Raw genomic sequence first — 72,089 nt, forward strand, 5'->3', positions numbered from 1 at the left:
AAATTCTTGGGCAGGGGTGGCAACTCAGAAAAACAGGACTAACCTTTCACTGCAGAAGCTGGGTTCTACTCTTAACCATCACAAGTCAAGAAAGTTTGACTGCAAACACCTTTAATATGAATACAAAATTCACATAGGATATACATTCTGGGGAACGTAAATGAACTATTACAAGAGATTCTGACAGAACAAAAACATAAAGAAGGCTCTGTCGGGCCAAGAATTTAATGAGGAATGATTAAAAAGTTTGATTTACAATTACATTACAATTGTGTTAAGCACTGAAAACTTTAAGAATGTCAGCTGAAAGGCATTTGAACATACAGTACATAAATCATACAATCCACAGTTGGAAATAACATATTTGAAGTATTTAATTTTACTTAATAGAACACAAAGCAACGTAACATGTGCAAATGAGGACTCCAATATATTGAATTTAAAATGTCTATGATAAATTTGACATAGAATTTTACACTTAAGGACTACACGATTGATGAAGAAATTAAAAAAAGTGTCCTCCATGTTACTCCCATTACCAAAGTATGCTTTTCAATTAAATAGAAGAACCATACTGGCCTGATTTCCTCTCTCAAAATCATACCTGTCCATGAAGGTTAACTAAAGCTTTAACTTGCTCTAAGTGTAAAAGGGAACAGCATTTACACCGTCTCCTTCCCCTTGTTGGGAACTGACAAACCGTTATGTGAAAGGGTTCTTGGATTATGTACACTGGTGGAAAACATTATTTTATAAAAAGGCACATACCTGTGATTTAAGGCTAGTACGGTATTTGTTTCATAGCGAAAGTAAAATTTTAAATGAAATTAGTACATTGCATGGTTGGCCTCACTCAGCAAACCACTTGGTGCAAAGCAAAAATGTGTGCTTAGAAGCCTCAGTTTGACAGCGATTCTTGCTTTAGTGTTTTTCTTTTTTTTTTTTTTTTTACTCTATGATGGAAAGGTACATCTTTTAAAAAGGCATTTGCTGCAATTCCACTAGTCAATGAGCCATCTGCTACTGTTGCCTTATATGCAGATATTGCATATAAGCCTTATATTATTAATCTGCAAAATAGTCTTTTAACTCTCTCCTTTTTAAAAGTAATATGAAAATTACTAAAGATGTTCTCTATATTCATCTATAAAATACCAGATGTTGGTACAAATCATGTAAACCTCCATTTGGAAATATTTTGACTAGCCATCAAAATGACCAGAAATCACGAACATCATTTGTCAGTGCAAATCTATAATAGTTTTCTCCCCCCCCGCCCGCCCCCAGAGTTACAGAAATAACCACCAACCTTCACATACAAAATGAGTGCTCTGTATTTGAAATGACAGAAATTATGTTTGGTTACCTTAAAGTCACCCACTTTCCCACCAAATTCAGTTTTACAGTATTATAAAAGGGGAAAAAAAATTAAAGCTGTCTGTGCAAGTATCACTACAACAGTCCTTCAACCCCAACCCTTAATTATTATCACATTTAAAGATTTTAGGTTAACATTGGGTCCTCTTCTCTGATCCGATTACTGTTCTTCAAGCCAGGATGGGGCATCTGCTCCAGGAGTTTTCAATTTGATGTGGAACTGTTTAAGTGTCTGTTCAAGCTGCTTTTGATTCCCAGCAAAGTATGCCGCAATGGCATTGTGGAACAGAACAAGCTGATTGTGCAATACCTTAACCTGCAGGCAAGGATAGAGATAGGTTAAGAGGGGGAGGCAGATGTTAACATCACAGGTCAGTTATAAAAAAAAATAGGCGTATTTGAGATGCTCAGACTTCATACAGTTTTATTTAATAAAAGTTTAAAAATACAAACACAAAATCCTTTAAAGTGATTTAGAGTTTTCGTAAAGTATGCTTAACAGTCAATACCAACTCAGTATGCATGGACCAAAAGCAATTGACTAAACAGCTTAATGTTATCAAATATCGAACACTTGATTACAAGTACTTGATTCCTTGAAATTAGATGCCAAACCTCTGTTTAAGATACCTACCTGCAGGCCAAATGGAATTCCCTAAGACAGTACATGACAAATGCATTGTTTAAGTACACAGTTCATTTTTTGCCCCCCTTGCAGAGAGTTGCTGTTTTCCAGCTCACATACACCTAAGTCAGATGAAACTGATGTTCTTTCCCCAGCAATATTTCTTGCCCATCTCCTGTAACACAGGGTTATTTACAGCACTTGGTCAATATCTTGACTATAACATTTGTGCGAAATAGTCGTGAAACACACAGGTCATAGCAGTAATCAAAACTTGGGGAGAAGAGCACAAGAGCAGCTGGAAGGCATCACTGTTTTTCTCTTCCAGTCTAGCCTATGATGACAAGCTATAGCATTGATAAAGTTAAACAAATGTTACATTTTCATCCTAGCACATCAATAAACCTGAAGTTGTGAATGATGAACAGTAGATGCAAAGGGTATCTGTCCAGTTTCTCCTGCAGCCAAAACCTGTTCTTGAGTGTACACTCAGCCCAGCACAACCTTAGTCTTCCCTAAGGTGGTGGCCCTGTGCCTGTTTTCAGCCTACAAGACCCTGAGCCCAATAGCATTTAGCCAACATAGAGAAGAACAGAGGAACAGGGTGGCTGACTGAACCCAAAGGGAAAATGTGGTAGGCAGCAGATTTAGCTTACTCTACTCAAATTTTGGATCACTGCCCTGTCTGTCAGCACAATCCACATGGGAAAGTCTACTCCTGTCATGCTAAGAAGCAAAACTGTCCTTGGGCCAGGTTTGGCCTATGCCTACCAGTTGGCCATGCCTGTTTTAACAGGTTATTTGGCTAACGTGCTTTTCTGAAATGCATGCAACTCAATACAGAGATACTTTATTGCCTTAATTTAAGAAAGGATCTCAAATTTTAAAAAGGCAACATGTATTAGACATGCTATTACACTAGAAGACTCCAACATTTACACTATTACACAGAAATATACTTCTAAAATAAATACTTTGAGAAAAAAGGGCTGAGCATGTGTGCACGCGTGCACACGGGGTATATAAAAGTTTCAGCACTAAAAGTTGAAATTGTTTTTATGAGTAAACAACAATCTATTTTTTTTACTGAATAGTCTCATTTCATTAATTAAGTTTTGCCCATAAACTGATGACTGTACAGATCTTAGTGTCATGCTTAAGCGATAACCTCTCTTTGGTGACCCAAATTTTGGTCTAAGTTGCTCAGACAATTTGAAAACTGGTATTCCTGTGTTTTCTCCCCTAATAATTCAGGCTAATTTAAACTTAGTGCATGTGAAATAATAGGCTTTTTGCCTCATTAACAGTGTAAAATGGCAGGCTCTTACATCATGGTTAGAAAGGAGTCTGCAGTGCACACCATATCTTGGGACAATGTTTTTTCATCTACAACAGAAGACTTCAAATTCATGAGGTACAGACATTTTAATATTTAAGAGATGTAGAATATAGCTAACTACACTTCTCCAACAAACTTACAGTTCAGCTTTTCAGAGTCACAAAAGATGGCCTTTTTCAGTTTGTGTGGGAATAGAAGCATATAAATACATGTATTTTTGTTATCTATAAAAATCTGTATTTTCATCCCAAAAATACTGTCATGCAAGTGAACAATGTCACAACAACATCAAGAGTTTGCTTTTAAAAGTTGAGAGCAAAAAATTTAGCAAGTACAGTTTCTTTTCTTGAGCAGATTCTTTCATCATTGACATGCAAGGTTTCACACAGTCCAAGCTAGTTCTAGCACATTATTGAAATGCTACAAGAGTTTTATTCATACTGTTTACAGGAACTCAAATAAAGCAAGGGTAATTAATCCACGCTCCCAGCCCAAGTTCATCAGTTTGAGAGCAAATTTGGTACTGTGTTAGGGTAGTTTTTAACACAAAGCTTTTGTGAACTACCCTGAAGTCTTCTGATAATTTTATAAATTCAGTCAGGCCTAGGCTTAAGTATGCGTGCACACACACACAGAGGCAGGAATTGACAATGTAGAGGCAGATGATTTGGACTGAAAAAAATGTTTTGTTTTGGAGGGGTTTTTTGAACTACCAGAGCTACCTCATTGTATGAAGTTCTATCCCCAAGCCAGAGCTACCTCATTGTGGTGTAAATTTCATGATCATTATCAAACTGGTGCAGAGGTTCAAGATGTTACAACTTCTGCTCTCCTCCTTCAGAAGTTGATTGCTTAAATGAATCCCAAAAGTGATAGTAGGATCTTCCTATCCATAGCTTCATTCAGGTAACTTTAAGATTAAATTTCCAGAAAAAGACCACTTAAACTGTCTGACACTGTACAAAGAAGCTCTACTATGAAGCCGCAATCAGCTAAGAGAAAAGAGAAGAAGCTGGAACATCTGAAATCACCTGACTTCCCCTGCAAAAACACCTGCAATCACAGCTAAGAACTGGATGGCAAGTATTCACTTAAAGCCAAGTTCAAACCTAACCAGTTTTCCCATGAAAGAATCTCAGCCTTGCCCACTCCCGTATCCAGCCATTGATTCCTACTTCCACACTATGTTTCACCTTAGCCCTCTGTTGGCAAAACATTCATGCAGTTATGTAGTCAGTTGGATCAGGGAACAAATCTAGATTAAAACTAACCAGACAACAACATATTTGCTTTAAGCTGGATCAGTTCCCCAATCTGATTCTCTGCACAGCTGCAAAAACACTTTTGTAAGCACAACAGAGAAGGCAACGTAGGGGAAGGGGAATAGAGGATGAAGGGACCACTTCTTTTTTTGCAGCAAAGCCTTGAAGTGACTGTCAGACTACAGCACTAAAGGCCAACTCTTGAGCACTAAGCTGTAGCACCTATTCCAGTAAAGAAGCATTTGAAGATTTGCCTTTCGACTGAAGACTGTTAAAGGTATGCTGCTAAAATACAGGTTCCAGTGTATGACTAGCATGCCTGTCAAAAAGCCATCACATTTTACAGTTGGACATAATTTAAAATCATTGTTCCTTGTTAATTACATACACCTATTTGTTCCTAATTATGAGCAGAGCAAGCACTCCATAATAGACTTGGCAAACTTAAGTCTCAAAACAAAACTGAACTTTGTGGATAAGCATAAAAAAAATGGGCCTGCCCTAAACAGAAGACCTAAGTTTCATATACAGAAGATACTGTAGGTTGGATTTCAGTTTTCACATTTCCTCTGGATGCTCTTAACATTTCATTTCTTCTTAAATATGGTCCTCTTCCCCCACCTCCCCCTGAATGTCATATTTTCCGTGGCACAGTAAGTACAGATTTCTTTACATCCTACTCATTCAGACTGTTTCAGCCATCTCAATGACCAAAAAGACTACCCCTATTCTAATCTTTCTGTCCGTTTATACCTCCTAACAACTATCATAATCCTTTCCCCTAGCTATGTTTATTTGAAGTTATTTGGTCTAAACCGTTCCATCATCTGGGTTTCCATTAGATTCCATATTGCTTTCATTTGTAGAAGCAAGCATTTAAACATCAAACTCCTGAAGTACAACTCACAGTAGTGCATTCAGTTTCTCTCTACACAGAAAGATTTGACATTTCTCAAGTGCATACATGAATAACAGTTTTTCCTTTCTCAAAAAGACGCCTTTTCAAAAATTTTTCAGCGGCAGAAACCTTAAGCTAAGAACAGGCCACCATCCTTACTTAAAAAAAAAAATTAACTATCTGTAAGCTACAGATTTTGATTGCAGCTACTCTTATACTCATTACCCAATGCCACAAACTTCTACAGAACTCTGCCAGCTGGGGATAGCACCAATACAACTTTGCAGCAACATAAAAAAAAAAAATCAGTTCTAACTTCAAGATCAAATGCTATAATGGAAGTGATTAGAAATCTTGTATATCTTGGTTTTACAGACAGAAACTTGCAATCCCAGCTTTACTGTAATTCAGTTCTCTGAACTTTTGGGGGCTTTTAACTGAAATATTAACATATGAACCCAGGAGAACAGGCACAAAGAGACTGCACGTGATGCCTTTTTTCCCCTAAACGTAGGGCCAGCTACATTATGGCTGTTTGGTAACATTTGCAGCAACACAGACCAACCAGAGCCCACCAGCCAGTTAAACTGGCTTTATCGTTCCTTGCAGGGACAGCCTGAATCACTTCCTGGTTTTCCCTGCTCTCCTCATATGTCACGCTTAACCTAATATGGGACAAAACTTTTGAGTGGGAACATAACTGAGTGCATCTAGTGGAGGTACATTTACAGAAAAACATCTATGATTCTGTTTTGTCATTAATTTGCCAGGCAAAAAATATACAATTTATTTTTTTAAAATGTTCAATATTGGTCAGACTGTAAAAACATATTTATTGGGAGATAATCATGAACTGATTTATCTAATCGAAAATTAAACCCTAAATTGCTTAATTGCTTTGCTATGGCAAGGTTTTATTACACAATTCTGTTTTCAATACAGAAGTGATAATAACAACTAAGCTTGAGACTACACTGTACTACATCCTGTATCAACATATGCAAGACTTGAAGCCCAAAGGTTTACAATCTGCAACAGAAAAATGATACGGCTACCGTACCATTTTCTTACCTAAAAAGGCTTCTCCAATTAGACTCAGAACAAATATTAATTCACATCAGGATTCAGCCCCATGACAATACATTATTAATAAAGTTGATGATTAGAGATTTGCATGTTCTAGTATATCATAACATGAGCCTGGCAAGGCCATGCCTTGATATAATACTAACCCTCATTTGCCTTGTACACAACAAGCCTGCAACAACACAGGCTTTCTAAAACAGGCTACAAAAAGGCCCTTTGTGAGAGACTAAGTAAAACCAGTATTTTGTCCACCTGACCTTCGTTTATTTTGATCTCCCACTCTATTAAATGGGCACCAACATGGTCCTGCGGATAGACACATGAAATAGCAAGTTCCTGTTACTAAGAATATAGTATCAATATAACCAGTATAATTCCCTCCCCGGGACTACTGTAACAGCTTAACAATATCAGAATCACCCTTCCACTTGGGAGTTCAACATCATATACGGTCTTCAGTTTAAGTCATCTCCTAAACAGTGCACTACTCCCACAGCTGACGCAGCTATGTTACAGACACACTCATACAGCTGTACCCATTGTGCTCTTCCTCCCTTCTTTCTTCTCCTTCATGTTAGGCACGTGCTGTATTTATAGATGTTTAAAATATGATGGATCATAGCAATTGTTATTATGTACCTTTGGAAAAAGTAGAACATCTGAGATTATTAAATCTAACTGAAATTAAAATCTAGTTCCTACACTTACTGATCCTATACTTATTGAGTTAATAGTCCTTTAAAATATAAGAAGTAATTGACTTAAGAGCAGTCACATACACTTTGTATGCAGCTAAAAATTAAAAGCAACGTTTATAATGGTTATACAGTTGTCTGGCAAATCAGTTGTGCATTACAATTTCTTAATACTAGCTGCAGGACAAGTATGAGGTCTAACAGGAGTTTCCCTCCATTGACATTAACAAAAAAAAAAAATGTTTGACACCAGAAAAAGGAATAAAGATGTCAGATTGGTAAGAACTTCATCTCCCAGATAACCACTGCCTCCCACTACACCCCGGGAAGCATTCTGGGCAACAGAAGAACAAAAACTATCAGAGACAGAAGCAAGCTGGGAAAAAGTGCTCCTGAAATGAAAATTTAGGATTAGGATTAAGATTACATATTGTTTACTATGGAGAATCCTATACAATAAATAGAAAACACCAAAGTAAAGCTTACCTGAGTAAAGCTCTGAGTAGATAATTATATTTAAGCCAATATTTGACTGTAAAGGAAGTCCTTTCTATGGCTTATTTGGGAACAAAATTATATACACTCTTTAGTAAATATTTTGACATCTCTAGTGTCAAAACTGAGAAATGTCAGCCAGTGATAAAAAGGCTTAAGCATGTGAAAGTCCCCTCTGTATTAATCTAAAAGAAAAGGCAGGAAGGAAAAAACAATCTCTTTCAGAAGCAAAATTTATAGGCTGTGACTGCTAACAGGATGCTTGATCTAATTCAAGACTGTCACTAGGAAGACAACTTCATTAGTGTTCCCTAAATGATCTAATTTAATTTAAAAAAAAAATATGGAAACTTTTTTGTACAAGATGGAAATAAAATGCTTTCACTCCGAAGCTTTCCTATCTGTATAAACATAAATTGATCACTCTGTGATATGGTTAATGCAAACCAAGAGGAAGCAGGGTAAGTGTTATTTGCAACCAATTTGAACTTAAGCATCAGAAGTCCTGTACAGATGTGAGCTGGAAGGATCAAACAATTTCAACAGAAGTATATTATATTAGTAGCAAACAACTTACTAGAAGATGAAAACAAAGGACAAAAAAGAAAAAAGGACACATTCAGCATACCCATTTTCAACCTAGCATAGTTTTAAAACTCAGTTCTTATGAGCATTTTCTAATTTAAACATAAGAATCAGCATTTAGATTAGACTTCAGCTTGTTCAAAAGAGTAAATTTCAGTGTGGACTTTTTCAATTTGAAAGTTAATGGGCTACAAGTTCAGCAAGAACAACAAATGAAAGTCAGGGCAATACCAGTGTTTAATCATCTGATGATCTGGTTCATCAACTCTTAATGGCTATGTGATTCCAGACCCCTGGGCCTAATGCAGATGCCTATATGAAGTAACAGTGCTCAGGAGCTACATTTTTAGCATCTAATGTTTTGGAAACCAAAAGGTTTGTTGATTTTCTCCACTTTTTTTCTTCTCATCTGTTGAGAGTTCACGTTTCTTCCTGTCTTCCATCTTTATTCTAAGTAGCTGATGCAACTGCATATGTGATAATATAGTCAAGAATTCAGATTAATAATCAGTTTTAATTGGTTTAGCTTGTCCCCATGATTTTCGCTTAAAGTTTCCTCTTTCCATGCAAGGAGCATGGCTTGCTACTGTTGTCATTTGGGGTCACTCCTGTATTCTCTGACATGCAGTTGTTACCTACTTTCAGATCTTTAAAATACATGAATTAGCGCATACTGAAAATGTTAATCTGCTACTAGATATGGACATACTGACAAACTGCTATCTTTTATGTAATTTTCGATCATATTTTCCTCTGTCTGAAGACATAGGAAATATAGTCCCAGATGAATATAACCACTTCATTTACTATGAATATGAACAAAAATCAGAAAGACCATCATTTTTACATCTAATTAGAAGCAATTTAGAAGGACTCGTTTATCAAAGAAAGCACAGTTTGAAGTGTGTTCTGTATGGCAATTCTATTTTTGCCTGGGAGACAGAATAAGAGGGGGTAAGAATCCCATCATTAAGAGGGTATAGATGAAATGGTATGGTTGGAATAAACACATACGGAAAAAACCCTTCAAACCAACACTTCAAGAACCCTGTTTAGAATTAAGAAACTATGAGGGCATTAATTATAGGAAGTCGTATTTCTCAGTTCAAGTTATTAGTTTAAAGAAAACTTAATTTTGAAGAAGCCTTTTCACAGCTTTCTCACTTTCTTTGTGCAAATCCTCCCTGACAGTGTTGTCAAACGTAAGTATTACTTTGAATCTTAAATCAGTAATTATATGACTCATTTAACCATTAAATGCAATAAACTGGAAAAGTAATGGTTTTCCAAACTTGAAACCCCCCATATCAACAAGAAACTTACTGCCATAATGTTTGCCATTTGTAGCTGGAGCAGCTTGATTAGGGACTAAAGTATTTCTAGCAAAGCAGGAACTTATAGGACAAAACTCTTGAACATAACATCACAAGTTGTAGCTTACCTTATTTTCTTCCAAAAATTTCAATTTGATAGATACATCATTACGCATTTTGTCGTATTTCTCTTTATGCACTTGAAACAGTTGCTGTGATTGCTCAATCTTTGGCAGAGTGTTTGCATCACGAGGGCCCAGATTCAGCTCTTCTAGGTCTGTTCGATAGGCATCATATTCAATCCTGAGAAGAAAGAGGAAAAAAAAAATCTAAAGGCAAAGTGTCTCAAAACAGAACTCACAGATGGGGCCAAGTACAATAGAAGATGAACAAGAGTCAAGTATGGAAAAAATAAAAAACCCGGGCAAGTTTTTTTCCCCCTCCTCCTATTCATCAAGCAAAACCACCCTTAAGTACATTGCATAAAGATGCTTCAACAAGTACCCTCCCTCTTCTGTTCCTGTCTCAGCCACATGCTCCCAATCCTCTGTTTTGCACTGTCTTCAGTGGTCAGAGCCTCTCCTGGGACACCTCAGCTTATTAACCCAGATAAAGCTGGTAAATCTTTTTTCAGGTTATTCTGCTGTTGAATCAGTTCAGTGAAGAGTTTGTGCTGAGAGCAAGAGAAGCACCAAGAGCAGGACATTCCCTTTAAGCAGTTGTTTGAGCAACGGGTCACTTCCACCAAACTCTGTCCCAAGGCTCTTTCAGCATGCTCTAGGCTTCCCTGTATACATTTACTGGAACAGTTTTATAGTTCTTCCACAAATAGTTTTGTGAGAACTTGTCTGCCCTAAAAAACAGGCTGCAAAAAGATGATGCATTATTCATATTCTACTGAGGGCCTATCTTACTTCCCTAGGAAAGTCAGAGTCTCTGGATCAGTAGCACCACTGAAGAGAAAGGTAAGGGAAGAGAAAGACAGAAGGTTAAGACTAACAGCCAGCTAAGTATTTAAGCTAACTCTGCACCAAAGGTATATATCCCACTTTTAGATCAGACAGATGAAAAGTATTTTCTAGTTTACTCTTGTTCTCTCCAAATTATCTATCCTGGATACTGCTAGCAAAAGCAAAATTGATGTTATGGTATAGGCTCTTGCTTGCAGATACCTGACAATTTTTTAATTGAACAGCTATCTTCCTATACCATGATTTATTTAAAAAGTTATAAATCTCCTGAAATTCTTCCATATTAGACTGTACCATTTTATTACATGAACACAGATGAACCAGTCATACCTTCTTTCTCATTTTAATGGAAAAAATCAAAATGTCTTAAAAGTATTTTTTAACACAGCAGGAAGTTTAAATATTCAGTTTTGTCTTCAAAAACTTTGAAGTAATTTTTTTTTTTCCAAGAAAAGTTTATTTAAGTTAAGCTTTCTATTAATCAACATATAGCATTTATAAGTGGAAAAAGCACCTAGGGAATGTTAGCAGTTTAAAGATTGTATCACTAAATTAATCTTCTGCTTTCCAGTGTTACATACAAGTCTACCGAACAGTGGATCCTTGCCAGATAAACTATTTTTATATTGTAAAACATTATTGCAAGTGGATGAAACAAATGTAGTAACAGCCTCTAACTTTTTTCTTCCTCCTCTTATGCCGCATGTGCTCCTTTGTTCACAGCCATCTAGCACCTGACCAGGTGAAGCAACAGACAATAGCCAGAAATCACTCCAAGGTCATAGGCAGCCCTGCCCAAAGCCTCACTCTTCCTTCCATACTTCTTTGTAGCTTTCAAATAATGGAACCTAGCATATCAGCATGTGATAGATGACAATTTTAGTGGAACAAACCAACCTATTCCTGGCTTTTCAAATATGCTTTCTCACAGACATTTCTAAAACTGGAAACAAATCAGGATTAAAAACTGGTTATAAAAAGCAACTTTTCAGTTGGTATAATGGCTCCAAAATAAAATACAACCTTTTCAGAGGTAAAAGGAGTAATATTCACAGGACTTTTCCTGATTCTCATTGCCACTATGATTCAGGCTTTATTGAAAGTGTTTATGACTTAATTCCAAAAAGGAAACAAACCACTAGAGAGTTGACAGAAGAGGGGAAACAGATGAACATTGAAGTGCAACTGGAGACAGCGAAAAAGAGGCACAGAAATAAACATGACCTATTTTCACATTGTAAAATGATGGATTGGCTATGTAAGTGAAGAACCTTTGTAATTTATTTGCCTTATTGAAAAGGCAAAATACTTGCCATGAACAGAAAGGGAAAGTAACAAAGGTATTTCAGGAGGCAAGAACCATATATTGAAAATGACTGGCAAGAGCAGTCGTAGCAGATGTATTTTGTATAAATTTCAAGGGGATACCTGGAAAATGTGTGAACCGATTTTTTTTTAAATAGTGTCAAAAAGAAAGCAATACATTATATTCATATTAATTCTGCCTTTCAGCCCTTTTGAAAGTTTACCTAAATATCAAAACAGTAGCTTACTATTTTGCTTATAAATAAGCATTAGAACAGAACAATTAAAAAGGGGGGGGGGGGGGGGGGAGAGGAGGACTTCTAAACTCAAGCAGTTTGCAATTTTTGACCTAAAAAAAAAAAAATCACAAAAAATTGTATGTATAAACTACATCCTTGGGCAAATTAAAAGAAACACACTTTATCCTATTAAGTGAAAGAAAGTCAGAATGGAACCAAGCATCAGAAAAGACCACAAGTCCAAACCCTGGCAGCAGAAGGGAACCTGGCTTCAGAGTACTATGCCACATCTGAAAGTAACATTCTCAAGGGCAGGAAACCCATTATCTACTACTAGATGTTATTCACTCACTAAGAAATCTCTTCCCCCCCCCCCCCCCCCCCCTTTCTGACCAAGCCTGCAACTGCTGCATAAAAACTGAAGTGTGAATTGCACATATTGTGCATCAACAGAAGCACAAGATTAAATGTTTTTCAGTCAAAGAGATTATTTTACCTGTTACAATGTAGCTGGATAAAAGGGTTAATCTTGCACTGTCACACTGCTTAGAAAGCCACCTTAATCTAGTATGCAGGGAAAAATAGGTATAACTACTTCTAGAGCTAACACGTAAAATTAAGTCTGTAACAGAACATTTACAAAACATTTGAAGATATGTGCAATGAGGTAGTTAACTGTAAATCCTAATTATATGAGAGTTGTGTTATAAGGTATTTATCTGACAGGTTAGTCACTCAAATACAAGGACTAAGCTGATACGAAGTCTGTTTCCTGAAGATTAGTTTGTAATGAAAATAGCTAGACATAGAATAGCTACCTGGCACTTTCATACTGTTTCACAGTCAATAATGTATCCTCAATTGTTTTATTCACCAATGTATTCACACTGGCAATAAAAAAGTTAATAGCCCCGAGAAGAGTTTCTCCATTTTTAGCTAGAAGTTTCTGCGTATCTGCATTGTAGCCAAACTCCTCCTATAAACAAAAAGCAGAGAAAACAAAACTGTAGATCATTTAAAAATCATAACATTCATCAGCAACTACATAAAAAAAATACAAACACACAGCTGTGACAATTCTTTCATTTTTGTTTGGGTATGGTTATGATTAAACAGATATGATTTCAACACAATATTCAGTTCACAGTTTTTATGAAATCTCTCTGCCATCAGTAAACCACGGCTTGCAATTTTGTTACTACACATGATATTAAATCTTATTTTATAATGTGATTTTTTCTGCATTCAGAAGTCTTGAATGTTACTTAGAAGTAAGTTCTAATGTAATCTTCACATTGTCATTCAGCAGGGTTTTAACCCAGCATCTCTCATGTGGTTGTCCAGGTAATGCTTTAATACCAACAGACACAACACTACATTAAATAAAGTAATTAACTAAATTCACAAGACACACAGCATTAATTAGCTATTCAGTTTTATTCTTACATTCTGGAAAAGAGCACTGCAAAAAGCCCCAACATCTATCACAGTTTAATAGGCTGTAAATAATTGAAGAGCAGAGCATTATAATGGATAGCAAATAAAAATTGTAACATAGCTCAGCCATAAATTTTAAAAGGACAAGGGTGAAATTATTTCCAAGACATTTCAGTCACATTTGGATATATATTTGTTCGTGTCTTTTTGTTAACAGCAGTGTAAGCTCTGACCAAGGCTGCAAAGATTTTCCTAATGCATGGATGCCAAACCAGTCCAATTGTTGTATTTATGTCATCCATATGGCATCTTCATATTCTGCAGATGGGAGTTCTCACAAAAGAGTACAATCTCTGGTTGTAATGGCTGTAAAACACGCTAGGTTCATATTTGGAACTTGGTCTTTTTAGTCTTGCACACTGCCAACAACTGACTCAGAAGTGCTGTATTCTCCCAGTTTCCTTTCATCTGTCTAGAACACAAACTCCAAAGCCAAATGATATTTCATGTTAACATTAATGACTTCACAAGGGTAAGGGTAATGGGCAATGGTAAGGGAAGAATCCTCTGGAAAAGGAGGTACAGTGGAAGTGAGCAATGTGAAGGAGAAGAAAAAAGAAAGAGAACTTAAGGCAAGTTTTCATGAGCTAAGCTCTGTAAACACCGCTAAAGATCTGTCGCCTTTGCTTTGCACAGCTCCATGGGTGTGCAAAGCAGTCAGCCAAATCACTACAGACCTTGCTGAAATCAAAAAAGTCTTTTTTCAGCTGGTTTTGCTCTAACATTGCCAGCTACACAGTAACACAAGTGCTAGCACAGGGAAGAAATAGGAGCATACAGGCAGAGACAACAGCAGTAGGACTGTCCCTTTCAGCAGTGTTTAGTCCTCTCTCTTTTCCCTCCTGCAGGCAAGACTGCAATTACTTTTCCAGCTGGTCCTCTGACCCAGATCAAAGACCCAAATGAGCAACACTACCAATTCAAAGGAGGGGGACAAGAAGGATGACACTGCAGTGGCTTGCAGTACTAAGTAACATGCTAGCCACCGATGCTGTCCTTCTACTGGTTCATACAGTTTCACATAAAAACTTTCGAGTATTGTCCATGACCTCTGCGGATACTTCTTCTGAAACAGACAGGAAATCCTTCCTGTATCAAGAGTTTACACTCAGTTCATACTCTATCAATTAAAATTGGAATTCATCTGTCTATATAATTAAAGGCATATGAACCTGGAACCAGGAGTTATCTTTGTATCCAAAAGAGAAACAGCAAAACATTCACATTAAGTAGTACCTCTGCAGATACCACACTGAGATCTCATTTTTATATTATGTATAAAATAAGAAATATTACATTAAGAAGTGGTGTGGGTTTTGTGGTTTTTTTGTTGTTTTTTTTTTTTTTTAAAAAAAAACTTATACTGTTATCATGTTAAACACTGAAGACTACCTGTTCAGTCTTTCAGTCTTGCACAAGTTTTAGAGGCAACAATGCCACCCAAAACATCCAAGAAGAATAGGCCAGACTACAGATGGCAATACAGTATAGATTAAACGAAGGGGAAACACCAAAGAGGAAAGAGACAAACATCAGGCAAGTCTCCAAGAGGCAAAGGTTAGATAACTTTTATTACAGCAGCAGAAACCTTTATTTGATTTTCATCAAGAGCCCCATTCAATAATCTACACAAGACATGAATGACTGAAACAAATTCCAAGACCAGTACAAGATACTGAAAGAACCTGGAAGAACAGTATTCCCATTAGAAGTTACAAGCTATTCACGGAACAAGAAACATTCATTAAACAAGAGCATGATGCCAGATTTAATTCAAGGTTCAGAAGAAACATCCAGCTTCAGCACATACTTCATAACAATCACTAAGTTCTGCCACAAACCACATGCCCACAGTCATGTCAAGAGTAAACTGATTATTAAAAACTTCTTTTAACAGATTATTTACTTTCTTAGCTGCTAGAAAGGCTCTACTTTCACAGATTTTCATCTGTCAGACTGTAATATTAAAAATTCCTGTACTCCAGTGCAGGAGTCTCAAATTTTTTCCGCTATCAGTTAAGTTTCCTCTGTGCAAGCATGAACTCCACATCCTCCCTTAAAACTCAACGGGAATAGACAATCATGAAAAGGGAAAAACAAACAGACAGAGGTTTTAAGTTTAATAATCACAAAGATAATTGGGGCTGTTTCAGCAGCTATGTTTTAGGGAATCATTAAGCCCCTTAATACTGGTTTTCCAAAGGATCAGTAGCAGTATCAAACTGCTTTAACTTTGGAAGTACAGAACAATCAATGTAGAAGCAAGCCAGCTACTATGTTTTGTATGCAACATCTACCTTCTCTCTCTTTACAGCAGACAGTTTTATTATCAGCAACAAAAAGTGCCAGTGTTACAGAAACTTCTAAACCAAGGAATCATAACAACCCAAATGCAGGTATCTAAAGACTGCCTCTCTTGCTCAGAAACTCCAAACAACGTAAGAATACAGATTAATCCTATTAGTAGCAAAATTCTGATTAAAAAAGTTCTTTGAGATGAAATCTCAATGCTTAAATATGCTACAGAAAAATAATTTACTCACATTCAATGTGCACAAGTGAAGGAATGTGCCCTATTCTACTTACTCCCAGGCATATTCCCCAAAGACATCCTGTAATTGAAATGACGTAACACTCTGGAACACTTTGATGACATTTCATTAGAAGCAAAATTAATAGCAAAATGCATTTTCTATGCAAAGCAAAGTTGTCAGTTCTTGAGTCCAACCATCAACTAAAGGCAAGCATTTAAGAAATAATAAAGAACTACAGTAATTTCAATAATTTCCTGTAGTTTTAAGTGAATTACATAAGCTTTTAACACAAAGAGCATGTAGTATGTTGTTAACTACAATGTTTAGAAAAGTAGCTGCTAACGACTATATACCCTGCACAAGTCAATTAGGCTTATCTTCATCTCTGCCACTTTATTTTTTAACACTATAAAAGCCTTACATGAAGTTCCAATGATTTCAAACTCAGGTCAGCAAATGCATCTCCAAGTTGCCTTTGGGTATGTACCATCTGGAAGAGTTGTGTGGACAGCGTCTGTGCCAGTCTCAGGATATTTTCGTATTTTTTTTTGTTATCTCTCAATACATCTATTTGAGCTTCTAGTTCCAGATCTACTGTTCTTGAGCCACGACCCAATTTTTCAGAGATGATCTGACGTGTACACTGGGGAAAAAAATTTAAATTATAAAGAATCAAGTATATTCAAGACAACACAGCATACACCCATTTTCAGCTTCAAGGGACATATAATTACACACAATTCTTTCACAATCACCCCTCCCAATATAAGTTTGCACAACAAACTGAAAAAACAACACACTCTTTAGAAGTTTATCAGGACTCAGCAAGAACAGCTGGACAAGTCTCAACTCCTACTAAGATGAATATTCAAGTTAGCAAATCAAGAGCATAACTAATTGTTTCTCAAGTAAAAGAACACTTATCTCTTTTTAGGTTTGGTGAATCTCATTAAGTTAAAAGAAGCAATTTAGCCCACTGCATTAAAGTCAGTTAATGGGAATATTACTAGTTCTGCATAAAAATATCTAGTTAGTGATCTTTTGGGCTTTGTCTATCAGCCATCCAATTCCAGATCATCCATGTTATGTTTTCCAAAAATGTTATTTTTGGGGTTTTTTTGGGGAAGAGGTAAGGAGGTGGTGGTTTTCAGCATGTTTTTTAAAGCTGACTGGGAAACTGGGAACTCCTACTGAGAAATATGTAAAACTATTAAAACACATTTCTCATTATTTATACATCTATAAAATGGAGCTGATTGTCTCAGAAATACTTACTATTTCTTTTCTGTCACAAGTCAAATTCTTAAGAGATTTGCAGTTCATTAACACAGTGAGCAGAAAATGTGCTATTACAAGGCTGTAGACACTTTCACCCAGCCAATGGCTGTGACAGCTCAGGCTGCTACCACATTCCACTTATCTGTGACACCTTCTCTGCCAGAGATTTGAGCCCAACTTGGCAGTGAGCCTCCCAAGATGCACATTGGGATTTCCCTTAACCAAGACATAGGAGAAACCATTTGCAAAGCAGATGTGTAGCAAAGCCATACAATTTCTCTATGGAAAGCAGGAATTATTTACTGTTATAGTAAGTTCCTTGAAGTTAATCTGTGGTCCCAAGAGGTGAAGAGATAACCAAGTTACACATTTGAAGAATTACTGCTAGAAACAGAATTACAAAGAAACAAAGTTAGTAGTCAAGGCCACAACTACTCTGAAGGGACTTAACCTAAGCGCAAAGCTGCTATCTTTTTAGGTGAAATAATGCCCAAGCCTATCTTATACCATGTTCCCTAAATACATTACAGCACTGGATTTCCCAGGGTTTCCAGATTCAAGGACTTTAGTTTAATCCAGTCTTCACTTACATCCAAAGGAGATACACATTTAACCTGCTAGAAATTTTATGTCCTTTCTAAATTTAGTAGACAAACACAGGAAATACAGGAATGATCATGCAGAACAAATTGGTCTTAACTCATAAGCTTTAGATTGGAAGGTACAGACTATATCGGCTACTTCATTAGATTCAACCAATTAACAAGAAAGAGCACAGCTAATCGAGGAGACATTTGTCTGTCAAGAATCAGAAATTTGGGAGAGCATAACAAATCGTATCAACACAGAATACAACTTTACTACCAAAGTCTGCAAGAGAAATTGCAAAATACAGCTTAGCAATCAGTGTGGTCAGAGCATAAATAAGCATTTTACTAGTAACTCTGGAACTGATGGACAAATTTTGGCTATTTTCAAAAAAAGCTGAGACACACATACACCCCTATGGAGATGCAAGAGAAAAATCTGAATCATGGAAGGCAAAATTTTTGGAAGCAAGAATAAATTACAAAGGAAAGAATTATTTTCAGCCAAGGAGTATTTGCTTCAGAAGTTACAGCAAAACACCTAAAAAAATCCCCAGCAGTGACAAGTGAGGAAAATCTAGTAATTGGAAAGACTTACACTGCATACTTCGTTAAACTGAGACGTAGCTAAAGTTGAACACTGAGACTGAACAAGAATACTTGAGAAAGACGATGCATCTATCTATTTTGATTTAATCTGGTTCTAAGCAGACTAGTACAGACAGACACACAAGTTGCTGTATATTCTCACTAGCAAAAGGAGAAAATGCCACACATTAATTCCATTTTGCTTTGTTCTAAAAGATATCTATAAAGAACACTGTCCTGAATAAGACCATGCTCCTCAAAAAGAAGTCACACAAGGCAAAGTTCAAGAAAAACAACTCTCTCAAAGAAAAAAATTCAGCAAAATACATTTAAGAGAAATATATTTTGAATTGCATATGTTAAAAGATGAACAGAGACATTACTGGACATGTCTCAGAAATAAATGATCCACTAGTAGCCAGTATTAAAGAGAGGCTTGTAAAACAGTTACACTGTTTTTTTTTCTCAAAGTTTAAGAAGTTGTATGAAAACCAAAGATAAGCTTTTTATTAAAATTGCTGAAAATCAAGAAGAGTCACAACTTTTTTGTGCCTATGTTGTTCTGCTAAACTGAAAACACCGTTCTCACCCAAAGGGGGAGGCAGGGGAAGGGGGCAAAGAACAGAAAAAGCTCTTGTCACTAGATTATGGAAAGAAGGGCCACTTCTTTTGAGACTAATTCATGATTAATAGGCACCATAAGACTGGAGAGAGTGAAGAGGGACAGTAGTTGCAAAGGCAACAGAATAATCTTATCAAGTTATAAATTACAGGAAAATACAGTCTTTCAAAACTCATGGTTAGGCTAGACAGAAGAGCAGCTTTAACCTCCTGTGATTTTTGGTTGGAAACAGTTTCTTAGAACAGAAATAAAAGTGGGAGATAACAAAAGCAATTGTCTCTCATTCACAGAAATGCATATGGGACAAAAAGCAAGGTACTCAAAATATATGAAGGCATACTTAATCTCTTCACAGATGGGCATGACTTCTGAACATATCCCATAATTTAGATTTCACAACTCCTGATACAGACACCATGACAGAGGAACTACTCCTGTCAGATTCCTAAAGAACTTCCTAACAGCAAGTTTCACCACTAACTCCACTTGCAGATTAATGTCTGGTACATTGAATACCATGGCTTTCAGCTCAGAGGGGTTCAACTGCTGACTTCCCTCCACCAACCATTTACCCCTGCCCTTTATTTCTGCATCTTCTAACCTATGATCAGTTAGCTATTATGAGATAAGGAGGAGACTTCTTCCCACGACCTTCCTAATGGGATCCAAAGCAAGCCAGTATGTACACACACTGAAATACTGTCCTTAACCAAATTAAATATGCTTTTTGTTTATAAAGTGTTTTCAAATGTATAGCATCTCCAGTGGCATTAGCATAATGCTCCCTAAACTCAAAATTAGCTCTCTTTGAACAATCCTATTCCTCCAAAAAAGCTGTACAAGAAGTCAGTATGGGACTCTAGAAAGATCATAACTGACATATCTCCTTAGGCATATTTGGGAAACAACTTCAAGCTTTCAAAAAACCAGATTCATTTAGTATCCTGAAAGTGCTAGTCTTTGTTTGCTATGGCATAACTGGTGGGATTCTGAATTTCAGGGAGGGAGCGGTTTAAGCCAAGAAAGAAACCTAAAAATCCAGACTTTGCAAAGACTACTGCCAAAGAAATAATGTTCTAAACAAGGAACTGAGACCACTTTTCCCAGCATTTTTCACTAGTCCTCTGGCTATTGCTTCATGTAAGTGGGTTTGTAATCATTCTGCGATTGAGACATGGGGATTCTTTTGGTTTTGTTTTCTAAATCAAGGCACCAAAAAGACAGAATAAGGTCAAGTCCTCTCCTATTTAGTTGTGGTATAGCAGATTCAATCTCAAGAGTCAATGTTTCTTAAACAGACAGAGAATTTTAAAGAATGGCTTCAGCTGAATAACACACATTCTGATTGGACCACAGCATGCTCCAGGAGTAGCTGACAGACTTCTGCAGTTCTACAAAATTTAGGTTACAAGAAAAGTAGAAATTCTGAAAGCCATTTAATTAGACATAAAAAAAAATGCAAACTTCGGATTCTAACACAAAGAACAGAATAAGCATTTACTGGTCAGTAGGAACGTCTCCATCCCTGCTTCCCATCCTCACTGGGGAGGAAGTCCTTATCTGGACTTAAGAACACTGAAGGGATTCAGAGCTGTGTTTTACAGGGGAAGTTTTTTCCCACAGATTCTTCATTTCTTCATGGTTTGATGTAGACCCCACTGATGTACAAGCCATCTGCCCACACCTCTGTCATTTAAGTTTCAGGCATAACAAAAAGCTATTTTTCAAAACAGGTCTTTGTTTAAAACTCCTGTTAGTAATGTATTCCTTGACATTTGTTCCTTACCTTTTTAATGAGAGTCACTTCTGGCAAATTGGTGTGCTTTAAGCACCTTTTCTTTATTCTTTTGTTATTATTTTAATTTTACCAAATCCCAACCATACAAGACTAAAACACACACGAATTGACACAACAATTCCAACACTAAGAAAAAACAATCAGTGAAGACAAAACAAAAACATCAGAATGGTGATTAACAAGTATGGAACTTGTAGATGGGCCTGACTTTTTCCCTTCAGCTAAAATGTTATTGTATCAGCAATCAACTCAAAGATAGCAAAAAGATTTAATTATAATCATTGGTGCTGTACACTCTGTATATTCTGTATGTTGAAGTGGACATTAGAAATGGAACATTCTTTAACTTGTTAAATCAATAATACCTATGAAAGATTTTCCACTTAAAATCAGGGACTTAAAGAGGCTTACAAAGAATGCAACACTTGGAAAAAAACTAAGCCTTCCTTACGCATGCTTGCTTATGCTCGCTGCAACAACAGATTACTTTCATACAGTAGTACAATACTTCAAAAGCTTTATTCCGATCTAGTAGCAAACTCATCTACAATACACACACACACAAATATACGTCTGCATACCTTGTAAGTGTTTAGGCTCCACTTTCTCACCAATTCCAATTTCTCCATTGCTGGATTCTTTACTTCATCTGCTAACACAACAGGTCCACTACTCTGCTGAGCTCTGCCCCCTATGTCAGACACAAAGCAAATCTTCAAGGCCTTGGGTTTTTTTGTTTTAAGGGATTAATAGCAGATATGGAAGATTTGTGCAATTGCACATGCAAAAGCAGAGCAAGGTGACAGTAAGAACTTAAGATGACTATGCAGATTTTCAAAATCAATTCCAGAAAGAAATAATTATTTTAAAACTCAAAGCATATATATATATATATCTCAGTATTTCATGTAGTAATAGGCTGAATAAAGCTTACCTGAATACATGGAGTTTTACTAGCCAACCTTAAAAGAGCTTTTGAGACATGTTTATTACTTAATCTGTGTTTTAAAATTCCAACAGTTGAACACCCTCTTGGATTTAGCCAATCTAAAAGTCTGTTTACAACCTGCAGACCATTAAAGGAAAATTATCGGCATATAAAAACTGTTGTCAGAGTACAACTAATTAATTTCAAAACAGGTTTTTTTTATCTTTTCCAATGAACATCATCCTTTCCAGAAGATGTGTTCAGCCAATATTTATTTCAACTTTATTAGCTCATTGTATCAGGAATAATTAATTCTACAAACCACCAGTATAAAGAAAAAATTTAAAGCAACAAATTAAATTATCTAGGGCCAATCACCACACATAAATTGCCAATACTTAGCATTTTCAAGCTAGTATGGGATGTCACGTGGATTTTAAGTTTTAATTTTGAAAAAAATATTTCCTAATATCCTAAATAGTAAGAACTGCAAAGCACTACCACTTTTTAAGCAACATTTTTATTTATTCATGTACAATTTTGACTACTCCTGCCTCTAATCCCTACTGCCACCTACAGTCACCGTAGCCTTGATAGGTCATTTATGTAAATAAGAGTTTGGAAAAAAGTCTATACAGATGCCTCAAGATACTCCTTTAGCATCAAGCTCTACTAGGTTCTTTATGTCTTCAAAATGCTGTGCAAACATTAAGTAATTAATCCTCTCAACACCCTTATGAGGTAACTGAATAGGTCGTCTCCTTTTATATAGGAGGAAACAGACAAAGATGTTAAGTAATTTGCCCATAGGCACAAAATGAGTCAAATGGCAAAGCCTAGTTTGGGTGTTGTGAATTCCTAATGGCCACCTCATACTCTATTCTACTGGAATGTGTGATCATTGTGGCAAAAAGCACCAAAAGTTTCAGCTTTAACCTAAATAAAAGATTTTGGTTACTCCCATTTTAGCTACTGTTTGTTATTATTAATATTTGGTAATTATTTTTTAAATTTTATAGAGCAAAAAGCAGCATACAGAAAGGAAAGCAGAGGTTACTTTGTGAACTGTTAAAAGCCAGAAATGAGAGCCACCAAAAAACCCCAGAATTTATATTTCCAACTAACAGTAAATCGAATTATTATAGATATGGAGGAGTTAGTACCGTGTCAGCAGAAACAAGGGCGTTACCCATTCAGAGCTATGATACCTGTGGGAATAATTAAATCACAACCTTGTCCAGCCAGTCTGCTAGCTGCTGCACTGCTAGGAGATATAACAGATGATTTGGGTGATGCTGAGGAACCTGAAAAGGGCATATATTTAACCATGAAAATCCATCATCTTCCCTTAGAAGGCAATGTGCACTTTTACACAGATAGGGGTTTTTTTTCAAAACAAAAACATTTGCTTCAGCAACCCACTAAATAAAAGCATTCACGGAAAAGTTGCTGGAACTTCTGATGGAAATGCTTTAAGAGGTGCAGCTGTTCATGTGAACTACTCCAAGTTTTCATGATTTAATTGTTTTCTCTAGGTCATGTTGCCAAACTTTTTTGGTTTTTTTTGTAAGAGTAATCAAAATACAACTGTCAGCTTCATCAATAAAGTATATACTATCAACAGAAAATGCCATGAAAGATTGTTATATACAGCTTCCACAGCTGAAATCTCCTTTTTCAGGTCTAGGTAGATTTCACTCTGCACCGTCACTGAATGGTACTCACAGTATTAAGGGGTGAAGTAAGTTCTGATATGTGTGCCAATTTCAGATATACTTGATTAACATCTGCACCTAAGTCTGTGTAAACACACAGCAATAAGCTACCCTGAAAATCATACCAGCCATTAGCTGTTAAGGTGTGTAATCTCCTTTCCACAAGAAAGATTTTATAGCACTTGCTTGTTCTCTTTAAAAAAAACAAACCCAACTTTAAATGACCTGCACCACATGTGTTCTCTAAACTGTTTTAGGATTATGCTTTTCAGAGCTTTGCAACTCTTTCATATCACATAAATGTGAAGTGGCATTCTTATGAAGTTTTCAGGATTTAAAAAACAAACAAGCACATTAGCTTTTTCTGTGTAGTAATGAGTAATCATCATATTGGGGGGAAGCTTTTATTGCTTTTGCTGAGAAATTCTGAGATACTCCAGGGCTGACAGTGTGCTGGAGGAAAAGGAAATCAAACCTAAACTTCAGCAGTTTCAATAAAATTTAGTTATCAGTAACACCAAAAATATCACTCTAAGTAACAGAATCAACAATCAGCTTTTGCCTTTTAAATGTACTATAGAATGCTACTAACATGGGGTACAACTAATCCAATGATTTGGATCCAATTCCATAGAAAAGACGAGATTGAAAGATAGCTCACTTGCTGTGTCCCTCTGTAGCGATACATCGCATAAGAGCTGCAACTGGATTCATCCAGGCATAAAAGTTTGACTGCAAGATCCTGCTAAAGGCCTAAAGACTGAATCACTTCAGTAAGCAAGCTAAGACAAGCAATTTAAAAAATCCTTATCATTTGACAGAGTATTGATGCAGCCTTATGCATGCTTCATCATTCAACATCCCCCAAATCCTAAAAGCCCTTCCCCTCCATATTGTCCACTTTGAGTGTCCTTATTTGGGCTTCATTTCTGAATGCAAACAGAAAATAGAATTTTTAGAAATAGGGCAATCATTCTACTTTTGTCCATAGTTTCATAAGAAGGCTTAGTTTCTACCACTTCTCTCCCTCTCTCTCCGATTTGGTTAGAACATTAGGAAAAATGTGAAGAAAATATCCTTGGAGGAAAACTGTGATAACTAAAGCGTTAAAAATTACATGTCCAAAGCTCATCAGTTGTGTACATAACTTACTACAGAACATTTTGATTTCAAACATATTAGTGTAGCTTGAAACACATCTTAAGACACTTTTTCCCTTACAGGCTAATGCACTTAACAGCTGCAACAGTTACCCTGCTAATAGAATACAAAAAGGCAAAAATGGTGAGCAGTTTGCCATCTGCCCAGTTTTTAGCTAGATATTTTGCTAATTTCAAAGACTTAAAGAAACCACAGCATTCACTTTGTAATATACATGAAGTACAGCATGTAAATCACTGTTTTCATAAGCACAACATTCTACCAAACAGGAAATGAAGCAAAAAGTAAATTAAATATATGACTACAAAGAGGCTTATTTTCACAGCTGCTCATTTGAGATCATTTCAAACCTTTCAAATTCAGAAACTGTCGAAGTGACATAATTCATTAAAATATCACTTTCACATACTATATCATGGCACTGTATTGTTTTTAGACAGATGGGAAACACTGACATTACTGGCTTGTTTATCACTTTGTATTTCTCATTGTTTAATACTAGCTTAGATTCTCTAAAACATACATTAATACTTGCATAGTGAATTAAATATTAATTAACTAAAATCCTTCTGCTACAAACAACCACAACTCTGTGCTGAGAAAATATGAGAACAGACACTTTTTCATTAGGTAGTACCTAAAAAAGAGACCCAAAGCATTATCGCTCCTAACTAACAACAGTACATTAAAGTAATATATGCACTATAACAAAAAAAAAGGAGAAACAAGTCTCAGGGGCAACAAAGAATTCCACTCATTAACCTGATCCAGTTAAGTGAATTGTGTATCAAGAAATAAGTAATTCTCCAGTTATGTTTCAAATCAGAACAATACCTACAACATTTAAAGAAAACTTCAATGCAATGTAATAGTAAAATTCTTCATTCTGACACCATTTCAAGGTGCTGAAAGACTTCTCTTCCTGTAAATGCAGACCAATTTAACACTAAGTAGTTTCCACTAGTCCCTTGACAGATACTACAAGTGTAGCATATATTCTGTATTTTAACAACCCAGCTACCAGAGAAGATAAACAGGTTGTCACTAATGCACATCTCAGTGTGTACATTTGTACCAAAATGCTCAAAGCGGCTACAGAACGTTGTATTCCTGACCATATGAAAATATGCCTAAAGATTTTACATTGAAAAATAAAGACAAAAAAGCAGTTACCTTTACCTGGAAATGGTCCTGCCTCAACGACTCCCTCTTTGGTGCTGTCAAAGCCGTGAGATGTTATTTTGGTTTCAGAAAGTCCAAGTCCAGCTGGTAATGAACGTTTCAAGTCCTTGGAAATATTTGAATAAAAATTGAAAATTAATGTTTTAAAAAAGATAAAATTGACTCAAAAGTATTATAATGCAATTTCAGCAGCTCTCAGACAGGCAGTTCTGCCTTTAGCCTGGCACGTCTTCGCTGGTGTCACAGCATTCTAGTGTGATGCACAAATAAACCACAAATAAATGAGAAACACTAAGTATAGCCTGTGTATGTATTCTAGAATTTTTTTTTATATTGATGAACAACTAGAATGCCATCTCTTAGAGCAGCAGTACCAAAAACATGGCCCACAACATCATGTTATGTGGTCTGAAGCTGGTCCAAACAACCATATCAGTTTAATAATGTTTCCAATTAAAAACTGCCAGGGCTATAGAATGATCTAAGACTAAGAACAGACAACATTTTACAAACCAAAAATGTGGAAGCAACTATCATAATGTTAAAGATTAAAAAAAATTATTTCACTGTAAACAAAAAATAGCTTTAGAATTCACAGCATCCTTAATTTCTACAAATAGCACATGAAATCTCTAATATTCAACATGGGAGAAACATCCAGAAAGGCAACACTTCAACAGCTTCCTTCTGAGCACCTGCTCTACATCACAAGTGCTCAGAGCACGAAGTTGCCATTTACCTGTTTGCTTTTGAAACTCATTGACTTAAAATTGCCCGAGATCACCTTGTTTAACTTTTCAGAGCTAGATTAACTACTACAACCAACTTTCAGGCAACTGAAGTCTTCACAGAAACCCAGTGCAGACCTATTACTGAACTATGAATTCATATACCATAATTCACATACCATCCTACTGCCCATTTTTGCTATCTTACCCACCTCTACAAATAGCTCCCAAAGGTTTCCTGGACTATGTTTCCAGCCATCTGACTGAAGTTTAAGCTTAAGCTTCTGGTGTTATGGAATATACTTAATGCTTTAAAAAAAGTTCAGGTATTCAAAGCAATCTGAAACTACTAATTCATAAAAGTAAAAAGTGAGTAAAAAGCTACTCCGGGAGCGAAAGCAAAAAGGTAAAATACACTTAAAAAAAAATTAAGCATCAAGAAATTGGAAAACTGGCAGTTTCTGGAGTCAGGTACTCTTTTGCATCCCCTCTGCTTCCATGGAGAGGCAAAAAAGATGAAAAAGTATAGAGGAGCAATAGTGAAATTTGCAGAGAAAACCTATACGTAGCTTTAAAATGTCAGTGCCTGGACATGTGCAGTAACTATTTATGATATATGCAATGCTTCTAATTACAAAGAAAACACAACCTTTAAAATCCAATCCATGTTTGACACATTACTGTACTCGCTCGATCCACAAACCAGAAGCAAGCTAGCGGGTAAGAATGATATTGCCTAGAGGCTCAGACTGTCAAGAAGTGGCTTTGGATCACATCCTCAGAGATTTGGTTAGTTGTCTTTAGTTTAAGACAAACTCCTGGGAGGAGGAAAAAAGGAAGAGCTACAAACATATGAATTCCAGCAGAACAGAGATCTTGTTGACATCGAAAACCCAGGACATTATTGCAATCAGAGTAACCAAATCCTATAGCCATATTTTCACTCATATGAACTGGCTATTTAATAATAGGTTGTGCTATATTTGTGTATCTGAAGCATTATAAAAGAAAAATAAACAGCATGAACAACAAATAGTAGTCACATGCAGAACCTGATCTCACAAATTAAGCATATCACAACACTGGATACATACTGTTTTCAGTCTTCACAACTGACTTGACACTGATGCTTCCATTTAAGTACTTGCAGTTGGTGGTATGCTGGAAAGCCTTTGCTTCAACTTCGTTTAGCTAATAAAGTCCATTTAACTCAAAATATAGCAAGTCACTAGGAGCCAAAAAAGCAGAGACTTGAAAAAGGATAACCAGATTGCAGAAGAGAAGATGCATTGATTTAACAAAAAGGACATGGCATCAATTTTTTTTTCCTGAAGGCACCTTGGCACGTTGTATAGTTTTCAGAAATATCTAAATCTGTAGCCAAAGAAATGTAGACAGCTAACCTGCTTAAGCATGTTCGCAATAGGAATCTAAGCAATCATCTGTATTTAAGGTTAAAATGCAGAACATCTGCTTTGTAAAGACAAAAGTTTAGATACAAACTTGAGCAACTGTACTACTTCTGTACATTCAACTTAATTCAAATTTGAAGCCAAACAAACTACAGTTAAATAAATCAGAATATTACAATATATCCTTCTCTAAAATAAAAACCTGATAATTGAATCATGAAAACTATTAAGATCTACAGTTTTGTTCTTTTTTTTTTACAGATATATATACATATGTATGTATATGTACACAAACACGTATTTGTTCAGAGATCTACACTTCTTTTCATTGGCAAAAAGGCAAACATCAGTACTGCATTCAAACCTGTTTTAAAACACCTATATTAACCAGTTGAAATATACCCTGCTGAAGAAAGATATCCTTGCATATGAATTCAAAAGAAAGATTTACCATTTGTTGACATGACCAGAATTGTCATCAAAAAGTCAGTGATCATCAATACACTACCTTTTTGTTGTTTATAAACATGAAAGGTACTGTGGAGACACGCTTCCGCAGATAAACTTCAATTTTTAACATGTCATTCTTGCAACTGATTGTGCTTGCTCTTTTTTTTTTTTTTTTACAAGTGTAGATAAACAAAAAAGCTACCCGAAAATCTGTAATCGTTCTGACAAAGCAATCTATCCCTTCAATAATTTATTAAGAAGGATAATTTAGAAACAGCCGTAGAGTAAGAAAAGATGTGCGCAAACCTTCACATTTAAGAAAAGATATAACAGTATATTTCTTTTTTGTTCCCACCAAATGTAGGTTTGCTGTTACAACACGGGAAGTGAGGACAGATTTCCCTACTACAATGAAGTGATTATATTTTGACTACCTATTGCTCCTCTAGCTAAGAGGAAGATTTTGATGATCAGAAGATCGCTTTCAGACTCAGAAGTGGTTTCCCCCTTCTTCGTAAAAGAGAAATCAAGTCTTTAGAATTCAGCAAAATTTGTTGATATATTTCAAAACCACAAATCTGTTAAGGGATCACCATCACACAAAAAAAAGCTTAATTCATAATTTTCAATTGTATGAGGCTGAAAACCATTGCATGTTTATGCAATTGTCATCTAGCAGAAGTATTTTAATATTGTACATTCACTGAGACACAGAGCTAGAGGTATAAAAACCCTACAACTCAGAAGATTCCCAAGAAGTCAAAAGGCTGGATTACCTATCTCATTCTCAGCTATCTAGCATGCTAAAGGCTCAAAAGAAGTAAAAGAATGAAATACAGATACGCAGAACAGCTGCAAGAGCTTAATTTGGTCTAGTCAAGACAGTGCAAACCTATATGGTATAGAGCATTTAAACCATTTTAACCCTTTGTTAAAATCCCGTTTTAAGTAGTTCAAATCACCATATTAAACTAAACAAATTTTAGTAAGGTTAGCCTTATTTATATGACTCTAACAGGGATATTCATCAGTTTATTACACAGTTCATCTAGATGAACCAGTATGAATTTTTGATGTATCAATCCTGTTGAGACAGTAGACGACAAAATAGTCACTCAGAATGCATGTTCATGAAGGAATGTTGGCTGAATTACAAGGCTATTTCCAAAAAAATACTTCCCAACCATACTCTCCATAATAATCTAAAATGAAGAGGGGAAAGATACCAGAACTGTATTGTTTCTCCACCAGCAGAAACTACCTTAACAGAAATTTCAAAGCTCGCCTACTTAGTCAAAGCTCACCTACTTAGTCAAAGCTTAGTAGAAACTAAGCCGCAAGTAAGCAAACATTGTATTAATTTCTTAGTTATGTCAGTCCATTATTAATACATGACTAAGCATCATCTTTTGCTTAGTACCAACAGTAAGTTTAAAAGATACGGTTTTAATTTGCCTTTCCTACCTTGAGTAAAGGTATTTAAAAAACCCCACATCTCTACCTAGTTCAAGGAGTCCATTAAAAGTGGAGCAACTAAACTGGGATCAATCACATGCTTGTTTATTTTTTTAATGATGGATGACATTTTAAATAAAACTACTGAAGTTACCTTTAGGGAAAATTTGTAACACATCTTATTGTAAAGTTCACAGTTTAAAGTTTCAAAGATTACAAGACCCATGAAACAAAATGTTATGTAGATAGACATAACATCTATCCAGTAAGGTAACTGGCTCTGAACTTCTCACCCTAATTTGTGCGCAAGTGGAGCTCCTTGTACGCATTCAGCATTTTCTCTTCTCTTTGCTGTATCATACCACTCAGCTCCTACTTTCCATGAATTAAGCCACTAGATCCTCACATCAGTACAAATTCAAGCATAAAAATAAATGGGAGGAGAGCTGAAGGCTTTTATCTATGCTGGCGTGGCAAACAACATGGACTGACACATTTCTATTCTCCAATACCTTGTTCTTCACTCAGAAGCCCCTTTCTACTATTACATCCCTTTTGACTTACCTAATGTCATACTACAATCCAGTTTTAAATTACTTTCCCTTCTACTCTCATCATTAACATTCATATTTTTGGTTTCTAAGACTGTATGAAGCAGACCACATGGCAACAAAAAGAAATTCTGGTCTTTTTTTGTTTCATCTCCTAAAAACAGTTCTCTAGGACTGACACACAGAAATATATTTTAAATCAGTCTACATTAATTAAAATATAATTGCCCAAAGTAAAATCTAACTATGCCAGTCAACATAACAAAATCTGAGAGATGAACTCAGATGTTTCATGTAGTGTGAAAGACAAGGCTGGCGTTTTTTTCAGAAAGCGAAAAGACAAAAAAGAATGGACCTTATCTATTTGTGCAGTCTGGCAATAAAATTACAGAACAAGATACTGAAGAAATGCACTCAGCTTCATCAGATCCCAGAACTTACTTCATAATTCTAATAAGATAAATTGAAGACTCACAACAATTTATCTTTTGCAGCCTGAAGTTTATTACTGGTATTATACACATGTTTAATAACAGTTTTGTCCCCGTAAGAGTACAAAAAGAGCCAGGAGAAGAAAGTCTATACTGAAAATGAAAGGAAACAATTGGAACAACAATTTCAGAGACTCAGACTGATGAGAACTTCATACAGATTTTGTACAATAGTTTAAACATAACAAATAGCTTACAGCCACCTGAATACCTTTACAGGCAGACCAAACAGTTTTTTTGATTAATTTAATTTATTCCTGTGCAGCTTTCACACTATATGGCATGTTATTGAATTAGGAATAATACACTTCCTCATTCCTTCCCACAGTCCTCAGCTCCCAATCCCCTCAGTGACATTAAACCACCACTATTCTAATCACATAATTATGTGATTATAATTATAATTATGTGATTATAGGAGGAAAGCTGTGTTCTAGAAGTCAGGGATAAGTGAAATAAACCAGTGAAGAATATAAACCAGCAAGACTTCTTTTTTTGTTGAGTTTTCTTCTACAAAGTAGTTAAGAAAAACATGTTTGATTAGTAAATGCTGAAGTCCTCTGTTATTAAGACAGACTAACAAACATCCAAACATTGGCAACCTGTTCTATACACCAAGTTTTTAAAGCTTAAGTGAGTTCCAACAGAGCTTGGAGAGCTCAAAAGCACTGGGTCAAGCTTTTCGTAATGAAAGGACATTAGACATTTCATCCAATCACAACTGAAGCTACAGGCTTTTTTAGTTAAAAGAGTTTCCATCCATCACATGGGCAGGACAAAACTTGTCAGAATTCCACAGGCATCTCTTATTATCACAAACAAGACAGAATTAGAATGCAGCAGCATATTTCTGAATGAGACTTTACAGTTAGGCAAACACTTATTTAAGTTACCTTATAAATATGCTTTTGATTCTTTTTCTTAAACATAAGGAACCAAGAAGATGCATAAAGTAGTGCTACATTGCATTCCCACAAGACTGGAACCAATACGCTTCCTTCTGAAATTACATTATGGCAATCTATGCTGTCTGATGTTCTGCACAACTAATGGCGTTTTTCTTCAAAGAAGGAGCAACCCTACTTGCCATTTCCAGGTAAATACATTTGCACTGCATTGCCTTGCAAAATGAAGTACTTCTCATGCTTGAGTACAAATACTGCATCTGGTGGAAAATAAATGTGCATTTTCATGCCTGAGCAGCTTACGGATGAGGTCTGATGGAAGTGCTAAATAGAACGCGAGTCTAGAGGAAAGTTTAGTTTTGTAATTAAAGAACCCTGAAGAAAAAGTTGTACAACTACCTCTTTACTCAGTCTATCAAAAACATACAATCAAAGCTGCTTGAGTGTTTGTCGCAAAATAGCTGTAGAAGACCAAATAAAAATACAAGATAAATTATGTTTTATTGTTTACATCTGAATTGTACAACATCTAGATAAATGGCTCTCTGACCATAACAATAAGAAAACAAGAAACTAAAATAACCTTGTTCCCCAGCTTCCCAAGAAGGTGTAACTGAAATCAGTACATTGGAGTTTGAGTGCTCTAAACTCTAGTGTGGTCACATACTCTTACGAAGCACTGTGGTAACTGTACAACTTGAAGTGGTAATGTTTTCTTGCCCGTTTCTTAAGCGACCTCATAAAAATCAGTACTTTCCATAAGTCGATAGGAAAAAAGACCCCTGAAAACTTGGCACAGAAATTTTGTGGTGCAATGCATATTGCTTTAGGTTAAAACAAAAAATTACCTGGCAAGAAAAAAAAAGAGAAAGCACAGCATTAAGCATTAGAAATAACAAACACAAAGCAAGATGAATAGAAGCTAAGTATTAGAATTTGAGACTAACAGATTAGTAAACAGACCTAGATGTTAATTCCAAGAAGTTTGTTTTCTTTCTTTTGTTTATGAGAAGCCCTGATTATCACATATTCTGAGTTTAGGTCACACATGCAGGTGTTAACTTGTACAAGACAGTTAAAAAAAAATGCGAAGTGCACTTCATCTTCATTGATCTCAGAATAAGCATTGCGAAAATAATAACAGCACCAAATGCAACTATGCTTGCATAGTATAAATTTTCTGCAACTCAGTGAAATATTTGACCCTTTTTTTTGTGGAAGTTTCAAAATATAGTTAACTCCAAGCTAGAAAAATAATTAGCATGCCAGCAAAAACCTGTGTGGCCATAGACAAAAACTACCTTAACTTTCCATAGAAAACAGTGATTATATTTTGACTGAACAAGGGCTCAGACCCAGTCAACAAGATTGCAAGTTCCATTTACTGTAACTAATAAATAAGTATTGGATGCACTATGCTGAAGAAGCAATTATTATGTAAGGAAAAGATAACTTAGCCGTCAAGTCACAGCAGCATCAAGGTCATCAGGCTTAAAACAGTGAATCTGTTTCTCTACTTCCAGGTGAACCCAAATTCATTACCACTTCAAGGTGTATTTTTGTTTCTCCCCCCCTAAACATAGGTACATCTTTATCAAAATTTAGTTTTAACTTTATTTCATTAAACATCGTCCTAATTTTTATATTACATTACTGGTAGATCTTAATTGAACAACAAATCTTAAGAAACATAATCCTTCCCTCATTGCAGTGCTATTCATAAAAAAAATAATGGCCCATTCAGCAGAAGTAGAAAAAATGCCTGGTAATAAGTGCAGTATTTTTTAATAAGAGCTCTAATATGGATGCATTTCCATCTCATGAAGTTTTATACTTTTTTTACAGCTGTGCTTACTATACAGCTACCCTGCAATCATAGTCAAACGATCTCAGATGTTGTTTTCAGGATGTATGTTATTTTTAAATATTTCTTTAAAATACATATTTTTACATACTTAAATAACATTTTTATTTATAATGGTAATATAATAAATACATGTTTAAAACTCTACTTTTAATATATATTTAAATGCTTGTTTTCCTGTTTTATGAATAAAATTGCTGGATTAAAAATCAGTATCCTCAAGGCTGAGTGTCAATAATTAGAAATGCATACACTTGATTGTGCATTACAGAGCACACAATATTTTACACTATTTAACATTCAGAAAAAATTTGCCACTACTAAAATAACTTTCATACAAAAAAGTTATTGTAATGTGCAGTATCTGCTTCGGGTTTTTACTCAACTTTAACAATAATTTATCAGCTTTGAAGGAGTTTTTCCACTAAAGCTAAAACCAGACGACAAAATTAGGCACATGCTTATTTTACCAATATTCAGGATGTCTATGTAATTTGTTTTTAAACTTATGAAGGTTCTCCACTCTAATCAGCATTTTAGTAGGACAGAAGAAAATGGAGTTCTGCTCAGTATTTCTTTTAGAATAGTCCTGCTCTGCAAGTCCACATGGGACTGTTAAAACTTAGAGATTTCCTTAAAATCTAAGTCTCAACAGATATCAAATAAATGTGGATAATTAACTAGTCTTCGTATTTCCAACTGAAAAGCAAAATAAAAGTAAAGAAAACCAACCCCAAATTCCATAAACTATACCACAGCACCCTCTGCTGGACAGCCAACCACAAGAAGAACTGATAGTAAAATATATCGAGGTTAAGGGAAAGAACTCAAAATTGCATACAGATGATTATGGAAGTATAACTTTTTTCCAACGTACAACAAGTAAGATGGATTCTGATACATCTCATCTATATAGCATACAGCAATACAGTAGTAATTTTTCAGTTTCAACACAAGAAAAGTTACCTCTCTCCTGTTTACAACTTCAAATCAGAACGTGACTCTTCTAGGTATGTTGCCTCCAAACTTAATACCCATTAGAAGTAGCTTGCCTCGAACAATTTGATACTTCTTCCTAAAATATTTAGGATTTGGTAGCCTGAATTCACAGGACCTGTTAAGTCTCATATTTTAAAAATGCATGTTTTCCTGTTTTATAAATAAAATTGTTGGATTAAAAAATCAGTATCCTCAAGGATCAGAGACAAGACTGTAGAAGCATATACACTTGATTGTGCACTACGGAGCACCCAATTCTTTACACTATTTCATGTTCAGAAATATTTGCCACTACTAACATGCCTTTTATACAAAAAAGGTTATTGCAATGTGCAATCACGTTATGTTATGTCAACTTGAACAATAATTTGAGAGCTTCAAAGGAGTTTTTGCTCTGGAAAGCTATGTCAAGTGAAGTCTGCTATGCATTGCATTGTAACTTTAGCATTTCTGATAATGGTACCTTGTTAGCAAAGAAAATTCTTACCCTGTTAAATGTGTGCTCGTGAGAATCTTCCATCTGTCCATTGCTAGTCACAGGAATTTCTGCTGCTGAATTTTTGGGAGACTCTTGAGCCATTGCACCTTCCTGTAGTATAAGAAACAGGTTAGCATTTGTCTTAAGGTTCCAATGAGTGATCTATATGTAAATATTTGATGTATAGGTTTCACAACAGTTTTTATTTCAAACTCCCATTGGTAATATATATATATATGATATACTAGGTCTGTATACATTCATTTAATCACACATCTAAATCACATCAATATGCTAGCACAGCTCAGACAGAAGTAATTTAAAGCTTCAAGATTTAAGAGAAAAGAAACACTAAAATTTAACCCCTTGATATGGGGAGTGGGAGGGTGTCAGACACAAATGAGACATGTGGGGCCAGACAAGTATTTTCTATGCACTCTTGACTCTTAGAGTAGTTTATGTATCTCAAACTATAAAAAAAAGTGACTAAAAAAAATTGTACCCGCTAACGATAGGCAAGAAATATTAGAGAAATATAATGAGCTTAATCATGTGTTACAAAAAGAAAAGTAATGATTCCAAACTTTAAAACTGTTTAACTTGCTTCTTATTTTATCATAATATAGTGCCACCTTCTGACTAAACCATTGGTACACAACTCTAATTCAGTCAACAGCATTAAATCTAAAGTGAAATGCAGAAACAAGAACTTAAAACCACCAACGCAATTCAAGAACCAGTTAGTTTCAAAATGCAGCTATGTTATGAACAGTAGCAGCAGCTGTGAAACCACTGCTTTCAAGAATGACCTAACGTATAAGCTAGAAGAGACACTCCCAGCGGAAATGCACACCGTTTACAAGCGCCTGAAGAGGGAATGGCACCCTAATACACTCCAGAACTAAGAGAAATGGAAAGTTTCAGCCCTTTCAAAAAGTTACCCCTAATTCTGCAAGATAGCTTCATTAGTCAACTGAAGTGTAAACAGCAGAAAAATCAACACACAACTGAAGCAGTGTTTGTTCAATTACTTAAGTAAAATTTGTTGGAAGTCTTCAAACCAGCCCATGCACCTGTGCAAGACTGGCAAGGCATGGTACACCATCAACGTGTACTTGAGCATAGGTGCTTTTTTCCCTTCAAGCTCCTAAATCAAACTGAACCAACTCTTTTCAGTCAAAGGGTTAAGAAGAGGCCCAGTCTGAGATCAGTCTGAAGTATCAGCAGCTTCTCCAACCACAGGTGAAGCTTTTACAGGATAGCCATATAACACAAAGATTTTACTGGTACTTAACTCAGGATAACCTGCATCATTCGTAATTGGCAACCTCTTCTGTCATACCCATTGCTAATATTTCCCCCCCTTTCACCTACCACCACTTCATTTCCATTAGTAAGCTTGACTTCCTTAGTAAGCTTTGAGGCCTCTCAAGTTTTTTTTCTAACTAGTCACTGCCTGTGGGCTCCCATACATATGCTCCTCTAACTCCAGATTGCTTTCAAAACTATGTTTACCATAACTTCTTCCAAAGACTGTAAATTTCTGAGACTTCAGCTCTATTGGTCTTCTGAAGCAGAGCTCACTACTCAAACTTTATTTGGTGTCTACCGAATATGCTTTTTATTTCTGAAAGTGTAATAAGCTTCCTCAATGAGCAGCATAAAACACCACCATCACAAAAAAAAAAAAAAAAGAAGTGAAACCAAAGGAGACTGAAGTCCTTCAAGTTCTGAGTATATGCTGCCTTTTCCCCACACGGAAAAGAGAAAGAAAAAGGCCAAGGCCAAGCCACTCTAAGAACCATACATATGAACTACAATCCATGGGTGCACACCCATAAAAAGACCATCTGAGGTGATACATTTTCCCCTTTTGAGAATCAAGACCTTCTCTACAACTAACTTAACAAAACTGAACTGAAAGCTACTCTTTAAAAAATAGTGCTTTATGAAACACTTCTCTAAAATGAGAAGCTAAACATTTAGGCACGGCTTTTGAAAAAATCCTGGATACACAGAGAACAGATTTCAAATCATTTAAGTCAGTGTGCTATAAATTCAAGAAAAAGTGACTTTATAACACACTAACGTAACCCCATCAGTCCCTCTCATTTAGGATCCAGTAAGTGCCTTCTTTCAGCACCGGGAAGGAATAGCTCGCATGCCATATATTCACATTGGCCTCGGATACTGAATTCTCCATATAGTCCAGTCTTCACCCACAACTAGAACACAGAACAGCTGGTTTTTGGGTCGTTGTTCATACAACAGAGCTCAAAAGTCATAGCCTTTAAGTAAATGAAAATACTGAAGCACATCAAAAGGGCTATGCTTATTTTATAAGTACCTTTAAAACAGTAATTTGTTTCATTTCACAGAATATAAAATATCTCGAGTTGGAAGGGACCCATAGGGATCATCAAGTCCAACTCCCTGCTCCTCACAGGGAGTTGCTATACAACACCATTAGACCAACTGTTCTCGTTACCTGCCATATTAGATTTTAATTCAGGAAATCTGTTCAATAGCTCAAGTTTCTTAAGCTTGCTTGAAATCTCACATCTGCTTAAACTCCAAGACTGCTAGGAACTATACTTCTACTTGACACAGTATTACTAAGTGAGGTATTTTTCAAAATGCTTGGCCTGTCACAGCTACCTGCACAATACTGAAACATTAGCACAGGCTAACATAGCTATTTTTGTTCTTCTTTCTGCAAATTGTCAGAAAATACAGTGTCAAGGGGAAGTCCTGTACCGTCAGGGGATACACTTTGTTTGGCAAGGATCACAAACAAAATTGCATCGCCAAATTTAGTTGAAGGCAAAACAAATACTTGGCTTGGGTGCTTTTCATCAAGAATCTCAAATCATTTTGCTAATATTGTACACTGATATATGTTTATGCATTTATTCAGAGATATACACGCTCACGCATATGCATACATGTCTCTAATAAATACATATATTAGAAAACAAAAAATCATCAGCTTCTCTGGACAACTCATGAAACCTAAAAAGGCCTAGAAGCAATTCACAGGGTTTTTTAGGTGTTTCTACTTGAGGCAAACCTATGTATCAACTTCAGAGAAAGCAAAAAACTACTTACTAACTTCAGTTTCATGTTACGTCTGAACTAAAACACCATCATCCATTGCTGAAAGGAAGATGTTTCACTACTTTCCTTTTCCAGTCCCTACTATGAGCCACACATGGGAGTGTCCCAACCACAACACATGCCTGCCACTCACCTGACCGCACAATAAACAGACTCAACTCACTAGCCTGACAATAGACCTTTTCACCAGGTTAATTTTCCGCAGTTTCAGTTGAGTTGAATCAGTTTGCAATGAGGTCAGATAAGCACCAAAGACACGAAGTGAGCAGCTGAAAAAGGGAAGTGGGATAAACTGCTAATTTGGCTCAGCCATAACAAGAAATCACCACCTGCATTTTAATCAACAGTCTAAGCTAGCACTGCTGCCAAGAACAAGTCCTTGCCCCCCCTTTTTTTTTTTTTTTTGCCCTTTACCCCTAACTCTTCCCCCCATCAGTTTCCCCCACTCCCCCACCTCTTCCCTGGGCCAGAACAATCTATTTGTACAGCAAACAAGACAGCAGAAACACCGCAGGTTAAAAGAAGGTAACCTACGCCCAAAAAGGGGATGGGTAATTTTCCCACTCAAATCGGTTCGCCAAAACAGTTCATCACACAGCTCCAACACTTGTACCTACAAAACAAAGTGGGTAATAATGCAATAAAACACTACTAAGAATGAAGGACTGCTCTCAGCACCAGCTTACTTCAGCAGTGCAGTATCTCAAAATACTTTAACTGTAGACTACTGCCAAAACCAGTGCCCATTTCTCTTTACGTCTGGATGCATGCTCCTGCAACCTCACATAATCTCGGTAAGCTTACTGATCTGAGAGAAAACTGAACCACCAAATCACAACAGTATTCCCGTTAAAACAGGGAATATGACTGCTGAATGAAGTGTCCCTTTGGCAAGTGCAGCCCACAGCTTATTTAAACTAAGTATATGAAGAAACTGCGTCCTCAGAAGAAAATTTATCTGTGTAGGAAGAGTCTAAATATAAAGAAGTTCCTAAATTTGCGTTGATGTATTAGGCATGAATGAAATAAGCACTATGGAAAATCATGACATTTGAGTTGAATATTTTATTTAGAAAAATATATTAATCCTTTAGTAACTTTTTTCTTAGCACATCTCTGTTTGCAAATATCAGATTTGGAGATATACTAAATACCTATGGAATCACTATTCTGTTTTCATAAGAAGTTTAAAACAATTCCCTATTACTGAAACTCTAATAGTGATAAAGTAATCATCATCATTTTTCATTTTCACTCTAGACCAGCCAGAGAAACATTTACTCTTTACCTTTCTGAAACAGCCTCCCAAACACATCCGATTGGCTAAATATTATCGAGAACCTCAGAAATTTGTTCATTATTTTAAAAAGTCACAGACTTCTCCACAATGAAGGTGCAAGCTGTATCTGCTCCCAAGAAAAAAGATTCACCACTCCAGCAGCAGATAGAATATCTTGTTATAGTAAGGTTACACAAAGACCGCTGCCTTTTAAGTACCAACTCTTTCTTACTGCAGCACCTACACATTTCAGACTCTACCCCACCTAAATCTATTCAGCTTACAAACAAATACCACAGCACAGCAAAAGACTACCGGTTGAAGTAATCCTTTGGTATGAATTAATTGGATTGTTCTTAATAGTGTCTCAAAAACAAACCCACCCATTCAAGATAATGTGCATGAACTCATATCCCCATACTAACTTCACTGCACTATGTACATCAGAATTTTTGGCAGTCTGAAACTGTTGCTGGGATTGGTTGATTTTACACTAATATAACTATCACCCAATCACCTCAGACTGGACCTCTTCTGCAGCTGGATGAGATTCATCAACTGTTGTGGATTCATTGCTGTGTTCTGACATACCTGAAAATAAAATAGGTTTGGCATGCATTAATGGATGGGAAAGGAGCTGGGTGTTGCACCTTACAGAAACTAAAGTAGGCTTTCAGAAAACATTTCTTTCACAAGTTCCGCTAAAGCAAAGAGAAACCTCCCTCTTTTGATGATGACCAGGTCTTTAGCTCTCCAAAATCTAACCAAGACTAGGAATATCATCTAGCATAAGCTCCCATTGCCAAAGCAACCTTCCCCGCAGAGACAGCTAAGCTTGCAACATAAAACCCAGGGAGTCAAACAAGGTTCTTCAGCTGATATTTACTGTCACCTGCAACAATACACTGACTGTATCCTACCATTGCAAAGATCACAATTTTGTTAAGACATAAGATTTATCCAAACATTGCAAGTTTATATTGACGCTAAGCCACTGGAACCTAGTAAGCTGTTCAGTCTGTTATGCCTAACTAGGAACAGAATCTCTTCTACTTTGCTCTCAAAAAAATCTCACCTATAGAGGCAAAGAAAGTCACCACCAAGCACATGTGCAAGAAATCAACTCTATGAGCAGAGTGATCATGAAAGATAAATTACATACCTAACATAGCTTAAATAAGAAAAGTATCTAAATTTGATTTCAAATAGCTGGTAACTACAGGTGACACTGCAATTCACCCAGCTGTTTGAGAGGAGGAGACAACCAATCATTAAAAATTAAACAGAGTCTGTCAGTATTGAGTATAATCACACATGACTTCAGTTCATTAACTCTTGCACCATTTTATACATGTACAGCCACATACCAAATTAAGAGAAATTATAAAGAGATCACTATTTATATTATATATCAGTTTCCTAAACTATAAAACATTTTAATTAAAGCAAATAATTAGTAAGGTAAGCAGCTTACATGACAAGGGAAATAAAATACGGACACAAAGGCTGAGAAACTGAATCATCTAGATCATATTACACTAGATAACCTATTACTTTACTTTGGAAAACCAAACATGTAAAATTAAGAGATTTTCTCCAGAAAAACAATTCGTTCAGAGCTATCACTGAATGAAGTTGGATTCTTCTCCAACCAATACAAAATTCCTTTCAAAGTAATTAAGAAAGAAGTATAACTTCTTTAGATATCTTTCTTAATTTTCTGTAATTCTTTTGACTATGAAAGACTGTACAGCAGAGGTGCTGTTTTCCCACACAGTCCTGTCCAAACACTGCTTGTGGTTGAAAACAACCTCCATGCTTAACAGCTTATTTCTGAGTAGATAAAAAATTTCCATTATGGGCTAGAAGAGTAAGTGTGATTTCTTTGCTCTGCTGGTTAAACAAAAAGCTAAATTCATCGTGTAGTGCAGTCTTGGTTAAGACAATCTGTACCTCAGTTTTACCACATTAGTGATCCTGGAGTTACGTTTGTACCCCGCATACAGATTTACATACCATGGTAATGCTGTTTAAAACTATTAAATGCTATAAGTAGAAAAAATATTTTCTTGATAGCCTTAAGAACTCTTAGTAACCTAATCTAGAGGTATGAACCATCTCACAAACCCATGTAGAAGACACTGTGTAAAGACAGATAATTCTTTTTTTAAAATCCAAATTAATTCACCATTTGTGTTACAACCTCCACACCAATTTTTTGTATGGTATTCTCTTCCTGCAAGCAGTATCAACACTTTCAACACAGCTCTGCAGGATTACACTGACCAACTTTAAAACATGAGAAGGGGAAAACTGTAGATTAAAGGTGGCTTTTGTAAAAATTTTAACAGCACGTTCTAGTTTAACTACAGAATTCCCTGATGACTGCTTCTGTAGCAAACAAATGGGAATGTAAGCATCAAATGCTGGATGTAAGGATGAAAACTTTCTACACGTTTACAAAGATTCAGAAGTTAAGACATTCACGTGAAATTGTGGTAACCATGGCATTTACATACATATATTACTTATATTTCAGGTATCATTACAGAAATGCATATAGACTTCTGTATCTCAGTAGTTCCTGATTTTCTCTTGCAGGTGTCAGAGAAAGGGTCATTCTTTACAAGAGCTTACTAATCTTCAGTACAGTATGAATTCTGTGTACCAGGACATTCATTACCATCAACTGCAATTACAACAACTCAGAGATGTTCTACTTGGAAAAAACATGCCTGATCCATATTCTGACATGAATTTAAACCCAAAACCCTACCCTCATCACTCCCGCCCCTCTGGATTTTCATTTTTTTCCTCACTAGACCAATTCTGCAAATCCACACAAATACTTGTACCGGAGTAGAACAGAGGAGACAGACCAGACTGAGCATCTTCACCCCATGGCAAAGCCACGTTAAATGCATATCGGATTACAACCTCAGCCATTTTAAGTTCTGCTCACCATAAATAAAACTGCACAATTTTTAAGTCCTGCGGATTTATATATAATTTCTTCAACTGGCAAAGTAAAAAGCAAAACAAAGCAAAAAAACTTACAAACAACATACTAAGCTTCCTGCAAGATGAAGACTTCAGAGACATTTAACCAATTATAATAGTGGTTATATGAGCACATTTATGGACTTTTCACAAAGAAAGCAAATTCATATTTGCTTATTAATGCAAATGTGAATTAAACATCATCAACAATAAATTTGTTTTGAATAACGGGTTTATTCCTAACATTACTTAAGTAAATGACTTATGGTCTCAGAAATGAGAACCATGGGATTCTCAGTAATTACATCTGCTTTTCTAAGCAGGATGCACTGGCTCCTTCACTTAAGTTTTTCTCTTAAATTAATTGCCAGTAAGGTAAAAGCAAGATATCTTCTGTACAAATAAAGGGGGTTTTTTACACACTTTTATTGTTGTCTTATTACTCCACTGCATAGACAAGCAATAAAAGTTTTTGTAACACTGCAGAAAATGCAAGTGCTGGTGGAAAATAATGATTTCACATATATTTTCTTAATTTCAACTTCTAACTAAGAACACTACCACTAATTCTTGTCAAGATCAATTGCTTTTCAAAAAGAATTTAAAGAACTGTATTAAAACACTTTCTGCTGCAACGACACCATAGTTTCCTCTTCATGCTCTTGAATTCCCTTGCTGCTTCACTTGCAAGATCGAATTATGCTTGAAAGTTACAAGACATGATGGAGATAAGGGCTGGAGAACAGGGATACCACCAACTTCCACGCTCCCTGCTCTAGGTCAACCTGCCCCCAAGCGTTTTAATGCTCTGCTTGCCTCCAGATTAGCTAAGGCATAGGCTCCCATTATGGTTTCAACTTCTACCAAAACTGAAAGATACAGCTGATCAAGATACTGTCTCAGCTTCCATTTTTTCCAATCTAATCTTCTTACATATTACTTATTCCTTACATTTTAACTGTGCATGTGTACATACATACACAAACTTATATATGATTCAGACAAACATCTGGTTTTGGAGTTGCGCTGATCAAATGATACCCTTCTGCAGCCCTGCAAAAGAACCCTTCTGTTATCTTTTCTGGTGAATCAACACTTAGATAACAAAGTCACTCACTGCAAGTGCTAACTCCTTGTTACCAGTTTCACCAACCATAAAAAGCACACGTTAAGACACTGAAACTACATCCAGTTCAGGGCATACAAGATGAAAGACTATGATGGGGTTTCAGTTAAAAATGACAGATCACAGACGTAGTATAAGCCACACTAGAAGAATTGCTTATAGTTTGTAAACAATACCAGATGCAACACCTGCTTGTCACACAATACCACAGTGTTTCCATGTTTTAAGAATAGTAAGCCAGATGCAAAAGACAAATTGGAACACTTAAAACAGTAATTGTCAGGGCGTGGAATAAGTCCCAGGGGCATGAAATTTATGCAGCATCTAGAGTTTTCTTCCTCCACCAACAAACAGGTTCCCTTTCTCTCTCGTGAAATCCACCTCTGCGCGCCCTCTCCGGGTGCCCACCGCCCCCCGAAGCGGGGAGCCCGCCGTGAACCCCGCAGACAGGCAAGGCGATGGGCAGACCCCAAACCGCACCGCACTCCCGACCCCTGCAGCAAGGGCACCCGCCCAGCCGCCAGCACCTGGGGCGGCGGGCAGGAGGAAGCGGGCGCTGGTGGGCAGGGGCAGCCCCCGGGTGGGCCCCGCTAGAGGCTGCGGGCTCCCCCCACGCCGCCGACAGGCCCAGCCGCCCGCTGCCCGCACCCACGGGCTGCCGAGGAGGCCGGGGAAGCGAAGGCCGCTCCCGCGGTGCGACACGTAGGACAGGACGGAAGGGGAGGGGAGGGGAGGGGAGGTGCGGCCCTCCCCGCCCCGCTGTAGCGACCCCCGCGCTGGGCCGGGCCGGGCCCGACCCGAACCCGGAGCCCAACGGCCCGTCCCTCACCTGCCGGCGGCGCTGCTGCTGTCCCGGAGGCGTCGTGGTGAGGGGGAGGGAGGACGGGACGGAGGGGGGGAAGGAGGAAGCCGGGTGGGGCAGCGCCAGTGCCCCCTCTCCAGGTTTATTTTCTTCCTTCTCCGGTACCAGCAGGAGCCGGAAGCGCTTGGCCGGAAAGGCGGCTGACGGCGGCCTCGCCGGGGAGGCGCGGCGGGCAGCGGCCTCTCTAGGCTGCGGCGCGCCTGTCTATGGTCGCTGCCCGGCCGAGCCGTAGCCATAGCAACCAGAGCCGGGGCCGCCGCTCCTCACCCGCCGGCAGCGGCAGTGGCACCCGACCCGGCCCGGCCCGGCCCGCCCCGCCTCTCCTGCCGGCGCTTGTGCTTTACTACCGCCCGGCAGAGACCTCTGGAAGGGCGGCCCGGGTCTGGGGGGGCTGAGGGGGTGCCCAGAGGCGGGGAGGCAGCGGCGAGGGCCTTTTCGCCGCCCTCCGTTGGCGGCGCGGGGGGAGGCGGCGGCTCCTCTCAGGGGAGGCCACGGGGGTGGGGGGGTGCGCTGGTCACTGCGGTGGTGGCGGCCGTGTCCATCCCTCGGCGTGTCTGCGGGCAGGGCCTCGGCTCCTCAGGCCCGAGGCGCGCCTGTGGGCCTGCTGCTCGGCGCTGGCAGCAGCCCTAGGCTGTGGAGCCTGCTGCCCAGCCAAGGGCATTCGCAGAATTAAGCTGTGCAGCCCTGTCGTGTGCGTGCCAGCTGTAAGCGGGAGGCTGCTCCAGCCTCTGCCAAGTGCCATGCCCGTGAGATCAGAGCGCGGTCTTGAAAACCGGCCTCGTCGCAGGCGCTCGCAGCCGAAGGCGGCAGAGCAGGAGCGTGCGGGCCCGCCTGTGGAGGTGCGCGCCTGCAAGACGGCGCTCCGTACCATGGCAGAGGCTTCGGGGAGTCCTCTGCCCGAACCCCCGGTGAGGAGGAAAAAAAGCATTTCTATCGAGGAAAAAATTGACATCATAAGTGCTGTGGAGAGTGGCAAGAAAAAGGCAGACATCGCAGCCAAGTATGGCATAAAGAAGAATTCCTTGTCTTCAATTATGAAGAATAAAGAAAAAGTTTTGGAAGCTTTTGAATCGTTACGATTTGATCCTAAAAGAAAAAGACTAAGGACTGCTTTTTATACCGACCTGGAGGAGGCGCTGATGAAGTGGTACAGAATTGCTCAGTGCTTGAATGTGCCGGTAAACGGTCCTATGTTGCGCCTCAAGGCTAATGATTTTGCCCAGAAGCTTGGACATAGTGATTTTAAATGCAGTAATGGCTGGCTCGATCGTTTCAAGTCAAGGTATGGTTTAGTTTTCAGAGCTCAGCCTGTAGAAGCAGCTGCTACTACGACAGTGGATGCTCCAACTCTTTGGTACCAAAATGTTCTTCCTTATTATTTAAAGGATTATCAGCCAAAAAACATGTTTTATATACAGGAGACTGGATTGTTGTATCAGATGTTACCGCATAACACATTTGCATTTAAAGGGGAAACTTGTTCCGTAGGTAAACTAAGCAAAGAGAGAATAACCATAGTGGTGGGTACAAATATGGATGGCTCTGAGAAACTTCCTTTGCTTGTTATAGGAAAAAACAAAAGTCCACACTCCTTCAAAGATGTGAAGGTGCTACCTGTGGATTATGAAGCAAATGATATGGCGTGGATGACTTCAGAAGTGTTTGAACAGTGGATGCATAAACTTGATGACAGATTTCAAGCGCAGCAGCGACAAGTAGTTATTCTTGTTGATTCTCTCCCAGCTCACATAGAAGTAAAGAACCTGAAGTCTGTCAAATTGGTGTTCTCTCCTCCAGACTCTTCTTCATGTGTAGCTACGAAACAAGGGGTTATCAGAAGTCTGAAGGTTAAATACAGGCGCTGTCTTATCAAGAGATTTGTTGACTGCGTAGAAGGTAATAAAGAGTTTATGCTGACTCTTCTTGATGCAATTGAGATGTTGCACCTGTGCTGGAGGAAATTAACACCAGAGACTATTGTAAAGAGTTATAATGAAGCAGGATTCACATTGGAAACCAAGGCAAATAGTAACGACAGAGAGGTTGAAAGTGATTTTGATTTGATTGCACATGCACAGGCAGCTGGAGTGGAGTTCCCAGAAAGTTTGTCTTTGGAGGAATATGCAGCTCTAGATGATGGCTTGGTAACTTGCGAAATGCCCACAAATAATGAAAGGATGTGTGCCAAAGAAAGCGCATCAGATAAAGCTGGAACATTTGTTGGAGATGAAGATGAGGATGAAGGTGATCGGTTTCAGGGAGCTGAGCAGCCTTTACCATCAAAAAATGAGGCTTTGAGTGCTTTATATACCCTTCAGAAGTTTCTCCGAAGTCAAGACATGAGTGATTCTCTTCAAGATTCCCTAACTGACCTAGAGAATTTTATTCAACATGTAGCATGTAAATAAATATTTTAGCAAAGTGTGAAAGCATGTAAGTGAAAAAAAAGAATTATTTAAGTAAACAAAAATAGGAAGTTTAATAACAAGTGTTGCTGCAGTGTTCTCTAGTGTGTCTTACTGTCTTGCTCAGGTGCCTAGATGTACATGATGAAAGAAATTTGAAATTATGAAAAAGGGCTGTGAACTGAAGTTTTCTACAAAATCAGGAGGAAAGAACACAAAATTTGGGGTGGAGAGTGGAAATAAGTTGAACCTTTAAAATGATAACTGTAGTAAGTACAGTGGAGGCAAAAGCAATTCTTTGAGCAGTTCGGTGCATTCAGGATGACCTGGTATCCACTTGGAATTCTTTCTCCAGGAAGAGATCAATCAGCACTTCTTCACATCAATAATTTCACTCGTGTCTTTGGAATTGTTGACAGTGGAACAGTAAATATTTATCGGCTCGGTGCTTTTGATACTTAAACAAAAAATTTAATAACACAGAAAATACATGCTCAAGTTCTGAGAACTAAGGGGGTTTTAAAATAAATTTTTTTTGTCCTTGTTCGAGAATCCTGCCCATAGTTTATTCTTGCAGCAGCTGATGAACAGCAGAAAGTTAGCAGCTTTGGATGTGTTTTGTTTTCTTAAAGCTGCTCATGTGTGGAGACACACAAATGGCATAATCATTTATCCGAGAGTCAAAAGACAAACAAACCTTTACTTGGTCTTTGAAGAGGTCAAAAAGGAAGGTCATTCTCTCCCTTTCAGCCTTTTTGGTATTTGGATTTGATGTAGGTCCTTCTGTGCAACTCCATGTATTTCTACAGTAAACACAGAAAAAAATCAGCTTATGCAGTATCTGCACTCAAAACCTTACTGAACTCTGGTTTTATTGGCTATACTTGAGGGCTTTGCTGTAGGATTCAATGCACCAATGTAGTTCACTATTACAGGTGCCATTAACAGGTGCTGTTTGCATAAATGCAGTGTGAAGTTGAGTAAATCAGAGCACATTTACACATCTTCAAGTATGGGGTTCAAGCAATGTAATCATACCAGAGCCAAAAATCTCAATTTATTTGAGACATACTGTTTGTGACTTTTTTCAAAACCTGTTTTAATTATTTTCCATATCTACCCATTTTAATGATTTCAAAAGTTAGAGACAATATTTTTTCTGTTTTAGAGGAAGAATAAAATATTCTATGGAAGCCCTTTAGCAAACCTGTGTAATAAAGAATCTATTATGGTGCCTATAATTAAACCATGAAAAACAATCTCTTGCTTACTTGAATCTTTGGTTTTCAATAAGTAGCTTTCTTTACTGTTCTTTCTGGTGGAAGACAGTTTATTCATTTGTAAAAGCATTGCAGAAAAGGTATCAAATTGTTGGAAGACAGTGAAAATATGGGGGGGGGGGGAGTTGGTGAGAAAATGCCTATGGCTAAACCGTATGAATGTTTTACTAGAACCCCTACAATCAAACCCCACAAACTTCTGGTTTCTTATTATGCAATATCTGATGTGAACTCCATCCAAAGGATATTCTGATGAAATAAGAAATTTCTGTTGAAATTCCAGTAAGTAAAGTCCCACACAGAGGTACTTTCTATTTTGGCTAAACTTATTTGAAGTTCATATAAATGCCACAGAGCCCTATGGATAATTTTCCTGTAGTAATCTTTTGATTTAAAATCTGTGGTTTTCTTTGCAACAGCTTCTCCTGCTAAAGGCAAGTTAAGGAAAAAGTTTCTATTACCCATATAGTAAATTTGTATGTTCCTTAAAATTCTGCTCCATGTGGACCTCATTGGCCCAGGATCTAGATAAGGAGACTCTCTGTTTCCTTCTGAGAGATTCTGAGTGTGAAGTGTTGGATTTGAGTGAGAAAGACTTGCATAAGTAAGCAGCAAATCTTGGTTATACAAGGGTTCGATCTACAAGAAGTGTGGTCTTTGCAAGATGAGGGTTAGAAAATTGGGAGATAGGAAATAATATCATTAGCTGATGATAAAGAACGTAAATTACTGAGTGCTGTCATACTCCCTCATGAAAACAACAGGCAGGATTTACTAATTTGGCCTGGACTTTGAAGGTGAATTGTGGAACTTGCTTTAAAAAATGTACAACCCATCAAAATCCTGCATCTTTAGAGAATATATGACTTTTTCCTAGCCTCCTAGTTCATTCTGAGAAGCCAAGCTAAAATGTCTCGCTGAAACTATTTTTTTAGGTCAGACACTATATTCTAACACTATAGCTTTCAAAATTGTATAGGAGCCCAAATATTTCTTTTCACTTGGATTTTGGTCACATTTATAGTCGACCAGAGAACCAGAAGTCCATTTTGAAGCTTGTTGCTATTTCAGGTGTTTGTTCACGGCGAAATGCAGAGTCCTCGGATCCGAAATGCTAGCAGTGAAAAAGGAAGTGGTACGCTATGTAAATGTTAGTCATTTCAGCCTGTGTACACAGTTTGAGCTAGAGACTTTTTTACATTGTCTAGGTAAACTACCAGGACACTGACTTTTTATGTCTGGGGTGGTAGCTATTGGAGGGAGAGGAAGAATATTGCTTTAGACAGCACCATATTTAAAAATAAGAACGTTTTCTACAAAAGGCAGATTACTAAGGCTGTCATTTGCTTTAATACTTCAGACATCAGTTTAGACAACTATGTGCTTTTCCCTGTACACTTTTCTACTTTATGCTATAGTTAGATAATAATTATGTGCTTTGGCATCAAGTCAGTGGGGTCACTTTAAGTAACCCAAAGTTACTTCTAGAAATGTGAACTGAAAATATGAAGTTTTAAGAATACAAGTAACTTCTAACCAAGGCCAAAATAGAAAAAAATATATCGGAACATATTTGATATAATCAAAAGCATCCTCAGAGTAATTCTTGAGACAAGTAATATGTAAAATTAAGTATGCTTTTCAAAATACATCTGCATTTGAAAATTTTAATAAATACTACACTATTTCTGATTTTTGTGTGTGGTTCTAGATATCTTTCAGATCTATAAAACTACATCTCCTTTTAAAATTTTTACCCAAAGGAACATTACTCACCTCTAAAGGTAAAAGGAAATTACTTTAACAAGTTTTTCCCCCTTTAGGCAAAGACAGAAGAGAGGGAGAGTTGGGGATTTGTAGGAGAGCAATCCATGTGTGTCCCTATACCCAAGATCCATGACATTTTGACAGCTAAGTCATCTGGAGGGAGTAAATAAGTAGCTGGTTTCTCATTATTTATTATGTAAAGCTTGAGAATGATAGTCTCAAACACGAATATTGGCCTACTCAACAGTTAATAGGAAGGAGGACTTTGCAAAGTTCTTATTGGGGCTATCGCCAGAGAAGAGATTTTATATTTAAGCAAGGAAGTCAGTATTTGTATCTAGATGTTTTAATATTACTATTTTGGGGTTTTCTTTCTTGAAAATTAGAACAAAAATCAGCCAATTCATAAGCAAACAACTCTCTTCTAATTGAAATTTTTGCAGTGATGAGTGACAGTGTACTTCTTATCCATACATTCATTAGCAATAGAAAAATCTGTGCAACAGATGAAAAGATGACAATTTTATGTCTGACAGCCTGTTTTTACACACAGCTTTTGTATTGCTAAAGCGGGGATGTATAGAGGTGTGATTCCCTTTTACTCATACAACTAGCCGTGGTATAGCCACATAATTGTTATATGAGATTACTAATTCAAGCATAGCTCATTGCCCTTCTTGCTAGTAGAGTTACTCTGTTTGAGATGTATTTTCTCTCTTACAGCTGTAGCTGTTTGACTGTGTCAGTCTAGTTAAACCATACAACTTCTGGGTTAAGGCAGAGTGTGAAAACCAGTAGTGTCTTGCTAACTTTTTCATAGCTGCGTCACCTTTGCTCCTTGAGCGGAATGGAAAAACGTGAATTACAAATTACTGTGATCAGTAAAGTGAACGAATACCACACTGAATTACCAGAACTGCTGAGTGAGAAGATGCCATATTTACAACAATTTTTAAAATACCATCTGTGTTTTACAGTATTTCAGCTGAAAGCCACATTCTTCCTAAGCTTTCATGTCATCCTACCTCTGGCACAACCTTCCAGCCTTGTGTGTGAATAGCACCAAGGGGAACACGTCAATCCCCTCACTGCACACGTAGCTACAATCCATGCGAATTGTCAGCCTGCACACAGGTCGTCAGCCACGTCATCGGGGAGGTGAGCTCCAGAGCTGGTTTGCATCCCCCACTTCTGCTTTTGTGTTGCTTTGTGTGCCTGTGCGAGCACTTGGTTATAATCACCGGCGTGGCAACTCATCTGTCTGAGAAAGTTGTGGTCTGATAGGATGGTTCAACCTCACCCCAAATGCCAAATGAAACAACATTCATAGCATATTGATCAGCTGTTTGAAAATTCTGCGGCACCCAAGATTGCCGACAAAGACATCCCAGGCGGGTGGCAAGAGGTCTCAGCTATCCTGCCCCTGCTCAGTAGCAAAGTTGAAGAGCTCTGCTCGCTGGAGAATTTCTTGCAAAACGCTCGCTATTCGAGAAGGATCACTTCGACGTGTGATAACTATTTGCTGGATTTCTCATCTGAAGTCATCCACTTCTCTGAGACATGTGCTATGGGGCAGCCACCGTATGGTGCATACAAGGAGACAACTTACTGAAACTACTGCTTTTCTTCTAGCAGTGTTGGTGCCTCATACTTCTAAGCTGTATAAATGATGCAATATGATATTTTGTGAATCAAAATTGTATTTCTTTCCCCTCCCACCTTTTTTCATCCATTGCCTTCTATTATTTTATATTCATTGATATTCTGCTAATTATAGTGTTAATGTTAGGGTTGTTGGCACAGCCTTCTGACAAGCAGCTTTTCTCCTTACTGTCCGTATTTCTAATATTATCTTTTGCAGGTGGTATTTTTGAATCATCTCGTGTATCAGCTAGTATCACCCTCTTGGTACACATGCTCGTGATCTCAGGCCCTAATTTCTCCAGTGCTGTATTTAGTGGCCTTCCCAAATCCTTGTTTCATTTAGCTTTTTGTCTTTTCTTTTTGTCGAGAAGGATGAGCTGTGCTTTTTCCAGCAGTCACCCAGGATGTCTGAGAGAATGGCTAATAAAACACATAATCTTTCTCTCCTTTCAAGAGTCTCCTTTTTTTCCTTCTGTCAGTGGTCCCTTCTGATCTGTACTTTTGAGATTCTCAATTTGACATTTAGTATCTTTGTCTAAACCATTTCCTTTTCTCTTTCATCTCTTACCCTTATCTGCCTATATAGCATCCTTGCCACAGTTCACTTTTACATTTCCATTTCTAAATATCATACCTCTAACCTCAGCTCTTTGGATCTTTCTTCCCTCCTCTTTTACTAGCCTCATCTAATGTTTAAACTACATTTCAAACTCCCTTTTCCTCCTTTCCATTATGTGATGCCTGTTTCTCTTCTCCAAAAACATATATTTAACTCTTTCTGGAGCCAAGCAGTTTTCCACTTTCTATTTTACTTGGTGTGTCTTCATGATAACCTTAGATCAAAGATTATGTAACGATTAAAAGTATGTTATTTTCCCTAAATTTACCTTTTTGCATTTTATTTTCTCCCGTTCTTTATTCCTTGTACTTTCAAGTCTTTCCTTTGCTTGAGCCTTTGTTTTGCACTCCTGATCACCGGCATGAATTTGATTCATTTTTTAAGCTTGTAAAAAAATGAACGCACAAACAAAACCTGCACAAAGAAAGAGTTTGGGGCTATTAGTTTATATAGCTAACTGTGTTACAATGTTGCATAAAATAAATCAGATTGAAAGCCAGCTCAGACATTAGCTAGTTTCTACAAAGTTTCTTTATTTGAATTTACATTTTTTGTTGTTTATTTTCACTCTGATTTTTCCTATTTCAGTAGTTGTTTGTGAGTTTTCAGATATTTATGCCCTGTTTGGGTTTGTAGCCAGCCCATATGGCCTGCGATCTTGGAGAAAAGCAGGTAGATCATAAAAAGAAGGATTCGAAAGGCGAGGTCCTGGTCCATTCAGATTCCCCTGCAGGAGATCGAGGAGAACTTGTAACGCAGGTTAAGCAGAACTTTTTATTCAAAATCAATATTCAGAGTGCTCTGAAAGTCTCCACATCCATCCACAAATTAGCCACAGAAATTAATAGGAGAGATTAACACCACAGGTTGTCTGAATTCAGGATGGCAAGAGATGGCCACCCATAATTCAGCTCCACTTCGAAATTAATTGACACTGGGGTTTTTTTCCCAGAGCTAATGAGACATGATCTATGTAAACTGTATGTCACTGCACTGCCCAAGGCTCATCTATGTTCAGTAAGCAAATAGAAATTTGCCTAGAGACAAAGCAAGGCTGAAACAGGACTTGTGTGTAAGAGAAGAACTTCTGTATAATCTAGAAGTTGCAGGAAGAGTCAGATGAGCTTGAAAATTGGCATGGCATTTCAGAAATTATCGAGAGAGACTTTGTAGTACGAACTTGGGATCTCTGAGTTAAAGAGATACTTCTTCTGTGCAGTTCCCAATAGCTACTGAACTATTTTTGAAAAGCTGGCTTGATGGATATCAGTTTTACAGCTCTGAGAAAAAGCGGCAAAGAGGGTTACATGTATCTTCAACGCATGGCACAGGCAAACATTACAATTCAAATTCTAGCAGAGACAGACCCTCAATTCCCTGTGAGAGCTGAGGGTGACGAGACGCAGTGCATATATGATGAGTGTCTGCAAAGAAGCAGGAGCAGACGTGGCATATGCTGTAGACATGCAACAGCAAGACAGAAAAGACAAGTACAGGCAGACAGAGCTACAGGCTCTCGGTTCCGCTTGTTGAATGACTATAAAGGACTGTCCTGTGCCCCATCAGGAGTGTTTTCCCTACGTGCCCCATTACCGACCCAATTTTTCCAAAAGGCAAAGGAAATCCTCTTATTAACTGAAAGAGATTTAAGATTTGATAATTTCTTGCCAATTTGGCAATGTTGTGCTTCATACCCTTGTAGCACATAGAAGTTGGCAGCAGAAACCAGAACTACAAAAGGTAAAGCTGAAGTAACTGCACAATGAAGCTTGTAGGTTTTTATGTCACATTCTTTCCTGGCCTTTACTCAGCTCATGTGGACTTAGCAGCATTACTACAAGGGGCCACCTGTACAGTCCCCGAAGTCATACAGCACCTTCAAAGATTTGTTAAAATCTAATTTAATGCCAGCAGCTTGCCCACTACTGCTAACAGGAAAACATTTGGCAAACTTAACGCTTGGATGGTCAGAAACCATCTTGCAATCGCATCTTAAATATTCATGGTTAAACAGCAACTGAGAGCTTTAGGAAAATAACAGAACTTGATCATTCCCTAACAATACCTACACCATTATCTATAGCCAGCCTTAATGCACATGTGCAACTCCAAACCTGCATTCCTATTTAAATGCCTGCATTCACAGTGTTGATCTGTTGAGGACTAATACTGGGACGCAGATATCATCCTGGACAATGAGATTATATGAAATTTACATTAATGTAAGCTTCCTAAGGGATATTTAGAATGGGGATTAGGGAGCTTTATGAATTTAAAACTTCCTTCGGATTTCTTCATCCTCTCACCTCATCTCACAGAGAGGAGAACCCAGTGGCTTGCACTGGTGCAGTCTCACAGAGGGTAGCATGATCGTTTTGAACGGCCTTCTTTGTGGGGAGCTCTGCTAGTGTTTGCCAGCATATTTGTCTGCAAGAATTAGGAGGAAATTCTGCAACGTATGGAAAACAGCCCTTACGCTCCAGCCAGCGGGAAGTGTAAGTGCTGCTCTGCCTCCCGAGTGGGTTGAGCCAGCCTCTTACAGGGACGCCGACTCCTCAGGCAAGGCACATATTTGTGAGATTATATCTTCAGAAAGCAGAAATGCAGGTACTGGTTTGCTTTTTATCATTCGTCCTGCACTCTCCTTCCTGTCTGCCATTCCAGCTCTTCGGAGATTAAAAATTAAAAAAATCAACCGCCTGCCCGATCCGATCAGTTCCCCAGTTCAGAAACCTGAGATATTTCCGTGCCATCCGCCCGCCTGATTTGCAGGCTTTAAATATAGCTCCTATATTTGGCAGGCTTTTTTTTTTTTGCTTTTTTTGAGTACCAGATATTTGCATTCTCTAAAAGCATTTCCAGCTCTAATGGGAAAAGAATGATTTGTGGACCTCAGATGAACTCCACGTTCCTCTCTCCGTGTGGAGGTGCAAGTATAAGAATTTATACCAGGCGGAGATCTGCCCTTACTGACTTTCAAGGGGATTGTAGGCTCAGGCTATGTGTGGATTGACCTTTGCAGACATGGCAGGAGATGTCAAGCTTCCCAATTAAGTAGTCGGAATCAAAATGGATTAACAGAGGAGTTACACATTCGCTTCCAGGAAGCCTCTATTTCCTATAGGATCATATCTACGATTCTTTCCATTATGGGTTTCATTACCAGCCATTAGCATTGACCTCTTTTACTCTTGATGCAGCTGCCTGTAACTGGACAAATGCCAATTCTCAGAGAATTTTAATATTGCTTACCTCGTACACAGGGTACACCTAAGTATAAAAATGGTACCTTCTGACAGTAGATCAGTCTTCAGAGAGCAGCAGATAGGCAGTGTAGCAGCCTGTCAGACCCAGGAACTTCTCGCTTCACACCACACTTGGTGCACCTACACTTTGGCACAGAGGTGTGACTGTGGCACGGATGGGTACATAGACAAGGAGCCATAGGGGTCAAAGAGTATCAGTTTGTATAGTGCTGTTAGGGTACGTAATTGGGTTGCTAGCCCATACTGAAGTATATTTCTCTGCCACAGCTCTCTACAGCAGCCAAAAAAAATCTAAAGAAGGTATGCCAACTTGCACTGCTGTCACAGATACCAGTCCAAACACGGATCTACCTGAAAATGAGCTACAGCACATCTAACCCCATACCAGGCTCAAGCAGGAGGAAGGGGACATAGACAGCTGCTTGTATTTTGGCAAACTCGACGTTTCCACAATTTATACAAATTCATGAGGTTTCACTAAGTGACATTTTAGTAAGCTCAGCACTTGCACAACTTAATCAAACTCTTAAGGTTTCACTAAGTGACAGCTATATTGCAACTTAAATATGGAGCCATTCTGTATATTCAGACAAGGTGAAATGAATGAACACATAAACTTACTTTAACCATGTAATAAACCAGCATAGTTTCTCATGAGGAATGAAGAAAGGCATGTCTCAGAGAGAAAGAAGCAAAAATAAAGTAGCTGAAAAGACACAAGGCACAATATGTGATTTTTTTTTTCATGTAACCTTGCAGCACTATAGTTAGCTATACTGAACTGAAAGTTAGATTTAAATGCAGGGTGCTGAGAAGTGGTGCTTTCTGCCTTAACTCCACTCAGCATAATCCTCCCTGGGCTGTGACCAATGGAATTTTGGATGAGTAGAATATCACAAAAAAATACCATCACCTGCTTGAAGACCTGGTCAGTGATTACATACACCACGTGTTGGGACAGGGCACTGTTTTCAGAGAAATAAAAATTGTAGGCAAGATACTACTTGCATTGCCTACTGAAAATGAGGGTGCAGGTACATGACTTTCCAGGTTTCAGCATGGCATCTGAATGATTTCAGATACCATGCAGAAGTTTACTAATTGCTGAAATAACTTCCTTGGCATTGCAAAGACTGTAGAAAACTCGTAGAGTTATCAATTTGTGTGCTTAATATGATCCCACTGACAAAGGGACGTATCACATACTAGCATCTGTGATGGTCAAACCAGTATTAACAATATAGTGCCACAGAAAATACTTTAATTGCATTTTTTTTTTTAAATCATGTTTCAAAAATATACTTAGGCCCATTTTAAAATAACCACCTATGCTTCGTTGCTTCAGTCTTAGTTTCCACTGGCATAGAAGAGTGGGCAAAAATGCCTTCAGGAGCATCGACACTTTTCTGTACAGGGGCCTAAAGTTAAAAAAGCACATGCTCGAAACGCAGGCTGAAAGCCATCCACACAGCCTTAATTTAGCCTCTTGCTTGTGTACACATTATAAATACAATCTTTTCATAGACTATCACACTTTTTTCCTTTAATGTGGGTCTAGTTTTCTGCCGGATGCCATCTCTTTGATTCCACTGGGACTATTTACATGCTTAAATACGTGCACAATTTTGCAGAGCTGGACTAAGACAGGACTGGATTTTAAAAGATGGCTCATAATACTAGACTAGAGCTGGGCACTTGGGTTAGATCCTTTAAAGATATTTAAATGACCAACTAGGAAAATAGACTTTTTCAAAGTATCTAGGAACCAAACTTGCCTCAGATCAGATAGCCATACTCTTGAAAGTAGTTAGTGCTTATTTGCATCTTTAGGTATCTAAGTAGCTTTAAAAAAGCTTGTCTTTCATGTTTCTTTATAGTCTGGACTCTATATTAGCTATTTGTGAAGTAAAGTTCAGTAATTACAGTGAAAATATGCAAAGGAAAATGTAGAGAACATTTTAATTCTAGGACAGAGAAAGGGACTTAGACGGGAGGATCAAATGAGAGCTGCCACAGCCTAAAAAAGTATCAAGCAACATTTAAGCAGCATTATTTTAGGCCATCAAAGTTTATCTTCGGATACTTAAGGTGTGGCTGGAAAAATCTCAGTACTCACATTACAGTTTGGATGTGCTGGTGTGTTTTTTATGGTAGAGTATTACTGCAAGAATGTGCTTTTCAGATTTTATTATCTTCTTATGAATCATTCACAGCTGAGAAAATAACCTTCCATCAGTCAGTTGAAGCACCCTAGAAATAAAAATAAGGGGTTAAAAATATCTAGTTTACTTTCCATCAAGTACCTTGTTTCTCTACTCTTCATTTTACTAAATTCACCAATGATTACACCCAAGGCAGATTTATGTTTGTTTTTTCAATCCTTTACTTCATCAATCTCACTTTTTATTAGCTCTTTAAGAGAAATGTTTCTATTTCTATAGAGCACTGTGGGGTTTTTCCAAGCCAAATCTTAAGCTAACGCTGACTTGAAAGTGACAGCTAATGAGCAGACACCTCTGCATAAGACTCGCAGTACTGACGTTTCATGTAACAATAATTCACCGTCCGTCGGCTTTTTCCCCCATTTAAGTTGCAGACTGCGCATCAATTACCGGAGCTGGCACAGGAAAGGCTGTGGCCACACAAGGCTCTGATCCTTGCGCTGGATACCCGGGCAGCGTTTCTTCTCTTGCTCCCGGGAGCAGTCACAGAGAATTTCCATCCTCTGAAGTGTTTTTCTAAAGTGCATAGATATTCTTTTTAGCATTACAATTGTATTGTCCGTCTTGTATCTGTCTGTACTGCGAGGTCTGCTCCCCTCCTGTGCCTACGCAGTCATTTCCATACAAAAAGACTTTACTCCTGACGCTGGAGACTGCAGTCAGCTCCTGTTCTGAACAGGCATTTGAGCACGCTTGCGTCTCGCTGCGAGGCAGCTGAAGCAATTTGTTCCTCCTAGCTTATTATGTCCATACACACGCGATTCTGCTTTGCAGGTCCGCTTCTCGTCAGACATCTTCCCAAACCTCTGGCGGGGAGTGGAAGGGGACCCTCTCCTGCCAACAGAATTGCAGTGCTCCAATGAACCACTTGTTCCTTAAATTAGTTTACCTTGGACTGTTTATACCAAATGTGCACTTGCAATACCAGTTTGGGATACGCTGCAACCCTGCGGAAAATTTATATTTAAATCATTCAGTCTCTAATTCCACCCTAGACCCTAAGTACTGTAATGCATCATTTACATAATTATTTTCAAAGAATGAGACAAACCTTTAAGAGACGTGAAACCCTGATTTATTCATATTAAAAAGATCAGGAAACTGACCCAAGCCCTTTTAAAAACTGATGCGTTGTATTTCAGTTTCATTCCATCACTGGCCTCAAAGGATCCAAACAGAAGAGATTAATAAATTGTAGATTTCTGTCACAATGGCGGTATTGTCAGAATTAATAAAAGTGCCTGAAAACTCGATCATCAGAATTGCATTAGGCAGACCTTGGTCGCTTGTCGGAGATGCTGATGGCTTCGTGTCTCACGAGGGTGCTTTGCATAGTTTTGAAATGAAGTGGGGCACAGCCTCCTGGCCCAACTGCCTAGGTTTGCCGTGTTAAAACAGAGAGTTTTAGGGGCAGAAGAAGGTGGCGGTGGGGGTGCACAGCCGCTGACGGAGCTCAGGAGCCCTCGGACCTTGCGAAGTTGGGACAGAGCCCTTACTGTTTAGCTGCTGAAGGGAACGTGAAGCTGGCAGCGCTGAGATAAGCACAGGCTTTCCCCAAAAACAAATGCTGAAGCTGTACTTTGGGGGGTTCATCCCACCTTTATCCAGCCTGCACTGAGACAAAGATACATCTCATGGATTCTCACCTAGATTTCAATGGTAGGTGTCTTGGAAGATTGCGGGTGAAGGATTTCATGGGCAAACCCCGCGGTAGGCTAGACGGGGGCACTGCTTGGGACTACCTACATCACACGATAATGCTGTGTTTCGCTAGCGGTTGAATAAGAAGATGACTTTGCTGGAGAGAGGTCGTCCTTTCAGAAGTGCAGTCTTCAGCTGTGGATTTTGCCCAAAGTAAAGCTGAGCCCCCAGGAGGAAGCATATTTCAAAACACAGTCAGTACTACAGTGTAATACAGGCATCATCTGGTTTAAGATTTTACAGAAATTACAAATAACTTAGGAAGCTTTTGGCATGTGCAAAATTTAAAATCCATGTACCACTTTCCAAAAAAAGAGTAGAAACGAAGTGTCCAGCTACATTTTGACGGAAGTCTGCCAGTGACCTAGCTGCACCCTGTGGTCCTTTTCATTTCAGAGGAGTTTTTTGATGTTGGAAGTCTCTCTTCGAATCCATTTTTCATTTTGTTAAAGGAAACAAAGATAAAACATCTGGATATTTTCAAGTATAGTTTTGTATTTTCTTTCTGTTCCTACTGAAGTCTCCAAAACATTATAGCCATGATTTAATGGCCTGTGGTGTATGTAAGGAAGAAAATTAGGGAAAAGACAATAAAAGAAGGCAGAAATTTACAAGCCCAGTTATGCAGAGAGGTACCTAAAACCGGCAGGTACTTGTTTTTATGCTTTTATTCTCACTCTAATTTTAGTTATGTTATTTCATGATAGCCAGTTAGGGCCAATATCTCATTGTTCTAAGCATTGTTCTAATGTATACTGGTGGCATTGGTTTCAGAAAGGTATAAATCTTTTTCTTGAGCACCTCTGTGACTGAAATAAAATGTAACTTCTCTTTTCATATAATCCCAAATTGAGAGAGTTTGCTGGATAGAGAGCTTTATCTTCCGCAACTCACCCAGGCAAAGCTTGCTCTGAAACAAGTGCAACCATGCATGCGGTTCCAGATCCACGTGAGGTTTCTACACAAGGATGCTGTGGATTTTAGCCTTGATTCTGCAACTCTTACTTATCTCTGCAGCCCACAGAAGCACCGCTGCAGCTGGCACTCAGGCTGGCTTGAGAAGACCCCTGTGGGCTTTGCACACCCTCCTTTGCTTTGGGGATTTGTTTTTACCAGTTTTATCTGTCCTTGCCCAACATATGTCAGAGGTAGAAATAAGTCATTAAGGGACGAGCAGACTGGCACTAGCCCCTGCCTGCACTTCAGAGCAGGCAGATTAGCTGCTGGCAGCCGCGCCAGAGAAGCTGCACTAGCAGGAGTTTTTAATATAAGCCCTATAACTGACCAGCAACTTGCTCCATCGCTCTCAAAAGTTTAGCTGTTGTTGCTGTTGTTGTTGGAGTTTTCATAGAAAAAAGGAACAAGGAGAGAGTGAGTCAAGTGGCTTGCAGCATTACAAAACATTTCTGTTTTTCTGAAAATGTCACACTGATGACATTCTGTAATCTCAGTGATGCAAACCTTTCTCTGATTAGGGAAGAACATTAGCAAACAGCCTGGCTAGGCAGTCAGAAATGCCCTTTATAACATAAAAATCGATGAAACAGTACCGAAAGTGTGTGCAGATGTTACCAGCTGGGTAACATACACTGAAAACACCAGGAAACTTATGGTTGTCTCACCTGTGAAGAGACATTTCTTTTTGCTAAGGCGCATTGTGGATCCTAGTGAATACACGAAGGCCTATGAAATTATCGGATACAATCTACCCATCTTACAAAAGTCATCTGTGACTGAAGCCACCTGGGTTTCCAAATGCACAGGTTTGTTTTGCAGCAAAGTTGTCACTGTAGCTTTTGGTTTCCCTATTTCTACTGTGAAGAGAGAAGCAGGTGGCTGAAGACGACGACCGAGGCGAAGGTACTAAACTGGCTTCCCACACAGCCAAAAGGGAGCCCGCTGGGAGTGCTTCAGGGGAGCACACTGGTGGGGACATACCGAGGTAACTGCCCTTCCGTGACAGTCCGATTCGTCAGCATCCAAAATACCACGTTCCTCTTTCTCTACAATTTTTTTTTTTAAATTAAAACAGTCAAATGTATGCCAAGCTGCCTTTGTATCACTCTAAAGTCTTAATTAAAATGTAATGTGGCACAAAGTCACGTTTCCTGAACTTTAATTTGCCTTAGAAATCATTACTTGGGTAGACACCAGTGGGTGGCTATCTTGGTCTCAAGGGGCAGCAACGAGTTATTAGCCGACCGTGTGTCAAAAGTGGTTGACGGGAATCCGAGTGGGAAATGCTACAACCTATACAGAAAGACTGGAAGGGAAAAGAGGAAAGGATGTAGTCTTGTCCATTAGAGATAGGAGATAAAATGCAGCAAAGATATAAAGCAAAAATAACAAGTCCTTTCCTCTTTTCCCTTCCAGTCTTTCCATCTAGGTTTATGTTTTAGTAAGGGATGAGTGAATTGGGCTGAGTCTACAGAATGGGCAAAACAGCCAAATACACAGGACAGGATAAATGGAGAGAAAATGTTTGTAGCCCATGTGGTATTGAAAGGACTGAGAGTGGCAAACACGGGAAGGAAATGGGGAAAAAAATAGAAAGGAAGATAACACATCCTTTATGCATTAAATCAATGACGAATAAAAATACTGTTAAAAAGCATGACTTTGCCTACTATTGACTAAAGCTAAAGAAAAGCTGAAGCTGGACAACAGCCTTAGGACCTGAGTCTATGCTCGTCAAAACACAGACAGTCCTTGCCTGTGCTGCCCCGGTGGCCAATTACCATTTTTCCTATCACTGGATTAGACAAAGCCACGGCATTTCTGAGCACATAGGAAATGCCTGGGTAGCCTCAATTTCTGCACTTTCATAATTGAAAGTATCTGTGTTAATAGACACTATTACTAATACTCAGAACTTCTGATATTCTTCAACGGGAAAATCCTAGAAGCAATCACCAGTCTCACCGCTAACGTTTCTGTCTGGTAAGTATTACCATGTATGGCTATGACATCACATTAAAGAATATCTCCTAGAAATATTTAATTAGTTGGTCAGTGGTTTCATAACTCTGAGCTTCTCTTTATCTTCTTGTAGCTGCAATGTTGTAACTTTGCTTTGCTGTTTTCCCCCACTGTTTCATGAAGTGCGTAAACGTACATTGCCAATACTGAGCAACCAGTTCACATTTTTGGTTAACTAAATCATTCAACTGTTTAAATCTATTAACAATCTGGTCATTAAATGAATCACTGACCTATTTCTCAGCTACTCAAGCTAAGAAACTGTAACTGATGACCTATAAAAGCATCAGTGTGTTAAGACAAATTATTAGCTGCAGAAGCAGAGCAAAAATTGGTCACTTCAGCAGTTTCCACCAATCCGAACAGAAAGATTCGCCACTGTCAGCTTCAACTAATCACCAGAAATCACATGTTGACACAGACTAATGTCTAGGGGAAGTACCATGAAGCTGCTACACTGGCAGCAATCGTCTCTTCTTCCTTAGTTTATTACTGGAAAATTTGATGCAAATATTTAAAATGGCTCAAACCTGGGATGCTCCAGAGTAAAATCTGGGGTGCAGACTCTCCTGGACTCAGAGGGATGAACTTCAGACCTAGCACTTACCCGTACAGCGGAACAAACCAAACCTATGGTCCAACCACCCCCGCTACTTGGGGACAGATATGGTTTAGATCCAGGTCCAAATTCTGAGCCCTGGCTAGGCCCACCCCATAGAGCGAGAAGATTGAAAATGTTGGCTTTAATGTTGACCTCCTCCGTTGCTCTTATCCAGCAACAGGCGATAGGTGGAAGGCCCTGGTGAGCCCTCGCGTGATTCTGAGTGAGCAGGCGGTGGTGGGGCGGTGGGTGCAGAGGACAGGGCAGCGTTGGGGAGGCACAGCCATGCCCCGTGGTCTGCACGCCCAGCTGGAGACCACCGGGGCGGGGGGAGTGAAAATCAGGAGGAGGGAGGAAGGGAGGCAGGAGTTACCTGCTCGCTCGCCACCTCCATCAACCGTGGCACCACGGGCCCCCATGCCAGGCACTGCATCCTGGTGGGGCTCAAGACCTTCTGCCTCCCGTCATCTACAGCCATCGTCACACCAGCGTCTGAGTGCTTTCCAGCTACGCCACCTGTGCCTAACAAAAAATTATGTGGTTTTCTGCTTTTTCCTCTTCCCCAGCTCAAACCAGCCCAAAATACTCAGTTACAGGCTGCCAAGTGAACCAGTCAGTTTTCCCGTTTGCTGAAGACAGCCCCACTTGGGGGTTGACTCTTGGGATCATAAATGCATGCAGCGTCCTACCGTGCCGGGGGGAGAATTGAAATTGGCTTGAAAACCAAGGCGGGGGGAGGCACTATTGAAACCTGCTCACTCAACCACCCCGAAGAGCAACCTAAAACCTTCCTGCTAACACACACAAATGATCTTCTGCGTTGGATTTGTATTTGTGTGATGTTCATCCCATGACGCTGCATGTAGATGAAGATCAATGGTAGTGAAGTCGGAAGTCAAAAAAGCAGAGAGTAAGAGCGCGCTCACCTACGGCATAAAGGTGCTTCAGCGGAGTTAGTGCTTGAAGAGCAACTTTTTTTTTTTTCTTCTTTCTTTTGCAATCATTGCTCGCTTGACAGGCCCAGACGGAATTACATCACTTCCTAAAACCCATCAAAGAGAGTCCATCTCCTGCAGAAATGCGGCTCCGATGCACCCCGGCAGGAAACAGGAAATGTAAATGTTTGGGTGAAGCAGGGAGCCGGCTGAAGCGCCCCTCGGGTGGGAGCACCGCCAAGCTAGCATGCGAAAGCAAAACCTCATCGTGCTGCTTTCTGCCCTGTCGCTGGCCGGAGGATCTGCCGGGAACGGTGAGTATGAAAGCGCCTTTCGCCTTCCGAGGTGGGACCGCGTTTCGTGCCTGCAGCGATGGGGCTGAGTCGGAGGGCAACACCCTCCAAACTGAGCGCTGGGAGAAGATGCGTGGGGACTTGCTCTCTGCTTCTTTTCGCTGTGTGTACCCGCTGTTTTCAGCTGCCTGAATTTTTCAAAGCTTTGACTTTTTTTCCTTAGACAGAAACCTGAACGGTAGCGACTGAATCCTACGATTCCTGCATTTCCTAAATTGCAGGTGTGTAGGGAACCAGAGTTTCCATGCTGGCCCGCCAGGCATTTTGGTTCTAATTTTAATTATTTGTTGTACTTTTTTAACCCCACACCCATACTATCAGCATTTAATAGCAAAGTTAAAGACGGAGCACAGCTTCCATTCAAAAGCCGACTGCTTATTTCCGTAGTCCCGGTGCACTGAAACCGGTTTAACAAAAGAACAGGCAGTTCCGGAGACAAATATTTTGAATTCTCGGCTGCAGAACAAAGTGGTCAGCACCGTGGATTTAGGTCCTGACCTTTTGAAGGAAAGAACCGTGAGTGGAAAAGCCACTTGTGACAAAATGCTGAAGCACTAGGCTGTCGTTGCAGAGGCTCTCACCCATCTGCAGGGGGTAGTTTGTTCCACTGGCATTTTGGCAGCCAGCGACTGCGCAAGACAGGCAGCCCTTTTAGCAAAACCTTGCCAGGCGGTGCTTATATGCCTTTCGGTGTCAAACAAATTTCTGCCAAAGTGCCTCAGTATGGACTAGAAGTGCGCTGCTGTAGTGAGCAGGAGCTCTCCAGAAAGCAGGGAGAGAGGACGGTCACTCTCAGCTATCACTGGACTTCATTAAGATTTTAAAATACATTGGTGAAGTAGGTGGCTTGGGATGGGTATTTTTTCCCTGAAAACCAGTACTATAAGCAGGGCGTAAAACTGGGCTGCTGGCTCCCGGCGTGCTGCCGAGCTGCTCGCAGTTAAGAGTCTTGCTTAGCTGTAAGAGTAAGCTAAGCAAGGTATAAAATGGTTTGGTCTTGTCCGCATTACTACAGCCCTGCTGCGTTACAGGCACGTTAGGAAAATACGCTGCAAGCGTTGAACGTAGCTCAGAATCAAAGCGGTCAGAGGAAAAATTCCCGCCACAGACAGAGCAAAATGGAGGTCCCAGCAACGCAGAGCGATCAGGCTCCAGCTTCCTTAGCTCATCTGCAGCGTACTCATCGCTAGTATTTCATCACCATCTCCATGGGGCGGAGGGACGCCTTAGTCCCCGATCCCCCCAGCCCGTGGCTGGGCCCCCCCACCCTTCTTTGCAATGGGCATTAAAGGCTGCACAAGGCAGATGTCACATACCAGGTGCCCCAAACCACTCCCCACTGCCTGTAGAGGCGTCCTATCCCTAGGTCCACTTTTAAATTTTGGTTGATTTTGGAACGGTTCCTCCATGGGAGCGAGTCAGTCCTGCCAGAGCCTTCCCTGAGCCCTGTCAGCCCTGGCTCTCCTGAGCCAGCCCCCCACTGCTGGGGAAGGGAGGAGAGCACCCACCCGGAGAAGACAGGGACCCTTGCTCCCTCCACACACAAAGGTGGCTTTTGTTTGTGCAACCAGCCCCAAAATGCACCCGGGGCTTACTCTGACTGCAAGGGTGGGAGGGGGGAAGTTGTGAACTTGGCCCTTGGGGTTGAAATTGCACTGGAGGGGGAAGAGTTTATGTAGGGGCTTATATACCCCAGAGGCACTGGTGGGTCGGGAGCCCCTCTGCTGAGGGCAGCCAGCTGCGGGGATCCTTTGCTCTCACCCCTGCTTGCTCACAGATGGACAGGGCAGGACCTTTAAAGGAGCTTTCTTCCCTTTTCCGCCAGTCCCAGACACAGTCCTCACCTTTAAAGTCATCTGCTGGAGAAGGGGGGCAGAAGCTCTTGGGGATCTGCCAGGTCTCACCGCTACTGTCTAGAAACAGTTCACAAAATAGGTGATAGGACTATGATTAAACCTTGCAGCATGGACAGATTGAAGCCTTTATAAGTCCTGTGCCCATACCTTGCTGGAGCCTTGTAAAACCCTAGCCTTGCCATTTGGATTACGATTAACAGGCGGTTTTCTCCCAGCTACGCTCCGATTACTCTAAGCTGGTAGCTTTAGGAGCACGCCTGAGGTCTCAGCTCTGGGTGCTGGCCCTCTCCTGGCTCCACACTGAGAGGACATCAGGGTTTGCACCAGTCCCCTTCCCCTTTCCATCCCCTTGCTTTATGCAGAGAGAAAGTCCTGCCGGTGACCTGCTGAGGGCCCTCCCCGCTCTGGGTGACGGTGGTCGCTGCTCAGCCTCACAGCAGCCCTAAAGACCTACCTAGGTGTGTGCTGTCCCCAGGCACAAGTATTAAGGCCCTTACTATAGCTTACAGGAAAAGGCTCTGACCCTACGGGCATTTCCCGGGGTCCCCCCTCTCCCTCCGCGCTCGGTGAAACATGCGGGAAATTGCAGCGTAAGTGGTCTGACGCGGGGAGCAAGAAAATGCGTGGAGCAGTAGAGCATGTAAGGTCGTTAAGGGGAAGAGCTGGGATGGCTGCAGGTAGTGCTGTATTTTGGCTGCGTCTCTGCGCTATTGTTTTGAGCTGTCATTCAAAGAAACGTTGCTATCAAAGATCCAGATATTCAGCAGCTTGAGCCGTGAGCACAGGCAGCAGCTCTCTCTTTGGCCGAGAAGCGCCTGTTAGGTAAAGTCCCCTACAAAGCCAAGGTCTCTAAGGGAGTGATATATTTGACCTGTTCCCCCCTGAAGTAATAAACTCAGGAACGGGTTTGAACCCATCAGAGCCACCTGTTACAATTTTCTAGCAAAGCAACAATATAAGAAATGAGGATTTGCTACATCCTCTCTTTCCAAAGTGCAGCTCCCTAAAAAGCAGATGAAAAACCCTTTCTACTGAATACATCAATCCCTTGTACATATTTCATCCTATTCATCCCTTTTATCCACACACACAAACTTCAAGTGCTTCAGGGGCATTTCACAAAATCTCTCCTTTGCATCAGCAAGATTGTATACTAAATTTCAGTCAGTGACCCCAGCCTATTTTCCCTCAAGAGATTTTATGACAGCTGGAGAGCCTCCGGAGCTTCTGAATCTTTAATTTCAGGGTCTTCCTGAGAGCAAGGAGCACGGCGAGACTCACATCACAGTGAGGTCGCACGGGTATCACTGATGCAGATCTGGAAGGCCACGAGATTAAGTAGATGCAACTAAATGCATAAATTGGTCTGGAAAACCTTTAGTCCTGGGGGTGAGAAATGAGACTACAGGTTCACAGGTTGACTCCAAGACGCGTGACTGAATTTGCAACGCTGGCAGTTAACGCAGCACTTCAGCTGGATGGAAGTACAGGGAGGAAAAAGCAGTTTCCATCATCTAGAAATGGACTTAAACAGTTGTTTCCTCTTTCAGGCTATACCTAGATAACAATTTCTAAGCACCCTGTTTTAAAAGGATCTTCTCTACAGATTAGCCTCCCTGAAATGTTTGTGCTCCCTCATCAGAAGAGCGTATGCACCCGACAGCTAGCCTGCAGGCTTTTAAGGATTCCTCTTCTAGCCAGGCTGACAGGCAGGACCTGCCGCAACAGGCAGCAGCGGGGCAAGCCCTGGCCATGGCAAGGAACGGCCCTTCTTACAGCAGCGTGAAATGCCAGGAGAGGAACAGAACAGGGATGAGTCAAGCAATAGGAGAGAGAATCGTACGGACCACGTGAAGTCGTAGGACTATACCACCAGAAGGAATGCACCTATGGAACAAAGTGATATAGGATACGGTAACTTTATTCCAGCGTACACAGCTTTATAGCCTTTTCTTGTTTTGTCACCCTCTCGTGAGCCTTCCTTTCACTGCATTTTTATAGCTTATAGGAAAGTTTGGAAAAACAAAAACTCCCTTTCAAACTCATAAGCTTGACTATCCCATTGACTTAGCTCTTGCTTTTTTCTATCCCATCCCTTCTTCTTCTGTAAGTGGGTACTGTAGTGTAATTTGAAAAATTCCCTTCAGAGACCCGAGCCCTCGAGCCTGATGAGAAGGCAGCAGGGAGACTGATGATTTTACAGCAGAACCGACTGTGCTGACTGCCGGCTATTTTCCTTTGCCACGCATCCAGCTGAAAGCAGAAACCTGTTTGCCTGCTTACTTCATCAAGAAGCTCATATCACCACCTCTGAGTGCTACAGCACAAACCTCAGAGAGAGAAATGCTGCAACAACAGACATGTTGTTTGTTTGTTTGTTTGAGATGCAGTTGTTTGGAGTCCAGTCTGTGATGCTGCTCAGTATATTCAACTCCCTCCACCTCCCCTGAAAGGCAGGCTTGGGGGCACCTCCAAAATCCACGCAAAGTCCATCAGTAATCCAAGCATATTTTTTAAGTAGAAAATATTGAATAATAACTTATAGCATAGTATCTGCCTTCAGGGACATAGCTTTTTTGTAATTCGTAAGAACTGTAACAGAACCTTTTTTGAGCCCCTGCTAGAGCTTGCTCAGGCATTTTGGTCCCCTGAGGACTAGGTCCTCTAATACCTCAGTGGTGGGAACCTAAGAACTTCATAGTTTCCAGCTTCAGCTTCTTAGCTTCCGATTCCAGCTGTGCCCAGCTCCCCATCAGGGTGGGACGCAGCTGCACGCCAGCCCCTCTCCCTTCTGCTCTTGAAAGCATGGGAAGTGGCAGTATGGGCCAGGCTGAAGCTGTGGCATGCTCCCATCCACTTCCCTAGACACAGGGAGAAGCTGCCAGCACTCGTGCCCCAGGCAGTCCAAAGCTGAAACCGCTGCAGTTGTTGTGTGAGCACCTGCTCCTTGGCCGAGATGTGCAGAAGGCCGAGTACGGATGTCAGACCATAGCCAGCAGTATGAGGCTGAGCTCAGCAAGAGGAAGGGCATGGGCTTTGTCAAGTCAAGGAGATATCTACGTGGTCAGATGTGACTCGCTGCTTGTTCCACCCTGTTGGCCTTGGGTTTCCATCCTGAGTGTACACTATATCATATTATGGTCAGACTCCCTTTTGGAGAGAGCTAGTAGATCTCTGCAAGATGAAACCCAAGCACAGCTGACAAGACAGTTCATGGTATGAATGACCACCGCAAACCTGGCTCCCTCCAGGCATGAAGAAAATGTTTGAGCAGCATCTCACAAGATCTGCGACTCTCAGACGCTCTCCTGCCCTGCTCCAAACCTTGCAACATCCAGCTTTCATTCACCCTACAAAACAGCCGGTGGGGCCAGCTGCAACACAGCCCGCTTGCTATTTTGAGCACTTTAAACTGAAACACTATGAAAAACGACGACTACCTTAGGGCCGACCACGCGGCAGCTGGCTGCGGCGAGCGCTGTGCCTGCAGCAGGAGGTCCGAGTCCGTCCCTCCCCACCGGGCTGGAGGTAGAAAACCTTTCTTGGTGCAAGCCACCAGGCTCACCCAGGTGCAGGCTGTGATTTTCCTACCGCCTAAAAAATGTGACGTGTGGGTGGCCCGAGAGCGAGAGCAGCCCCTGCGTGACAGGCAGGGCGTCCCTTGGGTCCGAGCGCTGGTCCTCAGAGGCGAGGGGCAGAGGAGCTGGAGGGCAGTGTGTTGAGGCAGCAGGTGAAACACAGGAAACAAGAGCAATATCCTCGCAAGAGCGTTGTGCAATTGGCTGCCCTTCTGCTGAAAGACGTATTTCATTCACTCGGAGAAAAGATCTCTGTAAGAGGAAATGGCGTTCACAGAAGAGATGTTTGTCCCTGGAATTATGCAAAGTGGGGAGCAAGGGCAAGGGCACTCCCTGTGATTCACCATTTTCTTTGCCTAGAGACTAGAAAAGGTAATTCTATTTCACTCAGAGACAAATGATTCGAAATCTGCTTCATAGCTCAAAAACAGGCAAATAAAAAGTGCCAGAGACACTGGAAAAGTCGCTCTTGGAAACCAAGCGCAGCATACGCTGCAGCTGAAAGTTTAGTGCTGCAGTTAATGAGGTGTGCCTGCTTTTGCTTTAAAGTCTCACCATGGTTTAGACATTTGAAAAATCCATTTTAGCTCTCAGAATAAATGAAAAATAAGGTATTTTCCCCACACCCTTTCCCATTTGTACTATTTTAAGCAACGGGCTTGTCCTTGTCAATATATCAAATGCGGCAGACGACAGGTTTCAAGGGCAATGTCTAGGGGAAGAAAACGAAGCAAGGTCATCGAAGCGGTTCGGTGAGGCTGTGGTGGTCCATCGGCTCCTCCTGCAGCACAGTCCATCACGCCGCGGTCTGCGGTGAGGACATCTCTAGCGATACCTCGCTGCTCTGTGCAACAGTAATCGAAATGGAGTGGCTGCAGGCGCCAGGGAATATCAACTACCTGGGGAAAGAAAAGTCAAGTGGCCAAACGAGTAAGGGAGAGGAGCTCTCCCTCCCGTCCTCTGCGATAGCATTAAGGACAGCCAGCAGATTGCGGGAAGGGGTGGAGGAGCACACGCATAAGGGGTCATTACCTGCAAGGGAGGCAGAGATCGTGTTTTGCTTTTGACCGAAATACTAAATACAGAAGAAAGCGACAGAGAGACTATGGATATGAAGTGCTTTGCCACTGAAAAGCGAACGTTTTCATTGTCGTATGGTGGTGAAAGAGTCTGGTGACCTTTACAGTATTAAATACTATATTCAAGTATTAGGTATTATTTATTAAGCATTAAAATTCTTTCCTAGTTTTTAGGAAAGGATGAAACAATCAGGTGCCTGAGTGATAAGCGCGACATAAAAATCTAGATAAATTATTGCTGTCACACTCAAATCATTTTATTCGTTTGAAATTGGGTTTCCTGGAATACAGTCTCAGGAGATACTCATCTCCTCTCCAAGACAAATTTGACAGGAGAGGAGATGCTACAGAGCGGATTAAGCAAGAGATAGCGCTCTAATCCCAGTTTTCCTCTCTCACTTGGCGTCCCTGGGAAGGACAGCATTCCTGTCCTTCCGATTTCTCATTTGTAAAATGGAGATGATAACTGCTCATCTCTCAGGGCCATTATGAAGATTAATGTGTTTAGAAAAGCATTTAAAATGCTAAGTACTTTTCGTTCCAGTCCTGTGAGATTGGAAATGCCAGCACTGAGGTGCTGAAAACCTTAAGCTCTTGCTAACTCTAGTGGAAACTGCTGCCCAGCACTTTACAAGAACAGGGAGAAACATGTCATTGCAAAAGTCATAAAATCCCATCCTGCTTTATTGCATAAAATGAGACCTGCACCATGCCAGCATTGTATCTGAAAGGGCAGATAACACAAAAAGCCATCATTTAATTTCATGCTAAGAAAATTATTGAAGGCTTTGTATTTGGAAACGTGTTGGTGTAATTTATCCAAGGACTGATTCTTGCACCTTTGGCTACAACAGGATTGTTGGCATCAGTATAGAATATGCTATCAGCCCAGAATTTGCTGTACTTCTGTTAAGCTCCGTGACAATCAACATAGACTCTTAATTAGCCTCAAAAGAAAACCTGTTTCACTATTACCAATATAGCCAATTTTCACCACTTTTCTTCCA

The 72,089-nt window shown here is 39.4% G+C and overlaps 3 protein-coding genes across 3 annotated transcripts in view; 2 read left to right on the top strand and 1 right to left on the bottom strand.

Annotated features, from left to right (window-relative positions):
* Positions 1-1,306: 1,306 nt before the first annotated feature.
* ARFIP1 (ADP ribosylation factor interacting protein 1) lies at positions 1,307-40,404 on the bottom strand. Its single transcript, XM_009813489.2, has 9 exons — positions 40,327-40,404; positions 35,423-35,524; positions 26,072-26,186; positions 23,231-23,326; positions 21,676-21,785; positions 16,643-16,864; positions 13,009-13,166; positions 9,804-9,978; positions 1,307-1,693 (listed from the first exon to the last, which is right to left on the bottom strand). The coding sequence occupies exons 1-9, from the start codon at positions 40,396-40,398 to the stop codon at positions 1,538-1,540; spliced, it is 1,206 nt and encodes a 401-aa protein (XP_009811791.2). The 5' UTR covers positions 40,399-40,404; the 3' UTR covers positions 1,307-1,537.
* Positions 40,405-45,666: 5,262 nt separating this feature from the next.
* TIGD4 (tigger transposable element derived 4) lies at positions 45,667-47,205 on the top strand. The gene has a single exon (XM_009807515.2). The coding sequence runs from the start codon at positions 45,667-45,669 to the stop codon at positions 47,203-47,205; it is 1,539 nt and encodes a 512-aa protein (XP_009805817.2).
* Positions 47,206-64,463: 17,258 nt separating this feature from the next.
* Positions 64,464-72,089, top strand: part of TMEM154 (transmembrane protein 154) — a 13,358-nt gene continuing 5,732 nt past the window's right edge. The window contains exon 1 of the mRNA XM_009807516.2: positions 64,464-64,530. Within this exon, the coding sequence (XP_009805818.2) occupies positions 64,464-64,530 (67 nt within the window). The remainder of the gene's footprint in view (positions 64,531-72,089) is intronic.

Source organism: Gavia stellata, chromosome 5 (genome assembly GCF_030936135.1).
Source record: "Gavia stellata isolate bGavSte3 chromosome 5, bGavSte3.hap2, whole genome shotgun sequence".
Lineage (NCBI taxonomy): Eukaryota > Metazoa > Chordata > Aves > Gaviiformes > Gaviidae > Gavia > Gavia stellata.

Bases quoted from the DNA above. Each gene is read 5' to 3' on its own strand.
- ARFIP1 (XM_009813489.2), bottom strand. From the start codon at position 40,398: ATGTCAGAACACAGCAATGAATCCACAACAGTTGATGAATCTCATCCA. The intron at 9,979-13,008 runs GTAGCTATTCTA...CTTTCTTCTCAG, and splicing joins AAACAGTATGAAAGTGCCAG to GATTGAATATGATGCCTATC. The intron at 1,694-9,803 runs GTAAGCTACAAC...CCTTGCCTGCAG, and splicing joins AATTTTTGGAAGAAAATAAG to GTTAAGGTATTGCACAATCA.
- TIGD4 (XM_009807515.2), top strand. From the start codon at position 45,667: ATGGCAGAGGCTTCGGGGAGTCCTCTGCCCGAACCCCCGGTGAGGAGG.